Source organism: Phragmites australis, chromosome 1, assembly GCF_958298935.1.
Source record: "Phragmites australis chromosome 1, lpPhrAust1.1, whole genome shotgun sequence".
Taxonomy (NCBI): Eukaryota; Viridiplantae; Streptophyta; class Magnoliopsida; order Poales; family Poaceae; genus Phragmites; species Phragmites australis.
This window is the reverse complement of record NC_084921.1, coordinates 20,958,690-21,030,778: the sequence shown is the minus strand read 5'-3', so window position 1 is coordinate 21,030,778 and position 72,089 is coordinate 20,958,690. Positions and strand designations below refer to the sequence as shown.

Below are 72,089 nucleotides of genomic sequence, written 5' to 3'. Positions count from 1 at the left end.
TTTGCAGCAAGATCTTCAGTATGAAGAGAGACCCATCCGGATCTTGGACATAGTGACTCGTCAAACCAGAAGAACCGCAATCAGATTCTGCCGAGTACAATGGAGTAATCACACAGAAGCCGAAGCTACATGGGAACGTGAGGATGATCTAATGAAGGAATTCCCAAGTCTATTTAACGAGCTTTCCGAATCTCGGGGTCGAGATTCCGTTTAAGTGGGGTAGGTTTGTAACATCCTGAGTTTAAGCCTGCCAATTAGTACAAATCTCACTCTCAATTATACTTTTAGATTCTATTCAGCGCAAATCCAAAATTTAGTTGGATCCTTTGGTTCAAATCGTCTTGAAAATCTTGAGATCCAAGTTCAAATATTCAAAATAGAGTTGTTGAATCCAAAGTCAAAACCAAATTCAAATTCTCCAAATTTGAATTATTCCAAAACTTTTTCTTTCTCTCCTTCTTTTTCCTCCTTCCATTTTTCTTTTTCTCCCTGGGCCGGCTTTCCCCTTCCCTCTCCCTTCTTGGCCCAGCTGGCTAGCTCGGCCTCCTCTCTCCCACGCGCTGCGCCCGGCCCAGCTCGCCGCGTCGTATCGGCCCACTCACGCGCGCGCACTCATACGCCCTCGACGGTCCGCTGAGCCACACGTCGCTGATCCGCCCGCACGCGTCCGCGCGCCTCTCCTTCCTTCTCCCCTCCAGCGCGACGACGACATCGCCGGTCGCCGTCTCTCCGGGAAATATCTCGCGCACGCCCGACCACTCTCCGCAGTCCCCGCTCACCCTCCACTCTCTCTCTCTCTCCCTGCTACCCATGCCTCTGCGCCGTGATTTCCGCGGCCCACGCGTTGGCCAGCGCAGAGTGCCCATGCTCCGGGGAAAATGGTGGGCGCCGGCCGCCACCTCGCCACCGACGTCCCTGTGACGCCAACACGTGAACCGCCTCCCCGTGCCTTCCCTCCCGTCTATAAGTAGAGCAGCCTGCGTTTCTCTCTCCCTCCTTTTCTCCACTTCGCCGCGCCACCATACCACCACCACCGCCATTTCCGCCGCTGCAACCTCGCCGTCACCCCTTCACCGTCCACGTGCCGTCAAGGAGTTTCAGGACACAACCGCCGTCTCTGGGCCGCTGCTTGTTCACCGGAAGCTAGACTGGAGCTCGTCCGTGCCGATAGCCGAGCTGCGCTGCTGCCATTTCTCTGACGAATCGCCGGCCGCCACCCCGCCCGTCGTCATTCCTGCGCTCGGTGAGCACCCCAAGCCCTAGCACCCCCCTCCTAGATAGCGTGTAGGTGTCCTCGCGCTCTCCCTTAGCTTTTCACCGTGCGCCGCCGTGTTTTGGTTTCCGCCGCCGCAGTTGCGCTCGCCGCAGGCATGATTCTGCCCGGTGCTGTGATCCGGCCATCGTGCCATATGCTCTAGAGGCATTAGGCCTCTTTTCCTTGCAGGATTGGCCCCTCTCCGTGCGGGGGAGGTGCTGTCCAGTTGCGTCGCGCCGCCATCTCCTCTCCGGCGGTGATCTGGCGTCGTTCTCTCCGCCGGTCGCCGTCAAGATGATCCTTGCCGAGTCCGCCATGTCGCGTAGAAGCCCGGCGTTAACTCATAGTCGTGAAACTCCGGCGAAAACTCGATCCCGGCGAGCTTTCCGGCACTGCGCCGCCGTGATTCCTCGCCGCCGGCTTGTTTCCCCTCCGCTCCGCCGCTCGCGCGCGTTCGCGCAAGCCAACTGGGCCGTGCCTCGGCCTGGCCAGCCGGCCTGGCTCGGCCCAGTGGCCGGCTGACCGGCCTGGCCAGCAGGCCGTGCACCGTGGGCCGGCCCAGCTCCTCTAGCCCGTTAGCTAGCCAGCCCAGACCCGAATGGGCCAGTACTGTGTAGTTATTACTGTGCAGTCCAAGCCCGGCCCAGGCCCATCTAGGCCCAAATTCGGCCCAATCTGAGCCCATTAGGCCCACTGGGTACTATTCATGTGGGTCCCACCTATGAATAGTGTCATTTCATAATTTTCCGATTTAATTTTATATTAAATCTTCCGGGAGCCGTAACTACTCCATTCTGGCTCCGATTTCGGCAATTCTTTCGCCAAAATTCATCTAAAATCGAGATCTAGTTATCTGTTGCATTATGATGTTTGTTAAGGCTCATTGGTTTTCCATTTGGTTTGATTGGTTCTTCCCTAGTATAGCTCGTTAATGGTCGTAGTCGCAATTGCAGATCTGCCAGAATTCTGTGAGTGCTGCGCGGGAAGCATCAGAAGCGAAGAAGATCCTGATTACAACCAAGATTTTGAAGAAAACGCCGGAGAAGGCAAGTCCTATTTCCTTGATCATATTGAACCTATGTTTTCGAATAATATACATGATTAACTAAAATCGGACTTATTATCGCATGTGCTATATATTGCATTTCTTTCAAACTACTTGTAGTAGTTAACCCTATCAACACTGCCATGCCATACATGTCATCATCCAAAATACATATCACCCTAGGAATACCTGTTGTTAAATATATTAACGATGGAAGACGTCTTGATATCTAGCATGCTTAGGATTGAATACATCTCCTCGGAGATGTCGCTTTTAAAACACTTCTCTTCGGAGACAAGATTTACTGTTATCAACAATAACTCATATACCATGATTCCTTGATGGTTGTGAATTCCGTGATTGTGGTGAAATCCTTGATGTCGGGTGGGACATGGAAGGTGATGTGTAAAAATGGGTGAAAACTGTTTTGGCGCGGGCAGGTAGAGTGGTCCTACGGGGAGGATGCTCATGGGGGCTTGAGTTACATGATGGTATTCATTGCCCATGAAGATGCCTAGCCCGGCCGCTTAAGGACCGAGTCTTGCGCCGTCATGCTTAGTCACCCCGTGCAACCATGCGTCCTGTATGGGCAGGACTTGATTTTCCTTCACTGGACTAAGTTGGGCATCATACCAGGAGGCTGAGAGCAACGAGCAGCCAGGGGTCTATCTGTCCCGCTGTTTGGAGGTTCAGGGACCAGCTTAGGCTTAAAAATGGAGGCTGGCCTTCGGAACATGCAGCTCTGGAACTTGGCGTGTCTCGTGGAAAAGCCCGGCAGGAAAGGTGTTTGGAGAGTCTCGGTATGATTCGCTCCTCCGCTTGCAACGGTTGGAGGCTGAGCATATCGTATGGGTAAAGCTGTACAACCTCTGCAGAGTGTAAACCTATTCGAATAGCCGTGTCCACGGTCATGGACATGCAAAGCATTGACCTCACTTGAATAGACTCCGGGGGCGTGCGTCTTGATGTGTGAGTGTGTGGACTAGATGTCCGTGTGATGTGGTTACTGGCTCGATCCACCAGAAGCTGTGTGGTACTAGAGGTACACCAGATGTGATAAAAGGGACTGCGAAGTGAGGTATAGCCCCTCCCAGGACTGAAAACCCCCAGATACAACTTGTTACCAGGTCACCTTCTAATACGTTGGGGACTTGAGGTGATACTCAGTACCAACAGAAGATGCCTGCCTTTGTTTCAAAAGCTTTGTTGCGTTTATTTCAAAAGGGTAACAGTGGAGAATATAACTTGATACCTGCATAAAACCTGCTTTACGCTTAAAACTATGCCGTAAAGCCTTATCCTTGAAATATCCATTATGCATCTATCAACCCCTTTGAAGTAATATAGGACTTGTTGAGTACCTTCCGTACTCACTCTTGCTGTCATTCAGATGAAGAAGCCGATGCTGACTTCGCCGGAGGAGAAGCCAGAAATGAAGAATAGTATCTAAAGTCGCGTTCGCACCCTCGTTGCTTGTGGCTTGAGCTTTTGTTCCGTTGTGTGCTTTGATGGCCGCTAGGCCAGATATGTAATATACAGTATGGGTTGTAACCTTTTGTACTCTAAACCATATTAATTATGCACGAAGTTTGACTGTGATATCATTCTGTTGAATTCTGTGCGTATCAGCTACTTGATCCAGGGACTGATACAGGAGGCACAGGGGAACCCGGGATCGGGGTCCTGACAGCGAGGTTCGCTCCCGTAGTCCAGAAGGTTACAGCCGGCCACGACGGGAGATGTGATTGTCAATGACCACCGCTTGATTGCTTGCTCCCGGCCACCAACAAGACTCAAGGACATGGTGCCTTGTGCAGAGGTCGACAGTTCAGCCATGGCGCAATCGAAGGAAGAAGACGATTTTCAAAATTCAAAACTAAACGCAGTTTCAGATCCTACTTCTGCGCTGATTAACAGAGATGGGTCCGTGCCATCAGTGCTTATTCGTAGTGGGCCCAAATCGAATTTTTTTGGGCTGCTCTTCTGCCCTGGGTCGTTTGTATTCAGGAAGAACGGGAACGGTCAGGAAAAATCCCTAACTATTTTCATTTTCACATTTTCTCTCGAGAACGGAATCAAAAACAGGAAAGCAGGAAACAGGTACGAACTCGAGAATGTCGGGATATCAAAAACAAACCAATGCGAACATAAATATACAGGTATCAGTCAGGAACCGATAATTTAAAATGAGAACACCGATCCGTAGAACAATGATTTCAAGCATCGGTATGACACATAATTAATTCAGACCAACAAAAGTAATTTATATCATACAGAGATGAACCGCGTAATGACATAAGTATCAACTGAAAAACAACTACTATATCGTAACTCGAGTACTCGACATAACATACAATCACACAAAGACTAGGATAGGAGGTGACCCAAGAGCTTGAGTAACATCGGTAGGTCAGCAGCCGACTGAGACTGGACCACTGGGACCTGGTTGAACTTTGGGATAGGGGTTATATTTGGACTGGCCGGTCGGGCTTGGCATGTGGGCTACATTGTGATTTGTGAAGTTTGATCTTAATTAAAAAAAAAGGGAAATTCTAGATTAAAAACGAAAAATTCAAAAACGGTCGGGAAAACCCCATAACCGTTTTCATTTTCACATTTTCTCTCGAAAACGGATGAGAAAATATAGAAAACGGATCGAAACGGAACGGAATTTATCCCGTCCGTTTTCATCCCTATATACAAGGACAAGGCGGCGGCTGCTCGGATAGCACATCTGAGTCGACCGGGAGCGTGTTCCTCATCTTGGCCGTCATACGCGGAGGTTGTTCTCTACGGCATGGCTATGGGAGGCAAATGGAATGGCTACAAGAGACAATGAGGGCGGCGTGGGCAGAGGCTTTGCGGGTGACAGAAGAGGTTTTGGTAGGCGCCATGGTGGTGGCCGTGGTGATCATGGAGGGTACGGCTTCAACTACAATCAAGGTAGTTTTGAAGGCGTTGGCTATGGATACGGTGGTGGTTTCGGAGGAGGTGATTCCTAAGGTTATGGAGGCAGTAGAGGATGGGGGCAGTTCGACGGACTAGGCTTCAACCCGTTTTCAGAGGCTATGGCCTGGGATATGGCGGCGGTCAGCGTGGCGCTTTCCAAGATCACGACCGACGGGGTTTCGCACCGCGCCACGGCACCGGCGCCAGCGGTCGTCATTACCAGGGCCGCAGCTAGGGACGTGGCCGAGGCGCACGCGCCCTTTCATGAATAGAATGCCCCACGCCGGGGCTCCGGCTCCTATGGCGAACCCGGCTACGCCGGAGACCTCAACACAACAACATCAAGTGCATCCGATGGCACCTCAGGCTAGGGTTCGATGATGGCTGCGACGACTGTGGCGGCAGCACTTGCTCAAGCTGGAACCAGTGGGACGGTTCATGCGACGTCGGCTACGTCAACTAAACAGCAAGTGAACTCAGTAGCCACTCAAAGGCATACTGCAAGTGGGGCCAAAAGGCATAAGCTAGCAGGGAAAAATCCTGTGATTCTGCGCTTGGGGAACAATAATATGGATAGTGCTACAGCTGCAAGTGTGGAAGCGGGTACCTCGATGCCTCCAGGAAAAATGAAGAAGCACTATTGTTTCAAGGGTTGTACCAAAGGTCACCAGTCCATCGATTGCTCCGCAGTCCTATTATGTGACATCTATGAAGGTGATGATCATATTGCTCAAAGATACCCGGTGCTTAAAGAACCACATATGATCGCTCAATATGTGGGTTATGCGGCTGGGGGCCTTGTTTTTTATTACATTCATCATGCTTCTATTCTAGATATCAAGAGCCATCATAAGACTGCTTTAATAAAGGTGCTTGGGAAAGGATCAGTTCAAAATAGCTCATCGCTCACCTTCAATTATTGGTGCTAGGAAAACGGAATTGGGAAGTTCAAGAACAAGATGAAAGCTCTTTGTGGTTTGGTTCCCATCGAAGGCAAAGCTTCATAGGACCATGGCATATGGAGGTGTGGAGATAAAGGACTCGGGAGTTCAGCTCAAATTTGAGGAGTATGTTGTGGTTCAAGAGGGTACTATTTTGCCCAAGGTTTTATGAGGGTAAAAGGGTTATCAAAGGAGTTGCACACTTTCCAAATTATTTGGGCCATCAGCACTATGTTTGGTGCCACCCAGAAGGTAGACATGGTAACCACCAATAAAAGCAACTTTGGGAGATTTTTTTGTTTGTCATAAATCTAGCACTCATCCCAAATCAAATGGATTTCATAATTGGGGATCATTTTTTTAACTGAAATTTGAGGTGGAGTTGGAGAAGGAGCAAACGGGCATTTCCTTTATGAAAACTGATCAGGAGCACTATGATAAGGAGGATGAGGCTAATGGAGACAATTTACACCATAATAATCAAGATAGAAACATGAAGAGGGCAAAAGTTGGGAGGTGAGACACAAATGGAGACTTGTAATGATGGTATGGTCATGGATGGTCAGATGATGGAGCGTATATTCTTGAGCTCGCCATCCTTATTTCTTGATTTGGAAATGATGGTTCAGCACAAGGTCAATGAAATATTAGATTTTTGGCCGTGGATGGGTGTTGGGCGAGTGTGCTGATAAAGTGCTTACGGAGGAAAATGACCAGGTTATAATGGAGGAGGTTGAATTAGAGGAGGAACATGGAGTTGAGGAGGTGCAGCGGCGGTGTTTTCAGCTGATCCTAATCTTATGTTGCAGGTTCTACCATAGTTTGCCCATATGATGCAACCATCGGGGCTTGACAGGGCAACTAACCTATTACTGGTGACTTCATGTGAGGAGAATGCTGTTGATGGTGAGCTGGGCCTTGGTGCAGTCCCCTCCCCCCCCCCCCCCCAATGAACCTTGACAGACACTGGTTCACATGGGGGTGACACCGCACTCTGGCTTGACCTAGAGGTGGTCACTGCTAGGTGGGCTTTAGCACACCTAGCAACATGTCACCAGCACGGGCGGAGGTGGATCCGGCTGCTGGGCTAGGCCTGGGTGCGGTTGTAGGAGGCTCGGGTTGGGCTGGCCACAACATATTGCTTGCGGCCCGTCAGCCTGGCCAGGAGGTAGAGCAATGTGAGCTTGATGGCTCTGGCCTACTCGCTAGGTGACAGGGCGTCTTAGCTAGCGGGCCAGGGAAGATGGAGCAAAAATCTGCGGGACGTACCAAGCCCAGCAGCGGCATAAAAGCATCTTCGTCTACAGTGAGCATGATGTCTATGTCGCTAAAACGAAGCAAGTGAAGGGCAGAAACTTCGCACGAGGATTCAGTGCAACGTGCTACATATTTGGTGGCGGAAAGGAACTTGGAAAATGATGAGGGTACAAAATCTAACTCTATCCTTTCTTTCTCTGATAAGAATATAACTGATAATATTCGAAGTATTGGAGTGTTAATGGGGGCATAATATGGATGAATCAGTTGCACATATTAAGGGAGTTAAGGCTACTAGATTAGTTTTTATGCCACAAAAGGTTGATAAGAGAAACAAATTTGTTGAGGTGGACATTTTAGATGAGGAAGATCGTGACATCGATAACCTGGTGCTTGGTCATATTTGTGGTGGATTAATGGAAGAGGTTATGGATGTGCACGGGGATGCACATAGTAGTGATTCTGGTGACTTCCCTAGAAAAAAGACAAGTAAGTCTTTGAAGGGGAAAAAGTCTCTCAGAAGAAAGGCCGCTAGAAACTAACTTACATTCTAAATAAAAGGCAATTTTTGGAATAGTAGAGGCCTTAGAGGTTTGGCTAAATATATATTTCTATCAGACACATCGAAAGGGGAGCATCTAGATTTCATTGCAATTCTTGAAACCAATAGAAAGCATTTTTCGGACAACTGTCTTGATGCTTTTTGTGGGGGAGAGATTTTTTTTTGGCATTGGACAGAACCTCATGGTAGTTCAAGAGGCATTTTGCTAGGTGCTAATTTGGATGTTTTTTTATATTGGAGGTTTGTCTTTTGGTGACTTTTACATCAAGTTTATACTAAGAAATAAAGTTGATGAGTTTCAGTGGGTTTTGGTGGCTATTTATGGGGAAACTAGACTAAAATACAAGGAGAGCTTTTTGACTGAGCTAGTGCACTCTTGTAGTATAGAAAAGTTACCAATGTTAGTGGGTGGTGATTTTAATATCATTAGAAATCCTTCTGAAAAGAGCAACGACAAATTTGATAGTAGATATCCTTTCTTATTTAATGCTATAATAAACACTTTGGATTTAAGGGAATTTGAACTATTTGGTCGAAAATTCACTTGGGTGAATGATAGACAAGTCCCCACATATGAGAAGCTAGATGTATTTTAACTAGAACAAACTGGGAGCAAAAATATACATTAACAACGGTGCAAGCTCTAACTAGAGAAATCTCAGATCACACACTGCTTTTACTAAACACAGGGGAACCTGCCTTAGTAGCAATCAGCCATTGTTCAAATTTGAATTGAGTTGGTTAGTTATAGAGGGTTTTTGTGATATGGTTGCGGAGGTATGGAGAAATGAGAATAAAGGGTCAACACCTTTAGAGCGGTGGTAATCTAAGATTAGAAAATTAAGACAATACTTGTGAGGTTGGGCTAGAAATTATTTGGGTGCATATAGAAAGGAGAAGGAGTTATTACACAAGATTGATGTGTTAGACAAGAAAGCAGAAATCTCACTGTTGTTACCACAAGAGTTGGAACTTAAAAAATTGTCTCAAAGCTAGACTAGCGCATTTGTTGAGAGAAGAGGAGATTAAATGGCTTCAATGATCTAAATCAACTAAGTTGCTGCAAGGGGATGATAATACTAAGTATTTCCATTTGGTAGCTAATGGACAACATAGAAAAACTAAAATTTTCAAATTAGAACAAGAGGAGGGAGTTATAGAAGGAACAGAGAACTTGAAGAGTTATATTACCCAATATTATCAAGGTTTGTTTGGTCCATCTGGAGGAATCAAATCTCCATGGATGTAACACGCCTAGATGATATCCCTCAAGTGTCTGATTTTGAAAATGATATGTTAATTATCTGCACCGTTCTCCAAACAAGAAGTTAAAGAAACAATTTTCTAGATGGAGCTTAATAAAGCACCGGGTCCTGATGGATTCCCTGCAAAGTTTTATCAAACTTTCTGGGAAATCCTTAAGGGACATTTGATGGCATTGTTTAGTGAGCTCCATTCTGGTGACTTGCCTCTTTTTAGCTTAAACTTCAAAATTATTACTTTGCTGCCAAAATGTAAGGAGTCTATTCAAATTCAGCATTATAGACCCATATGTCTTTTGAATGTTAGTTTTAAGATTTTCACTAAAGTTTTGACAAATAGAATTACTCTTGTGGCCCAAAAAGTAACTAGACGAACACAGACGACCTTTTTACCTGGACAATATATTATGGAAGGTGTTGTTGTTTTACGTGAAACCATACACGAGATGCATAGGAAGAAACTAGATGGGGTTGTTCTTAAACTAGACTTTGAGAAAGCTTATGACATGGTAAAATGGATTTTTTTACAACAAATTTTATGTATGAAAGGTTTCTCTCCAAAATAGTGTGAATGCATAAACAAGGTTGTACACGGAGGTAGTGTAGGGATCAAAGTTAACAATGATATAGGACACTGCTTCCAAATACACAAGGATCTACGGCAAGGTGATCCCCTGTCTCCAATCTTGTTCAATATGGTTGTGGACATGTTGTCCATTCTCATTGAACGAGCTAAAGAGGAGAGGCAAGTCACAGGTGTGCTTTTGAGTAGTTATCAGGCTTGAAAATTAAATTCCATAAAAGTGAGTTGTTTTGCTATGGTAAATCTAAAGATTGTGAAGCCTCTTATTCACAAATTGTTAGGTATGTGTCTGGATCTTTTCCGTTTAGATACTTGGGTATCCCTATGCACCATATGAAAATCTTGAATACAGATTGGAGGGAAAATGAAGAGAGATTCTAGAGAAAGTTTAGCTGCTGAAAAGGAAAGCATCTATCCTATGGGGGTCGATTAGTTCTTATAAATTCAATTTTAAGAAACCATGCCATGCTTATGCTTTCCTTCTTTCAAGTGTCTAAAGGAGTCTTAAAGAAATTATATTATTATCAGTCTCATTTCTTTTGGCAAAGTGATGCGCACCAAAAGAAGTATAGACTTGCAAAATGAAGCATTCTTTGCACACCTAAGGATCAAGGAGGTACGGGAATCCTCAACTTAGAGTTGCAGGATAAGTGTTTGCTTAGCAAGTGGCTATTTAATTGATAAATGAAGATGGAGTATGGCAAAATCTCTTAAGAAAGAAATATCTGAGAAACAAAATAATTGCTGAGGTAGAGAATAAGCCAGGGGATTCATAGTTTTGGACTGTTCTAATGGTGGTCAAGCAAGACTTCTTAAGGCTTGACTCTTTTAGATTGCAAAATAGGTCCTAGAAAAGATTTTGGGAGTATGTGTGGCTAGGACAAACTAGCTTAAAGCAGCAGTACCCTTCTTTATATCACATTGTTCATATGAGGAATGCTACAGTAGAATATGTTTTTAGAACACGACCCTTAAATATTTCTTTTTGAATAGCACTGGTAGGAGATAATCTAATAGCATGGAATGATTTGATCTTTAAGCTAGTTTTCATTCAACTCAATGATAATCAAGATTTGTTTCAATGGTCTTTACATCAACATGAATGATTCTCAGTCTAGTCAATGTACAGAGCGTCGATTAGCAAACAGGTTATCCCTGCTAACACCTACATTTGGAAGTTGAAGCTACCCCTAAAGATCAAAGTATTTTTGTGGTTTGTTTTTAATGAAAAGACTCTAACCAAAGATAATTTAGCAAACATGTTGTGGGAAAGTAGTACTAAGTATTATTATTGTAGCAAGGAAGAAACAATACAACATCTATTTTTGACTGTTAGTTTGCTAAATTTATATGGTGGGTGGTACAAGTTACTTTTGGTATTAACCAACCAACAAGTGTCTCTAATTTGTTTGGAAGTTGGCTTAATGGATTAGGTCAAAAACTTAAATACTATATTTTGGTTAGAGCTAGTGCTCTTTGCTAGGCTATATGGTTAAGTCGTAATGGCATGATCTTTAAAAGTAACTCTAACTGGCTCATTATCCGGCTCGCCATTGCCAAAAATAACGAGTCAGCACAAAAACCGGTCTCCAATTGCTTTGTCATTTTTACTCGCTCGCTATCCACTCCACCTCGATCGCTGGATATGGTGAGCGGGAGAGGCTCATTATCTATGGACGATGACTGTGGACCCGCTGTGAACACTACTTGGCAGCTCCAATTTCCCCTTTCCATCTTGTCTATTCAAAATAGCGGTCTTCTATTGCTCCAAAAATCCTAGAATTTTTTGTATATGTTCTATAACCTATGTGCAACCCATTTAATTAGATTCATCCAAAAATCCTGTGTATAATTTAAAAATAAAATTATCCAAAAAGGCTACTTTTATAACTCCTAGCAATTGTTAGGGCCTCAAATAAATTCCAAAAAAAAGGGAAATTCACTAATATTCTTCTTATATGATGGAATAATTTCTAAAATTATTTCTATCCCCAGGTTATATGAAGAAAAAATGAGTTACTTTGTAATGCTCCAGTTATATGTATTTTATCATTTCATGTGATATTCTTCTTTTAATTCAATTTGAATTCAAACGTATACAAAATTTAGTTGTTGATAACATAGCCGTTGTAAATATTTTTATTTATATGATACTAATAAAATATAGGTGAATAAAATTTAGGGAGCGAGATTTAGAGAGTCGGTTGGAGCGCGTAGAGAAATAGAGAGGGAATCTTTTGGAGATGTTCTCTATTGAAGATATAGGGAGCGAGATTTAAGAGTAGGTTGTAGATGCTCTAACAAGATAACACCTCGAACTTCTATACAAGTTCTTTTCAGGGACGTACCGGGTACGCTTCTAGTTCATGCTACAGAAAGTGGAGGAGCGACCTTGTATAAAGGATGCATGTCAATGTTTGGAGACCACAGTGATGGAGGTCTACACCTGACATGGTTGGCAATTTAGTAATAGACTTTATGTTTAATTTCTGTTTATCGATGTTGCGGCATCAAAGGCTCCTTGATTTCCAACCCGGAATGCTGGGATGTGAGTTGAAGTTTGTAATGATGAACGGCTATGTGCAAAACTCGTTGCAGAGGCCGGAATAAGTCTTATTCCTTTATCTAAAAAAATGTGGGTTACATATTATTTCAGAACATCCAGTGATCTTAATTTCTTTGAAGGCATGCCAAGTTTGTAGTGGTGGCATTGGTATTATATGCTTACTCTTACTTGTGTTCATATTAAAACCCCTTAACCATCTATGAAACCAGGGCAAGCCATTTTAGGTGAAGCAGGACGAAATTTTAGTGTTGACGTGTTACGGGACTATTCAATTTTGGTATCTTTTTATGTTGCCTATGTGCTTAAGTTTCATTATCTCATCGTTGTGTTTAGAACTGTTTTCTGATATATATGATTTTTGAGTTAGATGGTGTAATGCTGGTTTTTGAGAAAGAAGGAAAAAAAAAAGAAGAAAGAAAAGAGAGAGAGAGTTGACCAAAACTTTGACTTTTTAATCCGTCGCTCGGATGACAGATCGGAGACCGTGGTTGCGTTCATCTCGTCGAGACGAACCCATTTTGCTATTCATATTTCCGTTCCGGGCACTCTGGAACCGTAGCGAGCCCAATAAATTTAGACCGTCCGTTGTTTTGGAAAAAAAAAAAGATATAGCCGGATGGGTCGGTCGTCACCCCGACCCATCCAGAGTATTCGAGCCGTGACTCTCTCTCTCGTTTGTCTCTCTCTCTCTCACGAACACTCTCTCTCTCTCCTGCCGAGCCGCGCCCAGCTGCCGCGCCGGCTGCCTGCTCCGGCCGCCGCAGCCGCCGCCGTGCTCCGCGCCCCTGCCGCCGCAGCCCGTCGCCGCAGCCGCCGGCCGCCGCGCCCCTGCGTGCACCGCTGCGCCGTGCTGCCCGCTGCCGCCGCTGCTGCACGCGCCCGCCGGCCGCCGCCGCTGCCGTCGGCCACCGCCGGCGCCTCTCTCTCTCTCTCTCGGTTCTGCCGTGTGGCCGAAGCCCCAGCCGAGCCGAAGCCGCAGCCAGCGCCGAGAGAGGCCAGGAAGAAAGGAAGAAAGAGAAAGGAAAGAAGAAGGAAGAAAAGAAAAAAAGAAAGAAAAAGAAAAAGAAAAAAAAAAGAAAGAGAGAAAAGAAAAGAAAAAAAAAGAGAGGAAAAAATTGAAAAATTTTGGATTTTCGTCGGACTCGTCGTCAAATTTTCGAAGGCGAATTTTCGGTAATATTCTGGACGTTTGTGGTTGGATTAAATCAACTCAGTTATTCGTGTCGTATCATTTCATGTGATCGATAGTTCGATTCTTTTTGATAATCGAGGTTGACTCGAAGATACGACATTTGAGTTGCAGTATTCAGTTCATCGAAGTGCAATCCAAGTAATGAGGATTTTAGTTCAACCCTAAATTGGAAATAGTGTATCATTTCATGTGATACAACTCTCTGTTCAGTTGTTCGAAATGTCGGCGTAGACGCGACGTTTTTCGACGTAGGGTTGACGCTTCATTATTTTATGTGCTTCAAATGTGTTTTAGTGCTAATCACATACCTGTACAGGTGGTACCTCTTCTGGGCGGCCGTGATTTTGCTTTGGATTCGTCGCTTTTGGTAAAAGGCAAGTAACTTGGGGTGTGGTTCTATGCTATGTTTATATTCATGTCTTACTTCTTTTGCAAACAGAAATTTGAAATATATGGTTTTATTTTCAAATCCATTTAATTTATGGATGTCGTTGCTTTTGAATTATTTAAATCAAGGTTTTTCTTATTAATCGGGATTGTACCATTATCTTCATGAAATCAGTTGGTTTTCATGAATCAGTTGTGGTTTTCATCTTGAGCTATTCAAAAAGAAATAAAGAATTGACGTCAATTCACATGCATACATATGCATTTATGCACTTCATATGGTGATAAAGGCCGATCACTGCTATCGCGCGTGATTCGTACCGGTACATGGAGTTGCATGAGCTGTTGGCATCGTTCAACTCTCAAAATGGAGTTGCATCATGGCATTCATACATTTCTTTTTATGATATTTGGAGAATTCAGAATGCTGGGAGTTGAATGCCATGTTTTGTGGGAGACTGAGATTGAAGGTTGTCGTTTCTGTTTCAACGAAAATTCTGAAACAATAGTCTCTTAAAAAACCATGTGGTTTGTTCTGATTGCTGAAAGAAGAACGTTTTACTTCTAAATGCTTTTGTTTTAAGTGAGATGTGTTTATATACATAGCTGTTACTTGCTGAGCTCGTCTCACCCCCTGTTAAATCTTTTACAGGTATGTTTAGTTGCTGACATGTTGTCGGGATGGTTTCTGGTAGTTGCACGCACGCCCTCATCACAAAGCCGATAGTCTCCCGATGGTTGAGTTGAGCTTTGTTGATGGGTTGACGATTGTTTTAGTATATGTTATGGTACGACGCTGGTAGCGTCGTGAAGGTTATTTATATGGTGGTTATATCTGTTTTGACTGCCTGAGCTTTGTTTCTTATGGTCAGTTATACCTCCATACAGATGGAATGCTGCCAAAATTTCCTATTTTCAGATGATTAGGCTCAGTTGGAAGTAGGGTGTTACAGATGGAGAGGAGCTTCAAGTCAAGAAGGAATTAATTGTATGCCACCGCATGGAATGACACTTTGGGATTTGCCATTCCGCACGACATATGTGGTTTTCTTAAGAAATTGCCCACTTTTCAGGCTTGGTTGACCCTTTCGCTCATCCCCCTTCTTCCGCCGACATCCAATTCTTTTTCTCGCTCACTGCCAGTACCACGGCCTCCGCCCTCCAACACCTTGGAACTTGCTGATTTGTAACAATACGGCGGGAGAGGTAGATTGAATTCCGAAAGGCTTGATTGATGTAAACAAATGTTTTCCTGTTTCGCAGGCTGATAAGGTCGAATGATAAGTGTTGTATCAATGAAAAGTGGAACTGAGGCTTTGCCCTCTGTGGCTCTGTTTCTAAAATTTTCCAAGGTTTAAATGACATATTGTTATAAAGTTTATTGCGTAATACAAAATAATTCCACACTGCGTAGCAAAGCTTTGAACACCGTTTTCTGATGTAGATTGACATGCCTTATATTCCCGCCAAGCTTGCTTGCCAGCAAGCAATATGAGCCATTACAGAATACAAACTGCTAGTATAGCATGTTAATAGCTATTTCTCGCTACAATGAGAAAGAGTTTCATTTCTTACGGAGCTTAAATGCAAGTTAAAAAATTTCAATCCAAAAAGGCAAGGGTACAAGAATCAAAAGCAGCATCTTCCAGAAGCCTTGGTCCTTAATTTTGCTCAGAGGAAATCAAAACCTCCAATGCAGGAAGCAAGCAGTTCAAACTTCAAACATCACACAGCTTCAAATTATTTCATTGGAAGGCCTTTTCTGGACAGCTGCCATCTATTTGAGAGTGATGAGGGAAGTCGTACGGCATATCTTCTGCTTTCAAACCAGCATGTCTCAATGTTTTGACCACTTCCTTGTGAACAACCTCGTTTCCTTCCGGTGTCAGATGTAGCCCGTCACTGGGAGATTTAAACAGAAACATTTCCAATCATTATCAAGGTATCAGGTTTTGGAACAAAAAAGCAATAACTAGTTCTGGATAAGCTTCTGCTGCTAAAGCAAAGCCAGCAAAAGGTACCTGCGAGGTTTACAGCTACGTTGGATATTTCACAACAGTTTTTTTCTGAAGAACCTTTTTATAACGACAATAAATAAAAGTATCTATAAGCAAAAACAAGACCCAATGAAGCCTAATTGCAGCAATCTTTTTTGTAAATAACAATCTTTTTGTAAAGTATAGGTTCAGAAGAACAATGTTCTTTTATGCTTACAAGACCAAACAATCAAAGCTTGTCTGCACTGCCCCAAAAAAACCCAGTTCGGCATATCCAAACGTACAAAGTCATAGGCCTCTTAAATTTATTGGTCAATATTCATAGTTGGAATCCCCACAAATATATGCATGACGATAAATGTACCAAAATCATCTAAACCCCATAACAACTTTTATATGCCACACTGTGAAGGCAATATTCTATAAACCACGGTGTGAAATCAAAGTACCAAAACAAATAAAACAAAGATCAATAAACCACGCATGACAAAAAACCATGTCACCAAGCTAGATTTCATTCAAAAAAAGTTCGCTTACTTTCACGCTTGGTGGAAAACAACACAACATTGACAAAGCTCATTTTTTTTCTATTCCAAAACTGAAATATAATATGAATAATATTTTTAATCTTTGGAATTTTCTCATGTGTCCAATTACGGAAAATGACTCATACAACAGAAACTATTGTAAACGACATCTATTACACTACACATGTACACTTGAGATATAAACACAGTAGTTACCACTACTATGGACAACAAAAGCAAATAGAGTCTGAACATGAAGTATTACCTTAAGTAAAGTTTCTGCCATCCTTCAGTCTCCTGCATCTTGGACCAAATATTAATGCAGGGTATATGCATTTCTTTGGCTAGTTCAATGCATTGACCAGCATAAACACCGGCCATTTCATTTGTCCTTTCAGGTAGCTTCCTCGCATTCTCTCCATACAGCGACCTTTGGGAAACAATGATCAGGATTGCTATAGTCCATGTAATACATATAGTAAACCTTGAGGCATAACAAAAGAAAATCTAACATTTTCATAATTCCAGACCAGATAGCCAAGAAATACAAATGAAACTGACAGAAAAATAAATAATGTAAAATAGCTCAATTAGAAACAAGTCTAAAAAAGTGTCACGAGCAAATAAAACTGTACTCCAAACAGTAATCCTTCATTAACAGACAAAAGAGTAAAATCACCACCATGTCTTATTTTTTTTTATTTAATTCTTCTTTTGTCAGGCAGTCACTAGAATTACAAGAAGAGAAACACTAAAGAGAGTTCAACAAGATCCATTATACCAACCGTGCAAATCTTTCCCTTCCTTCTTCATCAATAGGAGGTGGCGTAATAAGCACAATAACCATGGAATCGGAACAATCCTGCTTTGATATTACATTAAATATTAGATTGCACAATAACTTTAAAGAATGACAAATGAATATCGATGCAAAAGCCTAGTTACTAAACTAGTACCCAGATTGAAGATTAAATTTTTGATGATTACATTCAAAACAGACTTAGATTATCTGTTAAAATGGTATGATGTATCACTATGACAGAGTGGTAAGTCTCAAACTCAATAAAGCCTAAAAAGTTTTTTCTCAAGTTTCAAATCTCAATAGAAGGGCCTACAACAGGAAATAAATGATATTAGTCTAGAGGAGCTTCAAGATGTGTGCACTGGGTTGCCCAAGAAGGTCAACGGGGTCCTGGTGAAGGAATTTCAGCCAATCAGACGTATCCATTATTTGCCAACTCATGGCCAAACAGATGGCTAACTGGCTGGCGCTTCGATTGCCTTCTATGGTTTCACCGAATCAAAGTGCATTCGTTCGCGGGAGGAGCATACAAGACAACTTCTTGTTGGTTCAGCAGATGGTAAGAGCGTTGCACAGACAAGAAGAGCCACAGATACTCCTCAAGCTTGACATATCAAAGGCCTTCGACTCCTGACGATGAGTAATATAAAATTACTGTATACGACTGTCCTATACATATACAAATCCCCTATTGTTTCCTAGATTCTCGAAGCATACGACTATATCTGGGAAAGGAGTCCCTAGACGTAAAAAAAACTACCCGCAATTCCAGAATATCCCATAAACGAGGAAGTTTATCTCCAAGTATATGGATGACCGAATCCTACTTAGAAAGAAGTCCGGATGCTACACGACGACCCTCATATATATACGGAGGAAGGGGACCCTGCGGAAGACAAGTCCATCAAACAAGACACAAGCACATTGCACAAGCCTACTGAAGCCTCAAGCGCACCACGAGCCCCCAACCTTTTGTACTCACGATCTACATCAACATCTTGTCGAGACTACATGCAAGGAGCCATCGACTAGGTTTAAATCGCATCTATGCTAGCCAAGACCCCCCCCTTGCGTAATGTCTCGAAGATCAATACAAGATCACAGGATGTAGGGCTATTATCCTTTAGAAGGCTTGAACCTGTATAAATCTTTATGTTCCAGCGTACAATTTGGCTACAGAAAGTATCCCTTACTTCATTCACGTATTCGTAAGATCGACGGTTCACAAATTGTCGACAGTTGGCGCCGTCCGTGGGAATTATGACCAAAGATGTCGAATCCTCGTCACGCAACATGTCGCCGACTCCACCCAAGTATTCACCAAGAACTGGCTTCTCGAAGGATGGGTTCTACGACAACTTTACCCTCTTGCCGGACAAGGATCCGATGGTCGATAAGGTGGATCTAAGATACGACTTCCCAGGTAAGGAATCACAACCGATGCTGAAGAGACCCTTTTTTCATCAAGGAAAGGGAGCGAGACGTATGATGCCCTCAACTCGGACTCGATGGTGACCCTTCGAATAACCAGTCCTAGAATGCCAACGACTAAGTACCCGAGGTACTTTGATGTATTGCTAATGCTCAAAAGCTCGAGGGCTAGGGCAACCCTCCTCTCCCCGAGCGGAGAATACCTGCAATATGTTTTGTAGATTGACTTCCCGGTTACAAACAATGCGGCTGAGTACGAAGGCTTGCTCGCCAATCTTCGAGTAGCTCCTGTACTCGGCATCCACCGCCTCTTCATGAATTGAGATTCATAGCTGGTGGTGAAGCAAGTTGGCAAGAAGTATTAAACCTCATATAAGACCATGGCAGCATACTTGCGGAGGTGAAAAGCTAGAAAAGAGATTCATCGGTCTTGAGAAAGACAATTGCCTCACCGATAATCTCCAGGACATCCTGGGATCTTTTAAAAAAGATTCTCAAAGCCGTCTGTGACATCATAAAAAGGATTCTCAAAGCCGTCTGTGACATCATAAGATGACACGACCGAAGGAGTTGTGGTCTAAGAGACCTATAGCCAGCTCTGGACGTCACTAGGAATTGAAGCTCCATAAGGAGTCACAGGGGTTATGATGACACGACCGAAGGAGTTGTGGTCTAAGAGACCTATAGCCAGCTCTGGACGTCACTAGGAATTGAAGCTCCATAAGGAGTCACAGGGGAACTCATAACTCCACTCGAGTACGAAGATACGTGGATAAATCCAATCCACAAGTTTCTTCAGGTTCGAGTTGTACCTAAGTACAAGGCACTATCCAAGCAGGTTTCCCATGGGTCGGGACATATACCCTGGTCGAAGATACCCTCTATAGAAGAGGTACCCACAAAGTGCTCATGACGTGCATCTCTCGGAAGCAGAGCAGCAAACTACTCGAAGAAATCCATGGAGAGGTGTGGGAAGCTCACGCTTCCTTTCGAACCTTGGTCGGAAAAGCTTTCAGACAAAACCGGCCTATAGTTCTCCACGATGTGAGGACGATGGTAAAAAGATTCGTCAAGCCAGTTTCACAGTAGACGCATCCATCAGCCCGCTCAAGCTCTATAGACGATCCTCTTGTCGTGGCCTTTTGCGATTTGGGGTCTTAATATTCTGGGGTCCCTTCCTGGCAACGCTCGAGGGTTTCACATTCCTTTTCGTCTCCTTCGGTATCTCTATCAAGAAAGGACTCAAGTGCTAATATGATTAGCCGAAAATCAAATCCTTCCAGAGCTACTATGACCAAGACGTCTGACAACAAACCCTCAAAGCTAGGAACCTGGTTCTATGACTTGTTCAAAGCTAACATAACATCAGCAAACTATCCCTGAAGTAGGAGGGTCTCTACACAGTGATCGAGTCTACTCGCCCTGGGTCTCTTATCAATGGAGGATGGATGAGTCTTCAATAATTTTTGGAACGTCGAACAACTCCAAAAGTTTTATGTGTAAGTACCAATACTAAGTCTACACTAGTAAAGGTTCATATTTTCCTTAAGGTTGCTTGAATCTCTTTGTCATTTTTTTTCTTCCTTAAACTAAACGTCTGGCACCCGTAAGACGGGTACATCGGTGGTAACCCGCAATTCAAGTACCTTTACCTATCGTGCGCACCTGGATAAGCTCGAACAAGGTCACATAGGAATCGACTTCAGGAAACAAGAGTTTCTATCTCAAGAAGGGAAGTATGAGTGTTCAATTCTTTTCCCTTACCCCGTTTGGCTGATTCATAATGGTCGGTCAACAGTTTTTATCTTATTAGCTTTGATTGTCTATCTGAGTTTTCTTCCTAGATAACCAGCCAGGGCTGGATGAATACAATATACTAAGAGCTAACGATAACATATTGTGCATGTGCCGAAACGACTTCCTTTCCATGAAGACGATGTTTTAAGTTATGAACTCACGAAATGTGACAAATGCTCCTTATCATGCCCTCAAGCGCCCAAGGGCTACGATGCCTCTCACTCACGTCGAACCTAGGGCTGACCCGATTAGTAACGAAGTCATCCTACCCTAGCATGAGGAGGAAGCGAGTAGCACAAGGCATGAGTTCCCAAGAAGTCCCATAATTTTCATTTACATTCTTTTTTTTTGCTTTTTACTAACAAAATAAGGCCCCGTTTGGTTGCAAGAAACGTTTCAGATTCTCTAGTGATTCTCTAGAATCCCTGCCAAATGCACCAAAACGTGAAATGTTTCACCTTGAATCACCTGAAACATTTCTCATTTTTAACACTGCGAGGAGAATCACCCAAAATGGTGTTTCACCTGTTTCGATTCACTTCCAGGTAATTTTTCTTCAAGAATCTGAATCCAGAATCCCTGCCAAACGTTTCAGAAAATGGAGGGGGATTCACGAAAGAAACGTTTCCTGGGAGAATCTGGAACCAAAACGTTTCTACGAGAATTTGGAGCCCTGCCAAACGAGCCCTAAGTTTCTATTCCTAAGCACTGGATACAGAAGAAAACCTAAGCGAACTTAGCGATTCTAGCGATTCCAAATACTACTCGGAGCTATGATCTCCTGTGCCAGGGTCCCATCACATTTTATGTTTAGGATCTCTTCCGACGCAAGCAGAGGTTGTTGGTACGAAATCCCAGGAGAGCTTAATTTCCAAATGTGCTTAATTTCCAAATGTCATCATGATCTTTTGTCAGGAAAGATTCTCTTCACCACTACGCGGAATTTCCGTCGTGGCGGTTGAAGTTTCAAGAAACCGTCAAGCGAGTAATCCTGAAAAATTGGGATGATATTTCTCAGTTAACCCGGAATCCCTACTCGAATGAGGTACCTACTCGGAGGCTCACATAGCTACTCAAAGGTGTCTAAAATCACTCCGGGTAGGATATACATCTATCCAAGCATCCGGAAGTCAGTTATTACTCGAAGAAACAGCTTGTCTAGATGTTTCCCCTGACTGAGCAAGTTTTTGATTCGTCACAACCTCACTTCACGTATTGATGGGGAGCTTGACGATGAGTAATATAAAATTACTCTATACGACTGTCCTATACATATACGAATCCTCTAGGGTTTTCTAGATTCTCGGAGCATATGACTGTATCCGGAAAATGAATCCTTAGACGTATGGAAACTGCCCATAGGTTCCAGAATACCCCTTAAACATGAAAGTTTATCCGAAAGTTTAAGGATGAACGAGTTCTACTCGGAAAGGAGTTCGGATGCTACACAACGACCCCCATATATATATGGAGGCAGGGGACACTGCGGAGGACAAGTCCATCAAACAAGACAAAAGCTCATTGCACAAGTCTACAAAAGCCTCAAGTGCACCACGAGCTCCAAAGCCTTCTGTACTTACGATCTACATCAACATCTCGCTAAGATTACACGCAAAAAGCCCTCGACTAGGTTTAGATCCCATCTTGGCTAGCCAAGACTCCTCCCTTGTAATGTCTCGAAGATTAATACAAGATCACATGACATAAGGCTATTATCCTTCGGGGAGCCTAAACATGTATAAATCTTTATGTTTTGACGTACGATTCGGCTACAGGAAGTATCCCTACTTCATTCACGTATTCGTAAGATCAGCAATTCACAAATTGTCAAAAACTCCATTCCATGGCCTTCTTGATTGAGGTCCTGCACCACTTAGGATTAGGTTCAAACCGGTGCAATCTACTATGTGTTGGTGATATGCCCTAGAGACGATCAGAGATGATTATATCATGTCTATGTTTATATAGTTTTGAATAATTTGTTATTTTGTTCCATGTATAATTGTTATATATATTGATTAGCAAGTATGTGATTTGTTTGTAAAGCTCTTTGTTTTATTATGATGTTATTTTAAATGATCCCTGGTCATATATCATTATGTGCGACAATAATGATTCATAGACTAGCACATGTATTGATTGATGATCATGTCTCACGGATCATAAATATGAAGATATCAAATCACTAATGTGGACATATATTAGAGAACATAATGTTAGATAGACCCACATTGAGATACTACTATGATTGTTATATGATGTGCTATCAGTTGTAATCACAAATAGTGTACATGTAGGATCCTTAGACCTAAGATCGTCGTTGATTCCCAAAATGTGAAATAGCCCACTTTGGAGCTGTCAAACGTTACTTCGTAACTGGGTAGTCATAAAGATAGTTTTCGAGTTTGCCATGAAACATGTTGCGGGGTATAAGTGATCAAGATGAAATTTGTCTCTCCTACATAATGGTAGAGATATCTTTGGACCCCTCAATATGGTTAGATTAAAAAGTGCATGGCTATGTCAATATGATTAAAAAGTTAACCACGAGTTTAGTAATCCACTATAAGATTGAGTGAATGATCAAACTATCATAAGGATCGCACTTATCTCGCCTTGAGCTTAACTGGTATCGTGAGGCAAAAGGATCGTTGCATGTGTATATCAAGGTTCAACCGATATGATCTTTATGTATACTCGGAAGTCAATGTGTCATGCTAGAGACCGTTGTTGATTTTACTTCCAAAAAGGGTTTCCAAGTTGTACCATTTATACATGAACTTAACGGGTCACACACTTAATGGGTTGGAACAATATATACGGATTGGATTCGTTAGTGAGTTTGATTGGATTGTGATCCATGAGGAATTAGAGTCCTAATGGACCATCAACATGAAAGCCCATTAGTGCTCTATATAAGGGGAGGCGGTGGAGAGGGTGCATACGGTGTTCCACCCCAAGATGTGTGGATACCGTAGAGACACTGCTATAACTGCGGCACTGATCGATTTGGTGACTAGAACTCGACACCTGATTCGACTCCTAATCATGTTCAACTTCGAAGTTGAATCGCTCCTGATTCGGAAGTCGGAACGCACACGACGTTAGACCAGTCTGCTCTAACTCTTCTTCCGTTGTGCCGCATGTCTAGTGGTAACGATCCATAATCCCTTACTCGTATGGTTTCCTGGTTGAACGCAGTAAAAAATTTTGTTTTGTGCTATCGTAGCCTACCCGCTCCCTAACACTGTGCCCTCTGCTCTCAGCCACATTGACCAGGGCGACCCCTATCCCCATGCTATTCATACTTGTCATAGATGTGCTCAACGGCCTTATCAACCATGCAAGCACCGAGGGCCTTCAACCGCATGTCGTTATACGCCGACAACGTGGTATTCTTCCTCTAGCCAGTTGCTGCAGATTTTGACATGACCAAGGACATCCTGAGCGCCTTCGATGCCGCTTCAGGGTTGCACATGAACATCAGCAAATGTTCTTTCATGCTGATCCAGAGTTAGCGATGAACCAGGAGCTCCTCCCTTGCGAGGTGAAGCAATTCCCGTGCACTTATCTCAGAGCGCCCTTGTCAATCCGAAAACTCACCAAGGCCGAGTTGCTACCCCTCATTGACAAGGTAGTTGCTGGTAAACTGCCAGGTTGGAAGACGAGCCTCATGAACAAAGCAGGAAGGTAGATCCTGGTCAAAGCGATACTCACATCCATCCAAATATACCAATTGATGGCGATGGACCTCTCACAGTGGGCTATCAAGGCCATCGACAAGTTGCGGCATGGCTTCCTCTGGAAGGGCAGGAAGGACGCCAATGGTGGCCACTGCCTGGTCGCCTAGTCGAAGATGTGCTAACCGCTAGAGCTCATCGGGTTATGCATCCACGACCTCAAGACGTTAGGCTGGGCGCTTCAGATGCGATGGTTGTGGCTCTAGAAAACCTAGTTGAACAAGCCATGGGCTTCATTTCGGCTACTGATGCATACCACTATGCAGGCCCTCTTCTCCGTCGCTTTGTGGTCAACAGTGAGGAATGACTACTCTACATTATTCTGGACCGACCACTGGATTCATGGTTAGGTGATACGGGTCCTTGCTCCGCACCTGTATGCGTGCGTCTCCAATGAGGCATGCAATCAACGAACAGTACAAGAGTCCATACAAAATCGGCGATGGGTGTAAGACATCAAGGGTGGCCTGTTAGTCGTGGCAATTGTAGAGTACTTAGAGCTCTAGGACTTGGTGGAAGACTACCAACTCCAACTGAAGGTCGACGATGTGCATTCATGGGCGTCGTCGGCCTCAGGCGCATACTCTGCCTAATCCTCTTACAAGCAGTTCTTCATAGGAAGCATCCAATTCGAGCCTTGGCAGAGGATCTAGAAATCGTGGGCACCTCGGTGTAGCAAATTCTTCTTTTGGCTAGCCGTGCATGACTGCTGCTTGATGACAGACAGGTTGGTGCACCATGGCCTGCCACACTCGTCAAGTTGTCCCTTGTGTGATCAAGCAAACGAGACAATGCAGCATTTGCTCATTTTGTGTGCGAAAAAGCACGGATACTACAAAAAATCCATATATCAGTATTCGATGCCATATCAGATACAAATACGTATCCGAGGCGTATCGGCCTTTTTTATTATTTTCAAATAATTAAAATAATCCAAATACTTGTGCGATACATCTTAGGGTAAATATACTCCTCACATATCTGCTGCACAATGCACGCACAGGCACACATATCTCGCATCGCTTCCCCCAGTGCCACTTGTGCGATACCTCTTAGGGTAAATATACTCACGCATTTGATATATGAGATGTGGGATACGATGATAGAGAAGGTCAAGAATGTGATCTATCGCCATGAAGGGAAGGAACCACATGATGAATCCATTTTTTACTCTACTGTGCATGAGATCTTAGTGAGTCGATGGACAAAAAGTAACATCCCCTTGCATTGCATGGCACACTCACTAAACCCCAAGTAATGTTCACACAAACTAATCCACTACAGAATTTTATTTTTTCTTGTCTCATTCACTAATCAATGCACACCTTTTTGGTGTAGGTATTACAGTAATGAATGGAATAGTGAGGTTCCAAACCGCCAAGCTCATCATAATGATGATGAGATTTCGGAAATGAGAAATGCTCGTTTCAGGAGGTTTTTTTCTGGTGAGGAATTAAAAAAGATCAAACAACAATGTGTTAATTTCTCTATGCTTGGAAATGGATTTAATTCCTTTGACTCACTTGAGGATAGAGCTTATATGCAACCAAAACAGTGGAGGGGAATTCATGGTAACTCTGCTCCAGACTTGAGAAAGTTGGCACTTAAATTACTTGGGCAACCAACAACATCTTGTGCTGAAAGAAATTGGAGTACCTATGGGTTGATCCATAGTGCCTTAAGAAACAAGTTGTAGTTCTATCCCTTCTTTTGTTAATTTCTTAATTGTTGCCACGTGCATGGAGTTGAATGTTCGATTGCAATTGAATTGTTGCAGGCTCAATCCCGGGCATGCTAAGGATTTAGTTTTCGCACACCACAACTTCCGTCTTCTTTCAAGGAAAAGTGAAGAGCATTACCGTGGTCCATCAACAATGTGGGATGTTGGAGGAGATAGCTTTGAAGTTGATATTGAAGGTGGTGCTGATTTTCTTCAGCTTGCTGAGCTCACTTGATGAACCAAACATTGAGAGAGTTCTAGAAGATCTTGGGGCACTTGATCTAGATGATGTTGGATCAGAGACCGTGCATGAAAGCAACAATTAGACTTACCAAGTGTCGTTCATGCTTTATCATTGTCATGTCCTTAACCTAGCTACCTAATATTTATGGTCTGTAATGTATTGGAACCTTGTTATGCAATATTTATGGTCTGTTGAATTCTACAACGTATTTTGGTATGTGTGCTGCCCTTGTGAATACATGAATCTGTATTTTTCATTTTTATTATATATATAGATGTATCCCCGTATCGTTTTTTTGGAAAAATGGCGTATCGAAGTATCATTGTATCGCGTATCCATATCACTGCATCCGTGCAACATAGGTCTTCGCCAAGAAGGCCTAGTTCGGCTTGATGAGCGACGTCGGGTTGGGCCAACTTGCGCCGTAGGGCCACAATGTCACCTTCGCAAATTGGTGGTGAAGCAAATCCCTGCGGATCGATACGATGGCTCGCAAGGGCTTCAATTCACTAGCCATCCTTGTGGCTTTGGACCATTTGGAAGCACCGCAACGATTGCGTCTTCAAAGGTGCGTCGTCAAACGTGAAAAAGTTGTTGCAGGTCATCAGGGAGGAAGCAGAGCTCTAGTGCGCTACGGGTGCGAGTGCGATGCGCAGCTGCTATTGTAGGCTGGGCTTCAGTCACCATTCAGTTGCTCTGTTTTCTCGATGGTGCGTTGTTCAGTTAGAAAAGCTCATGTTGTGTGCGTTGTTTTTTGCCTTTCGGTGTGTGCGTTTTGTGTTCTATTCAAAACTTTATTCCTACTTAATGCTATGGCACGCAGTTCTCCTATGAGTTCGATAAAAAAAGATGTGTGAAGTTTTACTTCTCTTTGACACAACCACACAAGCATAGTTTATCCAACATAAGTTATGCCCATTTAACAAAAAATATTTTGGTCAACACTACAAACTTGTAGTCCTTCCTAATATACTCGAGAAGAATACAAGTTTACCACACTTTTGCTTATAGACGCACTTGATGTATTATATGTTATAGAAAATCAGATATTTCACATGACCCATTAAATGTGCCCAAGTCCTGTAAATAGAAAATAAAGATACCAGCATATCCAGACATCCAGTATAATGGCAATGATAAAAAAAATTACAGTAATTAACAACATAAAGAAATTACCTTCAAATGCTTAACAATCTTTTTGAGATTCTCTTTATACTCTGAAACTGGAACATGTTGTCGCTCGCCAGTTCTTCCTAAAAGAGCCGCATCATTTGCTCCAAAGAATATAGTTGTTGCAAGAGGAGATGCTAAGCCATCCTGCAGCACATATGATGATTTAGCACACATCAATCTGTATTCCTGAATATTGGCGTGACCAGATAAGGCGCAGGGACACCACGTTGCAATAAGCTGGAGCCTGGACGCAACTCTCTTACCAGGGGAAATATGTGATGGATCAAGAAAAGCGCCCATCTTGTATTGTATCCACCATAGCCTCTGACAACTACATCAGCCTGGTATAAAAAGAAAAGCACTGGATATCACGGTACAATAGAAAAGAAACTAAGCAAGAAACACAATGTTCCACGAGATTGAAAGGCTTATGAAAGGCACAAATGTTGACAAGCACAGGAGGCACCGTCCGAGTAATTGTATGATCAATAGATTACTGAACCAGTTCTTTAAGCAATTATTTGAGCAACCAAACATCGAGATCTAAGAGTTCCTAATTCCCTGAAAAAGCAATGCGTCTACGCCCCACAAGGGGAGCAAAACAAATCAACTAGATGCAGAAAGACAGGAATGGGGGAGCTGAATATACCTTGCGGGAGTAGGAGTCGGCGAGTGCGGCGCCCCAGCCGCCGGGGCGGAAGGACTGCTCGGTGATGGAATCGCCGAATAGCACCAGCCGCGGCCGCAACATTCCTTGGGATTCCCCTGCTCGAAACCCAACATGAGGGAGAGACCTCGCTAGAATGGGAAGGGAACGCCGCAGAACCCACCTGCAGAATCGGCGAGGCAGACGGGAGGGTGTCCGGCTGATGAGGCGGCGGCAGCGGACGCGGGGCAGGAACCGGGCGTCGTCATGGATGGGGCTACAACGCAGGTGACACTTGGAAGGAGTGTGATTATTCGTGGCCTCGAGTAAAGCGAAGCCCTTGGACAACGGAACCGCCGCCCAGCTCTTCCGAGGAGGATAGGAGCTTACCGGGTGATTCCCGCCGCCGCCCGGATCGCCGGTGATTCCTGCCGCCGCTGCGTCCCCTGTGTTGGTTCGCGCGGCGTCGGGAGGAGCCACCAGCCGGGTCGACGAGAGCTGGTCGCTTGAGGTTATCCGTGTAAACCACCGCTACATGTGTAGTACCCCTCGAGAAAATAATTATAAAATAAGATATATCTATTTTTTATTTATATGTGTATTATAATGAGGAGTTCTATCTTATATATAGTGCTAAAAACATTAAGAGATATAATTGAATCTTTAAAGATATCAAGATAGACCTATATTCGATTGTCAAACCACCGCTACATGTGTAGTATCCCTCGAGAAAATAATTATAAAATAAGATATATCTATTTTTATTTATATGTGTATTATAATAAGAGTTCTATCTTATATATATATATATAGTGCTAAAACCTCTAAGAGATATAATTGAATCTTTAAAGATATCAAGATAGACCTATATTTGATTGTCAAACTTCAGATTTTCTAACACTCTTTGACACTTCTCGTAAAATACATATATTTCATCAAAACTTCTCAAAATTCAGTGAGGAAAATTAAGAAAGAGTACGTAATTCGTGATATAGTCACACGAATTATCTCGTTTAAAACCTTAATATGGGAAACTTCAAAAAAAAACTCATTTAAGGAAAAAAAAGTATCATCCGTCAAAATATTTCATATAATCTTTATGATTAACTTTGGGTACTTAATCTTCTTGACTAAAATTTAATTTTTTATCAGTATTATGTGAAAATTCTCCCCTAAAATGTGCAACTCTCTAAACCTCATCATCTCAATACTACAAGTATATCTTTCAAAACTAGATGTAAGGAGAGACTTAGTAAATAATATGTAAGATTTTCATATTATTTGGTATGTATTACTGGATATGATTGATCACTCTTCTAATTCATACGTATTCACGTACGACTTCATATAAAACTATTATTTCTAAATAGTTCGACAAAGTAGATACAAGACTTTGCTTTAATGATTTTTAGGAAATTACAACTCTGCCACCTAGAAAAACATAACCAGTCTATTATTTCGCTATATGTGAGTCTGATAAATACCCAGCATATGTATATCCAATCAGACTTAGATCTTAATTCTTTGTAGAACAAACTTAGATCTTTACTACTCCCTCCGATTGCAAATGTAAGTCGTTTTAGACTTGTGCACAAGAATTAAGAAAGTAGATCAAATGACTTTGTTGCCCTTCATTTATTCTGTATTGGAAAAGATGACTCATTCATTTGTGAGAGTAGTAGCATTTATTAAACAAGGGTAAGACGGGAACAAAAGAGGAAAAAATGCATAGAAGTTTGAGAACGACTTATATTTAGAGAATAGTTGAAGAGGCTAAAACGACTTATATTTGCAACCAGAGGGAGTATCTTGCAAGTAACATAGAATATTCTTCATGTCCTTCCAATGTCTTTAGTAGGCTCTACACCGTATTAGGAATTTTGGTCCCAATACTTCCTCCCCCTTTTCTCTAGGTCTATAGAGATCTTGATCTACTTGCAATGACCTTCTGACCATGGACGTTTTAGCAGGAATTTTTTTCAAACCGCTCTAATACCTTCTCAGTGTAGTTTGATTGAAGTACTAAAATTCTATCTGTCACATGCTCTAGCTACATGCCTAAGTAAAATCTTTCATTTCAAATTCATACTTCAAGTACATGCTTTCTTTTTCTATTTCTTTTTCTGTACTGATGATAGTCAGATCATCTTCATATGCACAAATCCATCCTGAGATTTCAATTGTACGCTATAAAAGTGCCTATTTCTTCTATCCTGATTTAGCAATGGTATTCCTTCAGGTACCTTTATATAAATATCTAAATCAAGGCTCTCATAAAAATATATGATCACAAGGTCCATCAATTTCATTTTCAACTCCAAATTAACTGCTATCGAGATTAAATATCTAAAGTTAATGTCACCCATCACCAGGGAATAAGTTTCTTCGTAATCAACGTCTGTTCGTTGAGTGAAACCTCACATCACTAGTCGTGCTTTGTACCTCACAATTTCATTCCTTTTATTCCTCTTACAAATAAAAACTCGCTTGTATCCTACTGGTTTGATGTGGGGAGTTGTACGGCATACTAGCCCAAAACCTCTCTTTTGTTCAGGGACAACAGTTTCGCTGTTATTGTCTTCTGACAGTCTTGCTAATATGATCTTATTCTACATTCAGTGAATGATGCAGGTTCAGGGTCATGATCTATAACTATGGTAATTTTGTTTGCAAAGTATACGTTAACTATTGCGGTTGCTTTTGTTCTAGGATTCCTCTAAATTTACATAGTTCATTGCCATTTCATCTTTGATTGCACTTTTAGGTGCTTTTACATTTTGCTCTTCATTTTTTGGGGGTACACTTTCATGCCCTTCTTCATTATTTCTTACTGTTGGAGCAATGCCCTTTAGTTTACCAGCGTCAATTTCTATTTCAACACACATATTTTCGTTGGTTTTCTTCCTACGTGGGAATATTAAAATCCAGTATGCCTACTTCATGAGGTTCTATATCGCCAAGTCTCATCTTGTCGTAGGAGGTCCGAAAAATAAAAAAAGGTACATCCACCCTCTCTGGTGCATTGCATGCAGGCACATGTGAATTAGTCACGCTCTTCAAATAAAAAATGATCAGTCAGATCGTTTGCTAATTTCTACAAAACAATAATTTTCTATATTTCATCCTTTGCTTCACTAGTGCGTGGATCACGTGCCGTAATTCCTTCGACCTGCCAAATAATTTCCCGACATTCTTCATCTAAGGGTGTATTTTCTCCCCATAATGATGGAAAATTATTTTCATAAAAAATACAGTCAGCGAAGGCCGTATGCAGATTTCCAGTTGTTGGTTCTAAATATTATATTATGGATGCAGTCTCATAACTGACATATATACTAACTTTCCACAAATGTCCCATAGCGGTTTTTTGTGGCGGCGGCATTGAAAAATAAACCATATATCCAAATTTGTATAAATGGAAAAATTTTGGAATTGCCTTTTGCACTAGTTGCATAGTGAAAGTGCATCCAGCCCCTATGTGTGGTTTTGGTAATTAATGACAATACCTATGAACTAACAATGGTGTGGAGTTTGTTAGTAGGTTGTTCCATAGGTGATGCATGAATGAGAGATATACATGAGCTCTAGGTAAATAGGGAGATTGAAAATGCATCAAGATGAATGAGCTCTAGGCGATGCTCGGGTAAGTGATGAAAATACCTATGGACTAACGATCATATTGAGAATTGCTATTAGGTTATTTCATAGAAGATGCATAAATGATGAAGCATGGATTTTTTGAGAAATACCATGAGTTCAAAGAATTGTATCAAAAGTCATTGAGATTTTAATGATGCTCATAAGAAGAAAAAGAAGCTCAATGAGATTAGCAATAAGCTTGAAGGCTAAATTACTTGTGGAGATCAAGTAACTAAAAGTATGCTTGTCAATAGAGTTTTATGGACTAACTCGTGTGCTATGTGTTTAAGAATGAGTGGGGCTAGGTTCTATATGAAGATTGACAATATGCATGAAGGCTAATAAGTTACTTGTGGAGATCAAGTAACTTAAGGTATAAATGTTGTCATTTAGGTTTTATGGACTAACCCATGTGCTTTATGCTTGAGAGTGAATTGGGGTTAGGATCTATAAGAAGGCATAAGTTGAATTGAAATCACATATGTCAAGAGTGAAGAACAAAAGTGGACTCCATATATGAAAAAATGAATTCCTTGAAGATATCGAATACAAAGTGGTTTTCTATGGCAAGACGGTGAAGGGCAAGTAAGACTCGGCTGCGATGGACCATCCGTGGTGAAGGGCAAGCAAATGGCTTGGCGCCGAAGGACCAAGGCGGTGGTGAAGAGCGAGTAAAGGCTTTGCGCCAATGGACCGTGCGAGGCCATGGGAAGCTATGGATGATTCACATCAATCATATGAAGAATCAAGAAGAGATGGAGTGAAGAATATATGAAAGTTGGAAACCATCAAGGTTTGGAAGAAAGAAGCGGTACTTGAAAGTTTTTCAAAAGCTCAAAGTGGTTCAAACGAGTTTTATCTTTGAATTTGAGTATAGGTATGCTGCACTATTAAGAGGGATACAACGTGAGCTAATTGTCGCGTCTCAGTGCTCAAGAGTTCCCAACCAAACCCAAAGTAAGAATTTCTTGTTAAGAGTCCGAAGCGGAAAGTGTGGAAGTGTCTAAAATAGGTTTTGAAATGTTTATAATTTGATCCTATGTGTTTTAGGTCATGAATTCAATTAGGATGTGTAGCCCTCTGAATAAGCTTTCCATAGAGTCCAAAATCGTCGAAATCGGACTCCGGGATCAAAAGTTATCGCCGTTTTTCGGAGGTCGGCTGTGCTGTACTCGGAGTCTCCGGTGTAAGTCGGATACTCCGGTACCTGGAAAGGTCGCAGACTCCGGTGAAGTCCAGATACTCCGTTACCTGAAGTGGCCGGAGACTCCGAGAAGTCTCCGAGGCTATTTTCTGTGTTAAGTGCCGACCGGATACTCCAGTGTAGGCCGGATACTCCGGTAAAAGTCCAGAAAAGAGCCTAACGGCTAGTTCTGACACGTTCTGTGACCGTTCTGACGCCGTTTTTGGAATTCAGATCGGATACTCTGGTGTTCACCGGATACTCCGGGGCAAGTGTGTCAGAACAGTAACGGCTAGTTCTTTAGAGTGGGCTATTTATATCCCACTCACCCCATCCTTTGGGGCTGCTGCAAGGGCACGAAAAGAACATCCTCTAAAGCCAAAAGAACCTCTCCCACTCCATTCTAATGTGTGATTTGAGAAGAAAAGAGAGTTGGGTTGAGAGATTGGAAGATTGAGTGCATGTGAGCTAAAATCCAATCTTGAGCACTTGAGTTCTCAGCAAGAAATTCGATTGCGTTTGTTACTCTTGGAGGTGAAGCCTCCTATCTGGCTAGGTGTTGCCCGGTGAGCTCCCGCACGTGTGGTGAGCCGCGGGAAAGTTTGTGAAGGTCGATCTCGCCTCCGAAAGGGAAGAGATAAAGCTAGTGGATCGAGGAAAACGGTTGAAAGAGACCCGGCTCATTGGAGCTTCCTCAACGGAGACCTAGGATTCACAGTGGTGAATCCGAACTTCAAGAAACAAATCTTGTGTCTCCTCTCTTGTTTCCTTACTTTTAAGTTCTTGCTCAAATCTTTGTGCATATTGCTCGATCTACTTGTTTGTGTGTATTTGAGTGTAGGTTCTTCGTGGATCTACTTGGAATCATCTCCGGGAACACACAACATCACTTGGTTTGAGCTAGAACTCTCTACCCATCATTTGTATTCAGTTTCGGGCACAGTTCTGTACAGAATCCGGAAAATCCGGACTTCACCGGAGTATCCGGACCTGTACAACCCGGAGACTCCTGTCTTCATCCAGTGAACAGTAATTTCAGGCATATGAACAGTGTTTCCAACCTTTTTCAATTTAAGTTTTATTGCATATCTCTTGCTAGATTAGAGTGATTTTTGTCACCTTAGGACTGTAATTTCCACACTTATTTAGGGTGACTGTGCACTAGTTGAGCCTAGCATATTTAGGTTTTTCACTTGTGTAAAACCCGTTAGTTTATATTCCACTGCAAGTTTAGGCCAACGGTAAAAGGGGACGAATTTTTGTAAAAACGCCTATTCACTCCACTCTAGGCGACATCATTATCCTTTCACATAGTTGAATGAATGTTATAGGAGGATGATCTATAATAAATGAGAGCTGCTATATGAAAGATTGTATATCCCCAACATATAGCAGGCAAATTACAGTGCTGCAACAAAGGTCTAGCAATGAATTTTATTCCTTTTATCAGTGCTTCAGCTAGTCGATTCTAAGTGTGGACGTGCGATACAAAATATTCAACTTTAATTCACACACCAGTGCAATAATCATTGAACGCTTTTAGAAGTAAATTCTCTAGCGTTGTCAATTCTAATGGATTTCACTTGATGGTCAGGAAAAATATTCCTAATATGTATGATCTACGAGATTATCTTTACAAAAGTGTGGTTACAGGTAGATAATAGACATACATGCGATTAATTCGAGGATGCATCTATTAATACCATAAAGTACCAAAATAGGCTAAAAAGCAGCTAAATAGGACCATAAATATCCCCCTAGATTTGGTCTAGGAATGCATGGATTTCTTCTTATACCTTCAAGGTAGATGGTCTTCTTATTGATTTCCCGGTAGCACATACAGGGCATACAAAATCTTGCTGATTCGGAAAATTCTTTACATTTTTGTAATGACCTATTTCTCATCATTCTAAGACTAGAGAGACCTATTTTATCATGCTATAGGGAGAAAAATCCTGCACTACCAGTGAACAATTGAGATGCTTTAATGCGAGTGTAGTACAAACCACTTCTCATATAGGCAAGTTTTTCAAGTATTCTTACTTCACTATCATGCTTAGTGATAAATAGGTGCTCCTTACCATCTTCTTCACCCGTTTCTACATTGAAATCGTTAGTGCGAATATCTTTAAAACTTAAGACATTTCTTGTAGATTTAGGGTACAACAATGCTTCTTCAATGTGCAATATAGTTCCCATAGGTAGTATGCATTTATCACTATCAGTGACAGTCATCACCTTTTCAGAGCTATTTCTAATAGACTAAAAATACATCTTTTGGTGTTTGTGATTCTACTACCCACAATACACTTCCTCCTTACGGGTGCCACACATATTTTGTTCAATACCAAAAATATTGTTTGTAGCTAGGCTTGCTCTTCTAGAGATTTTATTCCTTCATTCAATCCTTCTAAATTCAGCAACTAAATAATTGACTAATTACTCTAATTCTAGATAGAGTCTGTGAAATATTCGACCACTTTTTCTATAATAGCTTTCTTTTCCATTTTATCCTTTATGACATCTTCTATGGCAGTGGAGGAGAGCAAAGTAGAGGCCTCTTCATCTATCATTGGGAGGTCTTTTACTGCCAGTGTGGGAGCATAATCAATTTCCATGTGAGATGCTACCCTTTCAATTGTGACTACTTTTCCAACCTCCATCCCCACAGCAATGGTGGGATGTGCTTCTAGCTGCTCCTGCTTCTTCTTTTGGTATACTTTCATAACATGTTTTGGTGCATTGCAGATTCTAGTTTTGCTCACCATATGGCTTCACTTCATTTTTTTTCTTGCCATTATCATCATCAGGCTTGACCTTGTCTGCCACCACTTTCCTTCCTCCCTTTTCCTGCTTTTTATTGCGGTTTTTACATGCTTTGAAAGAGTTGTGATTGACTTCAAGGCCACTTTTGTTTCCTTGTGGTTGGGATAAGAAGTTCTTGTTTTTAACTTCGTCATGAATTTTATGAAGCTACAACATGTCAATTAATTCAGAATACTTTTTGTATTTCGATTGACGGTCATTACATGTGGATTCTGCCGCATTCGGGTGGAAAGTGAAGAGAGTCTTTTCAATTTTCTCCTTTTTCTGTGATCTCTTTTCCATAGAGACATAGGAGTGTGCAAATGTGATGCAACAAGGAGTTGTACTCTCTGACATGCTTGAAGTCACAGAAACAAGCCGGACCCATTCTTGCTCTGTGAGAGGCTTGATGGTATACTTAAGGCACTCAAAACGCTCATGCACTGCATCCTATAGTGCCTTAGAGATGGTCATTGCCATATAGTCTTCCTTCAAAGTGGGAAAGAGATGGTGTGAGGAACCGTCCAAATAGTATTCTAATTAATCATCAGAGGATCATTATTCATAATCCAACCTCGACGATTAACCAGAATCCTGTTCCAGTAGTCCCAGCACGTGTTTTGTGCCCAATGATCGGAACACATGCCTCCAACATAGTACATCACAACATAGCTTAACAAAGAGCAAGTAATAAACTTTTATATTACAAACCATGTGCGGCATGCATTGCTCGGTGCGGCGGTACTAGAACTACTCCCAAAGTAAACTAGTGCCACTTACAAGCCCGTTCGCTCACACCGTCAATGTTCAGGCCCCACAAAGCTACAACTACGAAGGTATTTGGCTCACCTTACCATTAGATCATCATGTGGTGAGTAAGGTAAGTACTAAAGCCAACTGTACTGACCGACGGCCTTAAATGATACAAGGGGCCTACGGTGTCCGGGTTCCCTTCCTGAACTGCCCCCGAACTTTCCTTGAGGCCAAATGACACCCCTAACAACGCCCACATCTCGTCTCGTACTCACCACTCAACAAAACCATAACAATCTCAACCATGTATTTGTGTGACAAAAGTAAATCATATGCTCGCGAACTTGTACCTAGACATAACATCATCTCAAAGCTACAAGGAACATGGATGAACAAGTCATCAAGGTAGAAGAATGCAATCGGCATAGGTTCTACCCATTTGTTCCCGACATCGACTCCCTCTACATGCAAACCTATACATAAGCATAATTTATCAATATTTAGACTTCATTCAATTCAACTGACATGATGCAATATGTTAGATGCTTGCCTTACTGTTCAGGTAGCTGTCCAAAGTTTCCCTCGCTCTCCTGGATCACTGGCTCGACGTTCTCTAAAAAGAATAATGCGTGCAATACCATGAGTATGAATAAAGTGCAACAATGCATGCCACAATATGCACAAGATGAAATACCATAAAAATATGCTTTACAATGCATGAAAATATTTTTTCTAGCTAGAACAAGTCATAAGAAAACTAGCAAAATTGGATTCACCCACTTTGGACTTGTGAAGAATTATCGGTGAATTAATGAAGATTTACCCTAATTAATTAATCTCAGAAATTTAATTCAACATTTAATAGCTAGGAATATTTTTAATAGATAGAGTAGTTTATTATGAAACCAAAAAAATTAGTTTCATAATTTTTGAGTTACAGAGAATTTATTATGAATTTTACAAGTTTTAGCCAACAGAAAATTATGCTGAAACAGCTGACAATAGTCAGACCGCAGGCATATGGGTGGTTAGACCGCCAAGAGTCACAATCAAACTGCTAGAAACGTGGTCAGACCACCTGCGTACAAAGGGTTTTGGCCCCTGGCGGTTTGACCAGCCTGAGCTGGCGGTTAGACCACTGTATACAGCTGGGGAAACTTGACGAGCTCATCGGTGATGATTCCAGTGACCTTTGGGGTGCGGATTTGGACCTAGAGCATCACCTTGACCTCCTCTACCGCATAGGATCACGTGCATACGCTGAAATCGACCAAAACTCGACTAATGCTACCAAAACATCAAGAACTCATGAACTTCAACCTAACTCCAAATTCTTGGATTTCGACCAACCAATTCGCGCATCGATGCCATGGGAGCCTAGGAGACTCACCCAAGATGTTTTGCCAAGCTTGAGGACCGTTGGTTGAAGGAGGAAAGGCTCGGAAGATGAAAAACCCGGTGTTCTTCACATTTCCACCCTAAACACCAAGAGACACCAAATCTGGCTCAAATACTCTGGGGAAATGAAAGTGAATTGGAGGGATGGATAGCTTACGAGCTCATGATCGCAATGGTACCACATGCTCACCTTGATTTAGCTCCTAGAGCGTGGATTTGAGGGAGAAAGGGAGAGAGTGCTTGAGAGGGGAGTGAGAGGGAGAGGGAGCTCGGGTGGGGATGTGAGGGAGAGTGAGGAGGAGAGAGAGAGGGCAGGCGGGCTACCCCTTTGGACTGGAGGAGGTGTGGGGTCGGGTGGGTCCCACATGTTAAAGAGAAAGATGTCCGTTTTAACTGTGAATTTAATTCTTTTCTCTCCTGAATTTCTTTCTCTCATCCAATTGATTTCAATCAAAGTGATTTAGTGCACCAAAATAATTTACCTCGAAATTAATTATGATGCTAATGATGCATGATTAAGCTTAATCACGCGATTATGGAATTTAGGACGTGACAAATAGTGGCGAAGAAAATGAAGTGCATGATCATTCTCATCCTCCATGGGAAGCATTGCACCACTTGTTCCTAAGCCAATGATAGTACGAAGACTATCTGCTCCGAGTACAATCCGGACATTTAATGTCCAAGTGAGATAGTTGCAGCCTTCAGCACTCAGCTCAGCGAACTCCTTGTTCGTGATGCCAGCCATCTACATATTCAATAATGCAAGTATTACTACTAGTAAAGTTGCATCATGATGTTAAATTGGATTACTACAAATTTTTGATATTTTCTATGCTATTATATTAATATTACTGAATTTAAAATGCATAACAAGCAATTTAATAGTAACAAAAACATAGAAATAAATACTGCATAATTGCTAAAAATATATGCAAAATTCAAATTCTAGGGGTACCTTCCTACAAGAAAAGTATTTTGAGATTTTTTGCGAAGTCCTTAGGTTTATACGCAAAATTCCAAGGCCTATGTAATTTTCAAAAACCATAATTTACAAAATTTCTACATACCCTTTTTCTTTTCTATTTTGGCCTTTTCATATTCTTTCTAGCCGGCTATCTTTCTTCTATTTTCTTATTTTGACTGATTTTCTTTTTTTTATTGGACCGATTTGCTAGCATTAGGCTGGTCTAGTCCATCCTGACCCATGAATCTTAATTCTTTTTCTCAGCTACGAGTGGGCTACCAACCCATTTGGTCCAATCCACCCAGGGTTAGGATTTCCACTGGTGGTGGCATCTGGGCCCATCCCAGGCGGGTGCCGGCTGCTAGCGCACGTCCAATCTCGGGCCGCACGCGCGGATGCAGCTGGCCGAAGTGGTCGCGTTCTGCTCCTGCATGCACCATCACGTCCTGCAGGCTGGTTTTTTTTCACGCGATGGCAGGCTGCAGGCCTGGCGGACGGCAGCAGCAAATCATACCTCAGGACTTACGGCCGTGCGGTACACTCAAATCGTTGCTGGATAGACCAGCACGGGAGACGGACGAGCTCTGGTGAACGGCGCAGAACCAGATCATATGCACACGGCCACGAGCGGCAGCCAGCAGATCAGCGACGTGCACAACAAGGCTAGGTGGGATAGCAGGGGGGCCTCGGTACTTGGCGGTCTGCAGGACAGCGCTGGCCTGCAGGGCGATCGGGAGATGGGCCAAATGAATACTGCTTGTTTCTTGCATGATGTGAAGGAACAGAAGCAAAACGTCAAGTGCCTGTGCTGTTGTGCGTCCATTGCTGCTACACATCTCCACGAAAGCTAGAACAAATCGTGTCCTGAACTTCTGGTGCGGCAGGAGATGGCGGGTGGTGACGTGCTGCAAATTCCCGGCCAGCAGCAGGGATGCGCACGCCGGCTTTGAGCGGTGGCGCATGAGCGCGGTTGTCATGGCCGTCAGTAATACGGCTAGGCCGTTGTGTCGCGGGCACGATTTGCTTGTTGCAGAAAAACTAATTTACAGCGGTTCTACTAATCCATCTGAATGCATCTATCACGAGTGGGAACCGAAACGTCATACCGTAGCCTGTTAAGATTATGATAAATTCATGCCGTGTAGGACATATAAATTAGGCCATAACCTATCCACTCGATGAAGATGTCAATACAGTGCAGATCGGTCGTAGTAGATTTATTCTGCTAGCTTAGTTTTCAGCAGAGTCTCATAAGAAACTGTTACTACCAACTGTAGTTCAGCGATCCTTTAAGAGAATGATTGCAAAAGAAGACACACGAATAGGAAAAAATTATCTATTTTTTATTCATCTGTGTGTTACAATGTGAAATTTGTCTCGTATATGTAGTGTCAAAAACTCCTAAAAGATAAAATTGCCCAACGCTCGGTTATGAAACTTTAGGTTTTCTAACACAGGATGGTCCGGTTCGACCACAAAGCCAACAGTTAAATTAACTTTTATAGAACAGGGGTGGGTATTTTCAGTTATTATAGTTAAACGGTTGAAAATTAGAAACCGAATAAACCAGAGAATTTGTAGAAACCGAACCCAATTAAACGAGATAAATTAGTTCGGTCAGATCGGTTTTCGGTTTGAACCGAAGTTAAGAAAGGAAAACAACATTATTATAACAAAGAGATCGATTACTTACATCCAAGGAGATGGATCCTTGAAAGGAGATCGCTCCTGACGAAAAAGAAAGGAGATCGATCCTGTACAGATTGATTAATCGCCTCGCCTGTACTATGCTAGCTGCTAGTCCGCAATCTGCTCCATCGATCCATCAAACATCGAAAGAGTTAAAAAAAAGTCAAGAACAAATCAATTACTTAAAACTAACAATTGTATATGCGTTTCACATCCTTAGAATCAACCTAGGATATAGTAATAATCAGAAAAAGTAAAATAATATAATATAACAGAAGAGAGATTTGCATACATGAAGTTCACACCATGAAAAGGTAATTTTAGGAGAGAGGAGAATATCGAGTACATAGACCGGAGGGTGGAGGGACCGTATCGTCTAGAATTGGTCATCCGTAGCACCACTAGGAGTTGTGAGACAAGGACTCCCGTGAAAAAAGTTTAATTTTCATCCCTCAACTATCGCTATGATTTAATTTTCGTCCATTATCTTTAATACTAGAAATCTTTCATCCCTAACATTTAAAACCATTTGGAATTCATCTCTTGACCAGTTTCATAGTGGTTTTGCACATGTGGTCCTGTTGATTTGCATCTCGCGTGGCCTAACCATGCTGACTTAACCTCTACCACATTAGAGCCCACCTGTCAGCCTTTTCTTCTTCTCCCCCTCCGCTGCTCGAGTTTGCATCCCGGCCAAGATCAGCCGCCCGCCTCCATCACCAAAGAAGAGGGCATGAGCCCCTACTGAGGCCAAGGCTTTGGCTGCTGAGCTGGGTGTGGTGCTCTGCTGGTCGGAGCCCACCAGAGAGGCGGTGATGGCTACCTCAATGACAACCATGGCCAAAACATGGAATCACGGCGCAATGGCCGGTACAGCTACAACCTCCACGATGCAACGGCACGATCGGGCCCAACACAGAGCAAGAAAAGACAGCACCACGGCAAGACCGGAGCACCAATTACGATGGTGATTTGCCCTAGAGACAATCGCATATGCAGATTGGATCTACAAGTAGGATTTAATACGATTGAAGGTCCATTAGGGTTTAGAGTCATGATAAGGTTTAATATGATTAAAGGCCCATTAGTGTACTCCATATAAGAGGAGGCAGGAGCCATGGACGCAGTTGTTGATTCCTCCAACAAAACTCTGGCTGTCATCTTCTCGAACTCCCTGCGAAACCCTAGTTGGGCGCATGGTGCTAGCACACCAGTGCACGATGTTCCACCCCTTTTTGTGTGGATACCGTGAAGGCACCGCTGCGATTGCTGCGGTGCTGATCAGCGACAAGGATACTAAGACAGGTTCGACTACTTCCCCATCGCGATCGAGGATATGGTCGAGGCTTCCGGTTCATGGTTAATGAGGTGGTCGACGTGATCGACTACTTCCTCTACGTGGTGGCGAAGTTGGTCGAGGACACAGTGCCCGTGGTTGGAGTTGGTCGAGGACGTGGTGCCCGTGGTTGGAGCTGGTCGATGACGTGGTGCCCGTGGTTGGAGCTGGTTAAGGACACAGTGCACGTGGTTTGGGTTAGTTAAGAACACGTATGAAGTTGGATCGGTCTACTCCAACTCTTCTTTCACTGCGCCACGCGTCTAGTGGTAATTATCTATGATCCCCTACTTGCATAGTCTCCTGGTTGAAAGTGATAGAGAAATTTTGATTTGTGTTAGCGTAGCCTACCCATTCTCCAACAGTAGTATCAGAGCCTAAATGCATAGTTTTTGATCTAAGGTCACATATAGATGATATGTGGTAGTAATAGATAGGATCTATTATTGTTCTTATGATCAGTTCATGTGATGGATCGGTTGATGCACGGTTTGGTAAAATTGGGATCGGAATGAGGTGTGAGTCGATGGAATCACATGACCAAAAATATTAGCTCGATCTGTCACCTGGCCACGCATGTGACTTGCCCCTACCAGTTGGAATCACCATCGGAGCTAACAGCGCACGTTGCTACATGGTTGGAAGAACAACAGATCAATGTTGTGGGTGTTGTCGTCGTTTCTGAAAAACATGACGTGATGATCAATATGATTGATCAAGTGGAAATTGAGGTATTGTGAATGACTCATAATCGACTTGATATGATCAATTCGATGAGATTTTCGTAGCGATTTCATAGATACGATCTATGTATAGTAACATAGAGCCATTGCGTAGCATACATGCATAGATAGTTATAATAACATGTTCACGTCGCGACATTAGAATTTGTTTCTACGCTCAACTCGTTTTTGTAGAGAATGTTGTGATTGGTATAGCCTTATTATGTATGTGATGCATGTGTGTAATTTTCATAGCTTACGTGTCATGGTTAATTGCAGCCAAAGGCTGTCATGTTATTGTATAACAGCTTGCGTGCCAACTCCGTTTTCTTATATAATTCGTCTAGTGCTATTAGGTGTAATAGACTAGCACATTATCATGAAGACTCAGAGCATGATGACCCAAAGGATAGGACCATGGTGATGGAGATCACAATGTCAAGGGACCATATTATGTCACACTCAATATGATTATCTATAATACTTTTTGTTCTTGTCATACTACTCTTTCATGTTTTATATGTAGTGGATATGATTATCATGATAGAGTAGTTTCCCTCAGAAAAATTAAGAGTATTTGATATCCTTCCAACAGCTGCACCTACATATGTTTTGATCATTGTTTGGTAGGTCTGCCAAACCAGAGATGGTCCTCAAGATTCATTTGATTTTGAATCATTTGACATGTGTGAATCTTATTCACTTGATAAGATGACTAAGTTGCTTTTCACCGGTCTAGGAGAAATGGCGAGTGAGTTATTAGATCTTGTACATACAGATGTATGCGGGCTGAGGAGCTCTAAAGCTAAAAGTGATTCTTGGTACAAATCTGAATCCTTTGAAAAGTTTAAGGAGTTTCATAATGAGGTACAAAATCATACGGGTAAGATAATTACATTCCAGTGATTGGATTATGGAGATAAATACTTGAGCCATGATTTGATGGTCATCTAAAGCATTGTGGAATTGTTTCACTGTTGACTCCGCATGACATGCCTCCATGAAATGGTGTCTAAACGGACGAACTGTACTTTGTTGGACATTGTTCGGTGTATGATGAACCAATTTGATCTTCCATTGTCTTTATGGGATACGTTCTAGAAATTATTGTTTTCACATTAAATAGGGTTCCATCCTATGGAGGAGATGCCATACGAGATATAGGTTGGGAAGTGTCCCGTATTATCTTTCCTTAAGATCTGGGGTTGTGAAGCCTATGTAAAATGTTTGACGTTCGATAAGCTCACTCCCAAATTAGATAAATGCTTCTCTGTAGGGGTGTCCTAGGGAAACTAACGGATATTATTTTTATAATCGGGAATAAAGCAAAGTATTTGTCACATTAAATGGTGTCTTTATGGAGAAAGAGTTTCTCTCAAGGAAAGTTAGTGAGAGCACGGTGTAACTCGAAGAGATTCGGGAATCATCAGAAAATAGTTCAGCTCCTACTGAACCACAACTGGATATGAAAAATGTTGCAAAACCTATTGTGGAGATGCCAGCCCCATGTCAATCAGAAAGGGTTAGTCGTACACCTGAGAGGTTTATATTCCTTACCACGGAGCAGCGTGATATATTATTGTTGGACAATAATGAGCCCAAGGACTATACGAAAGCAATGGTGGAATCATACTCTTAGAGATGGCTTGGAGCCTTGATATCCAAATTATAATCCATGAGAGAAACCAAGTTTGGAACTTGGTCGATCCACCCAATGGTATAAAAACTATTAAGTGTTATTGGGTTTTAAGAAAACTGTGTAGACACTGATAGAAATGTTCATGTCTGTATAGCACAATTGGTGGTGATAAGTTTCATGGTAATTCAAAGTGTTGATTATGATAAAATATATTACCCGTCACAATGCTAAAGTCTATCGGGATCATCCTAGCGATGGTGTATATTATGATGTCAAAATGACTTTCCTTAATGGAAACCTAAGTTGGGCATGTATATGATATAGCCTGAAGGTTTTGATGATCCTAAACATGCTGAGAAGCTATATTGAAAGCTTCAAAAGTCCATCTGTGGATTGAGGTGAGCATCTCGGAGTTGGATTTTTCACTTTGATGATATAGCCGGAAGAGTTTGACTCCATCAATATTGAGCAAAAACTTTGTGTTTACAACAAGACTAGTGGGAGCACATTTATGTTTCTGATCTCATAAATATGTATGACATATTATTGATCAGGATGACCATTCAATGAATTAAGTTTCTCAAATCTTCACTGAGAAATGGTTTTAAGATGAAGTTATGGGAAAGACAATATAAATAGGGCATAAAGATGTATATAGATAGATAAAAGGAGGCCAAAGTGTTGGCACTTACGAGAAGAAGTGTGTGGTGACACCTGATGAGCACGATATCTAGAATAAAATGCCAAAAAAAGGCTAATGAGATTAAGCCAAAGAATGCACATTGACAAGTTATTGAAATAATTCAATATGCAGGATTCCAAGTAAGGTTTCTTGCTAATGCCATGTAGCATTAGTCTTTGCGAGACTCGGCATGTTGTGACACCTGATGAGCAGGGAAATCTTGAAATCAATCACACGTCCAATTCATAGTCATCAGGAAAAATCATCCTCTAGTACTGGATAAGAACGAGGATGTGACCATGGTTTTGGAGGAAAGAAAAAGGTCATTGTAAATGGTTACATCGATGCTAGATTTCAAACTAACAAAATAATCATGGTGTTGAATCTGGTTTTATGTACATGATGGAACAATGAGCTAGAAATGTTCCATGCAAGAACTTTTGCCTACTCTACAACTACTGCTAAGTACACCACCGCTTTTGAAGTCGTATTGGAGATTACTTGGATCAGAAAATTAGTTTCTGAGTTATGTGTGGTTTGCAATGTGTTCAGTCCGATGGATCTCTATTGTCGATAGTAGACCTATTGCTTGAGCACTGGGAGTATTGGTACCACCATAATTTCAAGCATATACTTTAGCCATTGTTCGACGATACCTATGAGTAGTGGCATCTCAATCAGCGGGAGAGGTGTTCTGCCACCACCTGCCATGGGAGCTTCGGGCATCATGAGAGAGAAAGGAAGTAGTCCTGCCTGTGCGAGTGTCTCAAGTTATAGAGGGTCTAACTCCTTAATCGTGTGGACACTTCAGGCTCGCAACATAAGTCAATTGCAAAAGGTATCCAACACATGTACTGAGTTAGAAGCAAATTATCGTTGCAATTAAAAAGCACATATAATCGTAGTACCTGCTGCCTTGTGAAAATCATCCTTCCCCTATGGTTCTTGTCGTACCGCTGTTGAAGAAGCTCAGGAAGACCACCATGAGCCATAACAATGATTTCAAGCTTCATGGTTTAATAAGTAGGTGAATAACAAATTAGAATATACTATAAGCTTCATGGTTCAATAAGTAGGTGAATAACAAATTAGAATATATTATAAGCTTCATGGTTCAATAAATATGTGAATAACAAGCTTCATGGTTCAATAAATAGGTAAATAACAAGGTTCATGGTTCAATAAGAAAACACCGTTTGTGATGTTAGTACAATATGATATATTACAAAATAAGTAGTACAATTAGTAGGTGAATAACAATTTAGAATTCAAACCACGACTGCAAATAACTTTAAAGAACAAACTAAAATGCAACAACTCTAATAAAATATAGTTCGATAGTGGCATGATAGTTTACTCTCAAGTTAGGCATGTCTCCTGTCATGACCGGGTTGTTTCCAAAGTTTGCACTTACGTAGGCCCTCAACAGCATCTGCTTCATCCATTTTACCTTGTAGCCTCATGGCTCTAGGCCTTCTAGGATTCATGCGTCGTGCTCGGGGATAAGGTACCCACTTAAGCCAGTCAATCGCTTTATAGTTGCTTCTGATGTTGAAGGATTGCAATATTTTCGGAATCCATGTACTCCTCAATGCGTTGATTGTGAAGTACGGTGATATATACTGTGACCCGTCATTGGCACCTATGGCCCTACAAGTGGCTAAGAGATGTGAGCATGCGATATGATTCAGTTTTGGCTTCTTGCATGTGTAATTGACCTCATGAGGCCCAAGTTGACATTGCTGCATGGTGTCCCCTACGCTATACCCTGAAGCATACCTACAACGACACATGATCTCGAATTCATTATTGGATAGGTCGTAGATCCCCGTTCAATGAAAATGTGCCTTGTTCCTCCTTCTGTATATGATTTCCTCCACGTTAGGTACGAACTGGGTGCTGCAATTCATTGCAGCATTACCACGATCTCAAAAGTAGTTCGCCGTTCTATAGAATGTGAGATCAATGATGTCACACAAGGGAGGCCCCGTACTCCCTTTAGAACATTGTTGAATGCCTCCACTATGTTCGTTGTTATGATGGTGTATTTAACATTGGATACAATAATTTTAGAAGGCCTATTTGCATAAGAAAAGGTAAAATATGATTATTAAAATTCTATGTGCTAACCTAGTACCGTAAGTGTCATGGATTAGGGCCCAACCTCCGCCAGCTTCCTCGCTATCTGCTGGATACACGTAGCACGTGAATGACTAACGATAGTTTGTTCCCCAACCATTTGCATTCGAAGATGGTCCTCCTGTGCTTATTGCTTTGCCATCATCTTGTGAGTGGTATTATTTAACTCTCTTCATATCTCGTTGAACTTCGTCTGCTGATTTTACAGACACAACCTTTTGAATCTGTTTACAAGAGACTTGCTGCAGTATTTTATGTACAAGTTTATTCCCAAGTGTTGCATGCACCATCTTCTCTCCACACCAGATCTTGCAATGGAGTAGTTTGTGCTATCATGCAGCACGTCCAATGCATTGCCCTTGTTGCGTTCTGAGATGATGCAAGCTCATTCACTATTTCCCAGGACACATGTCCTTACCAAGGTGAGGAACCACAACCAGCTATCATTGTTCTCACTCAACCATTGCAAAGGCGAGTGGAATGATCTGATTATTTGTATCCGACACCATCACTGTTATAAGGGTACCATGGTACTTGTCGCTCAGAAATGTGGTATCCACGCATACAACCGGCCAGCAATGTCTGAAAGCTTTGATGCATTGTCTAAAGGACCAGAATAATCTAATGAAGTATCGATCAATGGTGTTGTATGACACATCCTCTAATTTGATCGGCTCATCCACCATGGCCCACTGAGTCCCTAGATTTGTCATTGCAATCTTCCGCAGTAGCCTCGGAGCATGGTTGTAAGAGTCTTTGAACTTTCCAAACAACATCTTCAACGCCTTATACTTCGCTCGCCACATGGTGTGGTAATTGATCACCATACCCGTCTTAGTATGCACCTCCTCTATAATCGATTTTGGCGACAAACAAATGTCTATGCCAACAAGGGTGATTAGGCGTTGGGCTATGAACCTCGCATCAACGGCGTGGCTCACATTCGTAATAGCCCATTCGCTACATGTATGTGGGGTGTATCTACTGATTACAAAATAGTTATCATATTTCGGCTTATGTGCTCGTACAAAGTAAGGACATTTGGGTGCTTGATACACCTGACCTCATACTTTGTAGGGTTAGATCGGACGCACTCGTGGTCCCTTCTTATCATTACAGTATAGTTGCTGATAAAGTGAATGACCTTCCCCCTATTACGAAACTGTTGCCCGATCTGGATATTGTTATTCTGGTATCCCCAGTTAGATAAGATGTTATACTCAACGACGGCACAATCCAGCAGCCCAGTACCACGAAAGTACTAGATCACAGGCACCGGGACATCGTTACCAGCAGCTTCTTCATCCTCGCTACCACCGGCTTCATCATCCATGCATTCAGAATCTTCCTCAGAAGGGTCCACTCTAGCTCCCTCTCTACCGGAACTGCCCTCCCCGATATGCCATACATCCTCTTTATGCATCACATGGTGACCTGATCCTTCCACGATAGTCACTGCATCATCTTTCACCAGTCGTGACACTATGTTTGCGTATACCCTCATATCAAAGTTCTCCTCCAATGGAACTTGCGTGAGTACAAAGCTCATGTGTTGTTCCTTCTCATCTCGAATAACGTATAGACAATGACTGAGTTATTTGGAACAAGTCGTGACCGCACACCCTCTAGGATAACAGTATGAGACTGCTAGTTCACACTCAATAGGCTCATAACATGTGATTTCAAGCCATCTAGGTTATTAGATACCTCAACTGAACTCTCTATGTGTTGACAGTTTTGAATTGTTACGAGTCTCCCATGCAAAATTGCGAGACGTTCTCCATAATAAATATGAAAAATCATACCATATCTGCTAAACAAATGTACATGTAACAAAATAACTATTTAGATGTATATATGATACACAACTAATTAAGCCTCTCAATAAATAATAAATAAATTAACAATGCAAATTAAATAGTATATTACTTAACAATGCTAAATATTTAAGTAATTTAAAATACTAATTAAATATCAATATTTAATTCAAATGAAATAATTAATAATTAATATTGAATTAAAATATTAATTAAACAGATTTACACCACTATTCGTCCATCATTCACATCACATCCCATCCCTGACCACCTTTCTAGTCATGCAGCTGTTCGATACACACCACTATTTTAATAGATTGAATTAAAATATTAATTAAATATGTGCTGACTACTATTAATTAAAAAAATCAATTTAACAATTTTTTGGTGTATTGTGATTTTAATCAAATCTTTGTATCCCACCCAAGTTTTTTTTAATCTTTTTATATTTATTTTTTCTTTTTTCTTTTTTCTCTCTATTTTCTCTTATTACACTGACATCCTACTTACACCTATGAAAAGTATTCATGCAAAACTAGACCATCACCCTACACCACCACTAGCACAAAGTGCCATCAGGAGGGGAGGCACCCATGTGCATGTGGGGTCATCATCATGCATCTTTGCTGCTACTGCACATTATCCTCCGCGGTTCTACTAAAACTAAGTGATTAAATTTCGTAAATACTCTAATTATATTGGTTAATGATATTCATATAATTATAGTAAGAAAATGATCTAGCTACTGTAGCACACTACTGTAGAGGCACTGTAGCATACGATCTGATGCATCCACCATAAAATCAACGGTTCAGAGCAGACCTAAATGCACTTTACTGTAGCTACAGTAGCCTCTCTGCAGTTGCCAGTGGCAACTGCAGAGGATCCCGATCCGCGGAAAACCAACTGCATTCCCCACCTGCGCCGCGTGTCGCCATTCGGTCCTCAGCATCCGCTTCTTCCGAGTCCCGCCGACTCGAGTCAGCCTCCAACCGCCCAGCCTCCGCAGCCAATCCTTTTCCCCCACCTTCCAGCCAAACCTCACGGATGACGACGGCGAGGGCGAGCTCCCCTCCTGCCACCCCCACCCCCGCCTCCCCCGTCTCGCTCCTCCCGCCACACCGCCCTTCCCTTCCCCGCTTCCGCTTGCGGCCACCACTAGCGGCTTCAGCAGCCGCCGCGGCTTTTCCCATTTCTTTGGGCTTTGGCTGCCGTCCCTTGCCCAGCGTCCGCTGTCAAGCCGCCGCCGGGCCGTCCCCGCCCTCCTCCGAGCCGCCGCCTCCGTCTCCGCACGGTAAGATCAATGCTTCTCCGGCCTTTAGCTGTCCGTTTCTGGCTTTCTGCAACCTTTTGTTGTGCTCCAGTTTGTTGCGTTTAGGGTTGCTGCGGTACACCCATGAAGTTGTACAGAACTAATTAAGTAAAGTTTTGGGGCTTTGCTGTTGATATGCATATTTTAGGCGCGCAGGACAGCAGTGAGGTGCGCTATGTATGTTCGATGTAGAGGATTGAGTTCAAAATGAATTCGGTGGTTGATGAAGGTGGAAAATTTGTGGGGGAGAAATGTGCTCTTAGGGCCTGAATGGATATGGTGGCCATAGTTTAATTTCCTTTCCTTACGAATCAAATCCTGGAAAAATTTCCCGAGCAATCCCCCACAACTGAACACTCCCATGGTGTGTGGAGGCTATTTAGTTGCTGGAATAATTGTAGGTTGTGACGGTTTTCTTTTTTTTCCTTATAACTTACAGAAATGCTAGTTTGAGTTCAAAAGTTCGGACATAATGCTCTTCTGTGTTTTTTCATTCAGTATATTGATTTAAAGGAACTAAACATGGGATTTGTTTTTATCCCTTGAAAGTTGAAGCCATTACACTATACATAAAAAGTTGGTTTGTACGTATAATGTTGTCAAAATGCCAGTGTTCCCCTAGTTGGGCGCCTAGCTCACCTAGGCACTAGGCGACTCCATCCTGCCTAGTCTGTCTGTTGATTAATTCTGCTTAGGCACTAGGTGACACCATCCCATCTAAGTAGTCACTAAGCCTGGCCCAGTTGGCGGTTAGGTGCTAGGCACTGTTTGGCTACTCGTCTAGCGCCTAATGCCCAGGGAAACTATATACCATTTGTTGTATGCGGGTTTTCTGTTTGTTTAGCATTTATAGCTTACAAACATCATACATTCCTATAATACAAGATCTAAGTAGTGAGATGACTGATAACTAGTTTATTCTATTTGGATGATACTTATTTCCATATAAGACTTGTGTTGAAAACTCTTAGTTGCTTTGGATTTCAGAAAAAACATTGAGCAATATTGTTTTGTATGGCAAATGGTAGTTTCCAAATATATCAGGTATCCTTGTATTAAGTTATTAGCCCTTTGGCCCCAAATTTGGTTTTCTGTTTTAAAATAATAAGATTAGGAACTGCAGCTACAGTACCACTCCCACCGATTCAAAATATAATCCCTGCGTGCATATCCATGACTTGCATTGTGAAATGGAGGGAGTATGATGTAACCAAAGAAAGTTAGTTACATCTTGTTTGGTTAAGTTGGGAAAGTTTTCACCATGCAATAATCCATTACTAATAGTATAATTTTTGCAAAATGACAGAGAAGTGGATTGGAAAGTATCTATCTACTCTCTAAGAAAGTACCTTCGAGTAACGCTAACTGAGGGCTCCAAATCCATTCTACCCAAGCTCCTTAGGGTTTCAAATTTATTGCACAAATTTGAAATCCAACTCCTTCTCCTTAGGCTTTATTTTCCCTGGGGATTGGGCCAATACATCTGAGTTTGCACCCATTGGAATTATCTCTGTGCAGACTAAAGTATCATGTTTTTTTTGTTAGAGATTGTGTATTCAGATGATATGCAATCTATACACTTTGCAAGTTCACATTAGAATAGCATCAACAAATGCATAATTTTCCATGTAATCAGTGTCAACTAATTAAGACTTGAATAAATCAGAAGCAATGGTACCTCACTTCAATTAAGTTAATGCAAAATTCATGCGTATCCGCTATATGGAAGACAATTGTATTCAACTGCTCCCAAAGTTGACTATGCTGTGATTTTTCGTGGCTGTCCTCAGGACCATTGTACAGGTTATTTGCAGTAATGGTCACTGTAACGTTTCTGTTCTTTTTGAGTTAATTTTCTGCATTTCCATGTCACTGTTGCCATGTTACTGCCTGCAGGAATCAAGTGTTCTTAGTAATAAGCCAGTAACCCTATGATCCTCCTTATCTATTCCTTTCTTAATGGTGAGAACAACACAATCTTATAGAATTACAACTGATTTGTATGGTCTTGCTGAACATAATTATGTTTCTTGAGACATCCTTGATCCCTAATCTTGGTGTATCCTGTCGGTTGGTTTGCTTCATGGTCTGATACACCCCATCCATAGATATTGTCCTCTTTGAGGTATATTCAGTTCCATGAATACAATGTACCATAATAATGTCGCTGTGAACTCCTGTTGGTTTGACAATATCATAGCAGAATTATGAAAGATGAGACACAGCTTTTCTGATGGAGTACATTAATTATTAAAAGTAGTGTTGGAAATTAGGAATGAATTAGTAATTGTGGCGTCTTAAACATAGAATTGGTAAGTTGATAAAGTTAGTTTGGAAAATAGTTAGAGCAGATCTGGCAATAGGGACGTTGGCTGTCCAACTAGATTTGGTAATAGGAATGGCCAGGTTTATGTTTTCCGTATAAAATGGGTGGTTATGTAAAACTTTGGGAATTAAACAAGAAATGAATCTCCAAATGCTCAATTGTACTCTTTACCCCTCTCATCCTCTCATCTATCCCCACTACCCTTTTTCTAAGATCCAGCCATTGCACCCACTTTTCAATGTTGATCGTGCCCCATGTTGGATCATCCCACAATCTGCAGAAAATGTGCCCACATCAGTTGTCATCTGATGTGTTATATAAACAGTTGAAACTGATGAATAGAATAGATCAGACGAATTATTGTCACATAAAACTGCTGCTATACATTTTATAAGAACCTGTGGCCATATTTTAGATGTAAGACTTACCTTGTATTGTTATGTAAAATCAAGCTATTAAAAAAAGAAATAAGTTTCTTGGTCTTAAGTATATCATAGCATGTTTCCAACATTCCAGCTTTACAAGTTTTGTTGCAGACTTGCAGCAAGCAACCACGTATCATTCATGTAAGGGCCTGTGATTTCTCTCTTACCAATGTAACTATTCATACCAATTCGTTATGTATGGATGATGGGTGAGATTCCATAGATAGAGAGCCAGTTCCAATACTTGTGAGAAACTAGCTCCTTGGCCCTCCTTTGTTGCCTGACTCACAGTGGATTTTGAATCTTTTCTCTGTACAAGAAAAGGAAATTTTTTCCGTCAAAAAATAGAAAAAGGAAATTTTAGCTAATTTTCTTTTGGTTGTGGCCGTAATTTGCAGGTTAGTCAGGGAGTTGATGAAAAAAAGGTGCTTTATTTAATTAGAGTTTGGTAGGCACAGCAAGTGGTGCCAGCATTGGTGATTTTACTGTATGTGGCATCCTTTAACAGATTATTGTATTCCCTGATAGAAAAACAAGGTCTTGCTGGATTATATTTTTCTTGTTGGCCACTTTTGGTGTTTATGGGATGAAAGGTTCAATATCAAGAAAAATTGTACTTCCAAAAATATTTACTCATAAGCTATAGAATGTTGGCTTGCTTGATGTTATTTAAACCTAGGTCATGAGCTGTGACTTCAGTCATGTCTTATTAGTTTGATGACATAATGTTTGCGCAACTTCAGTTGAAATAGAAATGGTTAAAATTGGTTGCTTTAATATGTTAGTGATGTTCATCAGTAGATATTTGACCTTAAGTATGTACTGGGTGTGTATCAATAGCTTGCAATAGGCAAAACCGTTACTTGTATATTGTTATTGAGAAACTGTCTGGGAACAGTTAATCTGGACTGTGACTTTGTTGAGTATCATGTCCAGTACATAATACTGTCTGAACCTTTCATTAGGCAACTAGCAGAAAACGAAATGTTTCTGTATTTTCTAACTACCAATTTTGTACGTTTTACCATATGGTTTCCTATCACTGACCCTTTGTCACCCTCAAGATTACAGTTCGTGATTAATGGATACATGCACACAACTGCGTGTAACTAATTTTATTTTCCTTTTCACAGGTTGGCAAGAGAGGCTGTCAAGGTTGCAGGATAGGGCACGGATATTCTTTGCAGTCTTGTTCTGGATGTCATTATTTTTCTGGGGGAGTGCTTGGGATGGAAGTAATAATTCAGGGGGTAAGAAGCGCCAACGATTTCGAAAGAAATCAAAGTGAAGATGCTCTAGGAATGAGTATCATATCATTTTTCTTGGCATATAGCTTTCTATGTACAAGGACTCATGAGCATACAATGGCGCTAGTGAATGTGTAGGCATAGAAAGCTGTCGTGTTACATAGACGCTATATAGTCCTGACCATGCCATGATTATGACTCTGAATCAGTGGCGGACACTGTGTGAATAATTTTATGTTTGGATTGTGTTGGAATCACGCCGTAATTAAGGAACGTCATAACCACAAAGCTAAGACTATAACCACAAAGCTAAGACTATCTCTAGTAGTTATTTTAAAATTCAATCTTTAAAATACTATTATAGTATCCTTATCATTATTATAATATCTCTTATTTTACCTATTTTTAGTAGAAATTTTATATCTTATTAACTAACTTCAGTCTCCTATATTAAATTGTTTTTTTTCAATCGTCATAGTAGTATTGTTTTTTTTATATTTTTTTGTTGCAACGGCTATTGAATGACACGGTTAAAATTAGTGAGACGTCTATTAATTTTATTTATTCAGAAATAAATTTTTTTAAGGGACTGTTGTACTACAAATTTGGCCAGTTGATTAATTTGGAGGGACAATTTTTTGGCATTAATTTTTTGAGAGCATTTTTTTTACGACTGTAACTGCGTAGTCATAAATGATCGCTTGCAACATATGAAACGGACGTGACTTTCACTGCAATTTAGCTTGTAGAGGAAGATCACTCGTCTTGTAATGGAAGCCTCACGACTAGTGGCTTCAAGGGGAAGGAACTGCGGTGGCTTCTGTCATAAGGCTCAACATCTCACTATATATATATATATATATGAGGCTAATGTAATCTCACTTATGTAAGCTAGCCAAATGGATCCTCGTTTAGTCTGGAAGTAGTACGTGAGAGAGCTATGTTTCTCCTCCAATGACTCTTCCGATGAGGAAGATGATTTGTTCTTAGAGACTCTAAGCGCCTAGCATGTGGAGTCGGAGGCATCACATCTGAGACCTTGGGGCGGTTCAGTGCCCGGTCACCAGCGTATCCATCGGAATCGGCTGGAGGACCATAATAGGTTGTACAACGACTACTTCGTCGATCGCCATAATAGGTTGTACAACGACTATTTCGCCGATCCCCCGGTGTACTTCGACTACATTTTTCGTCGTAGGTAATATTGTAAAGAGAAACTCTCTTGTGTAAGTGTTATATACTGATGTATGTGTGAGGTGTCTAATGCTCGTTGATTGTGCAGGTTCAGGATGAAACGTGATATTTGCCTCAAGATTGTGCAGGCGGTTGAGGAGCATGACCCCGTGGTTCTAATAGTGGAGGAACGCTGAAGGTGCGCTAGGGCCGTCCTCGTTGCAAAAAGTGATTGCGGTGTTCTGTATGCTAGCATACGATGCTCCTACCGATGAGTGCCTTCGGCTAGGGGAGAGCACCATCATTTAGAGCATGAGGCGGTTTGTTCGTGATGTTGTTGAGGTGTTCGGCGATGAGTACCTCTGTTCTCCGAACGAGGAGGACATTGCTCGCTTGCTTGCTATCAACGAGCGAAGAGGATTCCTCGGGATGTTAGGAAGCATTGATTGTATGCATCGGAGGTAGAAGAACTGTCTGATAACGTGGTCGGGTTCTTTCACCGGCCATGTTAACACACTGACGACCATTTTAGAGGCGGTGGCGTTAGAGTACCTGTGGATTTGGTATGCCTTCTTCGACATGTCAGGTTCTCTGAACGATATTAACATTCTGTACCGCTCACATCTCCTTGACAATCTTGTCGCTGGCGAGGCCCCCAAGGTGCAATACTCTATTAATGGACATCATTATACCATGATTTGCAGACGACATCTATCCAGAATGAGCCACGTTTGTGAAACCCATACTATCTCCAGTTGGGAGGAAACGGCAACACTTCGTAGTTCAGCAATTACCAATTTCGTCATGACAATATAAACGGGTCCGTTCATTGGGAAGTAGGACAAGAGTTGAAAACTGCATGCTGTATCAAATAACTAGTTGCATAGCAAGTATGTAGTAATACTGCCTGTAGTTAGAAATGTATGAAATCGTGCAATTGATTGATAAAACATGTAATTCAAATAGGATTTGTACATAAGTTTTTTCATGTACAGATTCAAAACTTACAGCTGCGTATATCATGATTGCATATATTGTACGTACTAACTAAATGATCAGAAATCTTACTGGAATACATTTGGCATCAAAAAATTTCAGCACTTGCAACCATTAAATAATATTTATAACTAGCTAACGTGGATAAGACTGGGGATGGGGAAAAAAACTCTACCAGAGATACAAGCACTCATTATCTATGAGTAATCACCAACTCATTATCTCTGGATGAAGAACATTCATGCTAAAAAACAGATAACATACCGTCTCGGTTTCGATCGTCCCACTCCTCCTAGTAAGCAGGGTACTAGCATAGTGCCCGCAGAACTTCTATACCATACCATTGACAAACATCCACCTCCCTTGCAGCGACTTCTTATTGTGGGTGGATAGGAAGTCTTTGTTGTCGTGGAAGTATGTCTCGATCCTCTGCCAGAAAGCCCCTAAACTCTGGTTGCTCCCCACCATGGGATCCATGCTCATGTTCAACCATGCCGACACAAGTAGAAGGTCCTCCTTCATGGTGTAACTGCATCCACGGCCACCCAAAGCTGCCATCTCTGGTGCATCTAGGTGCTGCACCTCTATTAAATGAGACTGTGTCCCGATGATGCCTTCTTGAGTGCGCAACACAACATTGTCCCAAGGGATGCCATCGTCATCACGAAGGAACCCGACGTACTCCATAGAATCCTTAAACATGAGTGCTAAGCGCTGAAATACAACACCATTTAAAAAACCTTCTGTATATTTCTTGTAGCTATAATAATAGAAGTATGAGAGTAGAATACATATTCATGATACAATCTAATCTGAATTTGTGACCAAGTAAGGCAAGCTACACAATTGCCAAGGGCTGACAACCTCTCACCAATACGATAAACAACCACTTGATCAAGCAAGCAATTCCTCGGATACTAAAATAACATTACGTCAAATGTCATAACATTAGGAACATGATGAGGGATATCTCTTAAGAAATAACATATACATCACACGGGAGTATCGGAGTACAAGACCAATGACTAGAGGTTGACCCTAAACCTATAGGGACTGGCTACCTTGACTCGACAAATTCCAAACAACTAAGGACACACCTTACCCAACTACATCCTCCAAGAATGACCGGATTCAATGGATATGCCATCATCCGTATTAGCACACTGTAGGTGATCCGAACTCTAGTCAGCGGGAAGGACATCGTTGTCGTCAATGTCCTTTGATCCCGACGCTTACTCTTCCACTGCCACGCTTCTATTGTCGGCATGACCAACATGGTTGGGAACGCCACCACCGCTTAGAGTATCTTCAACTTAGAACATGAGCTGCTCCAACTCCGCCGCAATAGTGTCGACCTTCAAAAATGCTCTGTTGAGCTCCACGGTAGCAGGGGTTCTGCTGGACTCAAGTTGTCGTTGATCACCTTCTTCAACGTGGCAGCCGCCTCCTGCACATGGTCTTGCATCTTCGACATAAGAGTAGCAAGTGCTACGACGTCTATCTACAAGCACAGGTGAGGGATGACTAAAAGGAGGAGCTAAATTTTAGCTAAATTTGTACACTGGTTAACCATTTCACCCAATCAGGAAATACTCAAATCACTCGGAGCCAGTTGTTTCTATGTCAAATTTACAGCAGGAAACCTGTGAAGCTTTCTGTCCGGTTCAAAGACTAAAGGTTATGTAGAACTGCATATGACCAATTTGGAGATCAAAATGCCATTGCCACAGTGCCAAAAATGCCATCTTGCATGTGAGCACAATTAGCACAGGATACGCTGCGAGTAACTGATAATCACAATAATGATGCACCAATCTTAACACTAAGCTCTTCCTACATTTCACGGTGTGAATGACAACATTTGTTGATTGTAATTCTCCGATCAGCTGATGTCCAGGAAGTTTATCTTCTCAATCAAAAAGGAAAGAAAAAATAACAGGGAAAATCATTCCATTTATTGAGAGGTAGACCAACAACAAAAATCAGCTCGAGATTTGTCAGAAAGAGCCAATCTTTCTTGAACTACGGGTTTACAATTACAGGTTTCCAAGCCTAGTCACTGGATAATCTAAACTAGAACATGCCCAGTTTAACCTGTCCAGCTTTTGCAGCTAACCAATAATCTAAAAGTGAATGAATTATAAATTTTCCCCAGTTATACAATTACAAATATATAACCAGTATCCTTTACCGAGGTCTTACAGACAAATAGACTGACTAATCAATCACACAAGCAATAAGTAACAACAACAAATGTGGGTGTCCAAAGTTGATGAAAGATTAGCTCTTTGACACTGAAATTTCACTCACATGAAGCACAACACTAAAATTTGACAACATACTCAATTTCGACCAAGCAATGTAGCATGAGCATGTTGGGTGTATACTGCTTCTACTCGGTTTGTATATTCACAAGATCCTTGACAAATACATGGGATTTGATTCTGGTGACAAATACACGAGATTTGCTTCTAACCAAACACACCAAGCAAGCAAGATCTCAACAAATACACGGGATCTTCTTCACTACAGGCGGCGACCAACCCCAGCACTGTCCGTCCGCCCCGCAAAGAGATGGATCTGGGACTCGAGGACTTACCAGAGGCTTGGGGAGGACCACAGTCCTGCTACTGCGGCTGAGCACATCGATGGTGGGGAACCTGGGAGCGCGGTCGCCGGATCTGTGGCGGCCTAGTCATCAGTCACGGGGGATAATGCATCGTCTGACCGATCGCCGGATGCTGCTCGCTTTCGCTTGCCACCGACGCCGCCTGCCTCGCTTCCGCAAGGGCTCGCCAGCTCCCATTACGCCGCTCCGCGGGAGCCACGAACCGTTCGCCAGTCCCGTTACGAACAGGGAAGCGGACGCCACATCCCTCCACAAATTTGCCGTTGCCGGTCCCCTCCCCGCATCCCTATTCACCTTGACTCCGCTGGAGATGATTTTCGGGTTCATGCCGACTGACATCCGATATAGATATAGGTCAGGGGTTGGATACGACCTCTGTTGGAGATGACCTCAGAACACAAATGTATGAAGATTTGTTAAGTGGTTCAGCATGTTGACTACGCCCGCGACGGATTTCCATGTACAATGTTTTCTTTCTTTCTCCCAATCATGGGCAGTTTACTTTTTTATACTATGGTTACGTACCTGACCGAGAATCTTCTTTGAAATAATATTAAATTAAAGGAAAATTATAGAATAGGTATAGTTTTCAAAAAATTACAAAAATAGTCGCATGTCGGCAATGCCAGTAGCGACTATGATATGCCAACATGCGCTGGACTGAATCAGGACTTCAGAGACATGTAGACGTATCGGCATTTTAAATGGATATGTAGTCACATGTGCATGCCTGAGACGGAGAGAGCTATGCAAATTAATACCTGCATGCATGTGTGTGAGAGAAAGAGTCACATGTGCATGAGTGAGAGAGAGCTATGCTTGCATGCATGCGTGAGAGAGCAAGAGAGTTGCATCTGCATGTCAGAGGGCTGCACGAGTCCATGGATTTGTTGGCTGCATGTATGAAAGAGAAAATAGTCGACAACAGGTATAACGAGGCCACTCCCAATGCTCAATGTTTATTTATTTCTTAGATATTAGATGATCATGTCACATAGGATTTTTGATGTGGTGGCAATGAATTAAATAAGAGAAAGATGGATCTAATTTTTTTCAAGAAAACAAGCTAGGCATGATATCCAACATAAGAAACAAGATAAGAAATACATTATAGTACTCAATATTCATCTTCACATGTTGCATTAAATAAGAAAATAAATAAGTATCAATAGAAAATTAAATGTTGATATATATTTTAAAATGTGAAAGAAACTTTGTATTGGAGAGATAATTTCTACACTAAAGTCTATGTGAGGTGGCAGGAGATAGATATTGCTCCAAGAAATTTGTATTGGAAGTGGCCTGATAGCCTTGTCAGCTCTAATAAGTATGGAGCCTGCCTCTACTCAGGCCTACTGGTATTTGTATTGCTGATACTTCTAGTCGGCACTGGAAATACCGATAAGCTACTATTTTTAAATTTTTTCAAAAAAGCTACCTAGTTTATAGTTTTTTATTAAAATAATATTATTTAAAAAAGAATTGGTCTCAAGGAATGCCTTGGAACTTGTCAATGCAAGGAAACTGGACTCGGGGTTACTTTAGCAAGTCGAGGTTTCTGCTCATTCGTCTTGACTCTCTCCGACCGTTGATTTCCTGGTTCAGAGTTTAGACAAAGGTAACACTAGAGTTAATAAAACTTTCTTTGAAAAAAAGAGTTTAGACATAAACTTATTGACTTAGGACCTGTTTGGTTAGACTGATATTTTTTTAAAAGCTGTTGAAAAACTGCTTATAGAAAAATTATTTTTAAATTGACTTTAATACGGATGAAATATATAATATATGTAATATCTCTTAGCACATCATCTTTTAGAAGCTATAAAAGCTACTCTACATCAACTTCTGATTTCTAGTAATAATGACAGTTTTTGTTTCTCACAAGATATTTTTAAAAATGAACTGTTTAGTTCATCTTTCTGTTTTTAGTAGCAAAAGACAGCAGAAACTAAAATAAATAGGATCTTAGACTGTGTCTGCTAGCCTGTTCATATGTGCAAACCTTTACACTAGAATTAGGATGTTTTGCCTTCTCTTTCATTTCCTATAGTTTATCTTTGGGTAACATTTAAAGAAATGTTGAAATGTCGTGCCGATAGCTAGAGTGCTTATTGAATTTGTCTTGCTAATCTTAAACCGATCTATAACTTTCTAAACATACTCATGTTCAGATGACCATAATTTACTTGAGCTCTTGTCCCTGTTATGTTTGTGCCCTTTTTTTGCCCGTCCCTAAATTTCTCATATCAAATTCTAGCTTAGCAAACACTTATTAGTACCGGTAGCATCACGCTTGTGCTTTTCATCTATTAGTATATGAACAACGTACAATAGGAAAATAAATGAACTATCATGAAGGTGTCTAACATAAACACAACAATCATACTCACATCAGTGTTCCGCAACATGTGAGCGTCAAGTCATATATACCATTGCCTTAGAGGTTGTTTCAACCCATACATTGATTTACTGAACTTGAATATTGTTAGGCAATCAATCACAATACAGTGAATTAACGGCCACAACACTGTGGACAATCACACTAAAGTGGATTGGTATTTTATGGTATATTAGATGTTCATACTATCATATCAATATAGTGGGGTATTTATAGTTGATGATAGGTAGTATAAAACTACCATATCTGGATATCAAAGGATTTCCTATATTCCCGAGGCATATCTCTATTCCTAGGAAAGGAATCCCTGTATGTATGAAAACTACATGTAGGCATCCAAGATATCTCGTAAATAGGAAAATTTATCTCTAAAAATAACATGGAAGGACTCCAGAGGCCGTACATCGACCCTTATATATATATATATACGGAGCTAGGGGACCTTGCAGAGAACACGCCAATACACATCCATACAATCCATTCAAGTCTACAAGAGCTCTAAACCCTTAAGCCTTTTGTACTTTCGATCTACATTAGCAAATCTCCACGACTATGCACAAAGAGCCCCTCGACTAGGTTTAGATCCATCTAGGCTAGCTAGGAACCCCCTTGTAAATAGTCTCATAGATCAATACAAGACAAACATGACATAAGACTATTATCATAAGAAAGGTCTGAACCGGTATAAAATCTTTGTGTGTGCTATGTGATTCGTGTACATGAAGTATTCCCTACTCCTTCTACAAGTTTGTAAGATCGGAGGTTCACAAATCGTTGATAGCTAGCACCGACCGTGGGGAGCATGACAAAAGACATCAAATCTCCAACACACGACATGCTGTCGGCTTCACTCGAGCCTGCACTGAGGACCGATTTCTTGGACATGGTTCTATGACAATTTTACCTTCTTGACCAATAATGAACCGGCGATGGATTTGGACTCCTCCAATGGAGATTACCCCCAACGACGAGATAAGTCACTTTATAGATCATTGCGCCAAGGACTACAACATCGAGCTCAAACCACTCGGTTGCCAAGATGATCACGTGAGTGACATTTAACGCAAGTCGGGATCTTCTCCTGTGGTTTCCAACAACATGGACTATTGAAGTACCTATCCGGAAATTTCCTTCGATGACAAATCCATGATGGATCTAGACTCGTCCTCCAGTGGAGATTACCCCCGAGAAATTTTTGCTATCAGAGACGGGAACACCGGTCTGGCCAATCATCAAGACAATGACCCTGCAAACATGTGGGCCCCACTGCTCTGACTGCGGGAGACACTAGATAGCCTCTGTTGATGACAACTCATCATATCCCAAATCCTAACGGAGTCTGGGATGTAGTCACCTGACCATAAATTGGGAACTCAACGCTTTAGATCTGCAACGGTGTAAAGGCTCCTCCTTCTATAGGAGGCCCTCTTATGACCCCAGTCATAGATTTGACTACCCCTAACGGGAAGATCTGTATCAACTCAGTACTTGGCAAGGCCAAGGAAACCATCCTCTAGGCTGAAAACTCTCATCTATCCACAACCGTGAACATCTCTAATCGGGGGAAGTCTCACACTGACCCTTTCCATGGTGACTTAGATTCAGAAAGACACAATCCCTAGAACAAGATAGCCCAGGAAAATAACCGAGTGCCTAGCCACTGTAAGACCTCACTGATAAGAGACCATCCCATCAATGATCTGCACGAAATCATTGATCAGCGGAGATGCTCAAAGACCCCAAAGGAAGAATTGACTGCTCCTCAGCGGTCTAACTGGAGGGCGTCCTAGCGCCTCTCAAGTAGGAGCCACAACCAATATCTAACCCCCATAGGTAGAATGCACGCGGCTACCTGAACTGAGAAAGGCACCATCAATAGATGCTAGGCCTTCTCTCAAGATCTACGAAAAGTGAACTCGCCAGCTTAATTTTGGTCTAGGTCAATTGAGAAGTATAATAGGAACAGTAAGCCCATTGAGTTCCTCCAGATCTATACTACGGCTATCCAAGCGGCTGGTGGGGGACAATAATGTGATGGCAAATTACCTCCCCACAATCCTTGAAGGGTCAGCTAGGACCTGGCTAACTAATTTACCACCACAGACTATCTACTCCTCGGAGCAGCTCTACGACTTGTTATGAGCCAATTTCCAGGGTACTTACATTCTCCCCAGCACGAAAAATGACCTCTCCTGTTGCATATAGACAAAGAAGGAAACTTTACGTGAGTTCATTCGCTGCTTCAGCAACACCCGAAACATGATCCCCAAGATAAACGACTATGACATCATCCAGATGTTCACTCGAGGGGCCAGGAGCCAGTGATGCGTCAAAGACATCACCAGGAAGGAGACCAAAATGGTTAAGGAACTAATGATGATCGTCGACAAAGCGGCTAACACCGAGGAGACACTCTTATTCATCAAGGAAATGGACCAAGGCATCAAACACCCTCAGCCCAGACTAAATAACGAATTAGAAAATAGCAAGCGCAAAAAGAACCCCAAGGGAGGTAAGGGCAAGAAAACTAAGACTAATGAAGTTTTTCCAGATCTTCCCGATACACGTCATAAGTGCTTCCGCTCATCTCGGCGTTTACGAACACAACGGCAAGCCCTGGTGTGACTTCCACCAGATTGACGACCACGTCCTCTATCAATGCTGCATCTGGTTGAAGCTGGTCAACACCGAAATTGGCAAGGCCAAAAGGAAGAAAACCCAGGTCATGGCCAAAAGCAAGGACTCTAGCTCTAGCAGTAGCGAGGATGACTCAAATCAAATGTCCTACTAGTCGGAGGAGAGGACCGTCGACCACATATTCTGTGGCTCCGCGTCTTATGAGTCCAAATGGCAGTACAAGAGGGTGGCCTGAGAAGTCTTAGCTGCTGCCTCTAAGGGCCATTAGGCCGTCAAGTGGTCAAATTTCGAGATCTCCTTTGGCCAAGATGATTGCCTAGAAAACTTCGTACAACTAGACCACTTCCCGATAATGGTCGAGCCTACGATCCACTCAAAATAGAATACACAAGCTCTAGTAAAAGTAATGTAGAGAAAGATCGGCTGGTCGTATTTCTCTCAAATTTGGTCAGCAGAAACTAGATTCAAATACGAAACTAACCCAATAAGTATCGAGTAAATCGGATATGTAGATCAAAAGTTATTCCTAGTAGAAATAGAGTGTGTTAACTAATATCGAGTAGATCAAAACTTAGTCGAGTTGACAAAAAACTACTTGAGAACAAACCAAATCCATTCAAAATTTTCTCAGATCAAACACTAGATATTCTAGCAAGGTTTTAGATAGATTAAACAAAGATGAAATTTCATAGACACATGAAATTAATTGAAAATCAAAACCGAGCATGCAGAATATAAAATATAGAGAAAATTTAGAATTAGCAACTCATCATCTTACAAAACTTGATTTTCATTGCATAGATGAGTTTACAAGATGCCTAGCCAAAGCATCCAACAAGGATTTCCACAAAATCCCAAAACAGCTCTCTCTCGAGTTTCTGTGCTGTCCTGTTCTGCGCCCCTACTACCCAATACAACAGACCTCTCTATTTATAGGGTAGCCACACGCTCAAACGTGATCGAATCGAACTGCAACTCTCTGTCGTATTCAATCTGGTCTCTATCCTCCTCTAATCACAAGAGGACAAACAACTTTCGCTAATTAAGCTCATTAGCCAAAAACTCTTACGTAGTCATGCATGCACATCTCTCATGCATACATGCATATACCTAACCAGCTCAGAGTCCGTCTCCAACACTAACTCTTGTCTCAAGTCCAGCCAACACACGACAACCTTGTGTTTGCTCTGACTTGAACATGAATTAGTCTTCATGTCCTCTCACGATCAGATCGCCTCCTGCGTCCATCGTGAAGCCTTGTCTCCATATGCATTGTTTTCCCAGCTCGAACGTCCCGTATGACATCCTCGATCACCACGACCTCATTTCCTCCTGAACCTAGTCACCGAATCTCCGTTCCTCCCTAAACTTACTCCATCGATCCATCATCGACCACGTTCGTCTTCGAGCAACACCTGCACATGAATCAAACAACAATCGAGTATGAGCACAAGTCTTTCCCGACTTGACTCAAGATCAGTTCACACAACACCACGCAAACTCCAAGCACGATAACATAAGCATACCGAACTAATAATAACGCATCAAACCAACTATGCTATCCAAACATATCTTAGCAACTCATGAACATCAACCAAATGTCATTATGATAAATCAATTTGCTCTGCCAATTTCATCAATCAAACCAATTTTTCATCACATAATCTCACAATCTCCCCCTTGATGAAAACATTGGCAACCCTCATGTGAACATTGGTAACCTTTTAACAGACATGATTTGATTTTTAAAATCAATCACAAAGTGAAATCAAAAGATCAAAAAAAAAAAAAATCCTTTGAAGAAATTTTTTTCTCCCCCTTTGAACCAAAAAATCAAAATGAGCAACTTTCTCTCTCCCTTTGGCTATGATTTCATCAAAAATTCAAAAGAGAGAATCAAATCTTGTTATTTCAATTACTTCAATGAGCATCATAATTCATCCACATATATAACAGATACTAGACCAAGCCACACTATCAAGAATACTTGCACCAACCCGTCTACACATGTAAAAATATAGTGTGAGCACAACTTATCAAGCATAGTTAACGATTTATTTGTAAGTCATGGTCTCCCCATCTCAATCACTCGAATCCTCAATTTATATGCTATCAAAAACATGAATATCAAAAGTGTGTCATTGTTTTGATTTAAAAAGTCATATAACAAGATGCCAATTTTGATGTCAAGAACTTCTCATATTCTTTTGCAAGGAATTATATGCACATCAGCCTTATTCTATCCAACCATGCCAAGCCTGTGTCAAAAAGACAATCAGAAGCATAAGACAATGATTTTGGTCATACACGACTTCTTCCAAGTTTATATCAAAGTGCAATGATAAGTAGTCTCCAAAAAAAGAAGTGCGACAGTGCATACTTCCTTGATTTTTTGTCTATAAACTATTATTCAACACTTTTTCACTTCTTTGATTCTTTCACTTATAGTATTTTTTTTTATCAAAGATCAAAGTAATCAAGAGAGTTTAACCATGATAAAATTTAATTCAAGTTGTCATTCGATTTAAAAAGTGATGACAAAAACTACACAGATACACATGTAGATATGAATGTGTAAAAACTCCTATATAGCATAAGCACTGGCTTCAAAATTCACATATGTATTAGATATGATTCTCATCATATACCATTGTTTCTTATTTTTATAAATTTTGTCAAGTTCCAAAGATATAAAAACTCCCCTCAAAACAATCCCATAGGATGAATAACACCAAGTTCTCCTCGAAGAAAGGTAAACCGAGAAGAATTCAAAGGTTTTATGAAAATGTCTGCCAATTAGTGTTCAATATTCACAAGGAGAAGTTTAATGTTTCCTTTTTCAACATCGTCTTTAAGAAAATGAAATCTGATGTCAATGTGTTTAGTCCGAGAATGTTGCACAGGATTTTTAGCAATACTTATAGCACTAGTGTTATCACAGAAAAGTGAAACACTCTATAAATGAACCCCATAATCTTTAAGTGTAGCAACTATCCAAAGAGTTTGTGAACAACAACTAGCAGCAGCTACATATTCAGATTCAGTAGTAGATTGTGCAACAGAGGACTGTTTCCTGGATGACCATGCAACAAGAGAATTACCTAAGAAATGACATGTACCAGATGTATTTTTTCTATCAATTCTACAACCTCCAAAATCAGCATCAGAGAAAGCTCTTAAGCTAATTGATGAAGAAGCAGAAAGTCAAATGCCAAAATCTTGAGTTCCATGAAGATACCTTAGAATCCGTTTGACAGCTTATCGATGTGAAGCACGTGAAGAAACTTGAAATCGTGCACACAAGTATAGAACAAATTATATGTCTGGCCTTGAAGGAGTGAGATACAAAAGTGATCCAATCATAATTCTATATTCTTTTTGATCAACTGGCTCACCATCTTCATCAGGATCAAGTGTCATTGTTGCTCTAATTGGTGTCATAATCGGCTTGCTATTTTCCATCTCAAAATGTCGTAGCAGATCTTGTGTATACTTACTTTGATGAACAAAAGCACCTTCTTTGGTTTGTTTTTCTTGAAGTCCCAAAAAGTATGTTAGTTCACCCATCATACTCATCTCAAATTCCCTGCTCATCGTTTCTAAAAACTGGGACACCAAAGCATGAGAAGAACAACTAAAGATGATATTATCTACATAAATCTGAACAAATAGTTGATCACTACCATGCTTGAGAACAAACAACACCTTGTCCACTTTCCCCATTTCAAAACCCTTTTCAAGAAAAAAGGTTTTAAGCCTATCATACCACGCTCTAGGGACCTGTTTTAAACCATACAAAGCTTTAGACAACTTGTATATATAATCTGGATATTTAGGATTTTCAAAACCAGGTGGTTGCTTAACATAAATCACTTCATTTATGTAGCCACTTAGAAAAGCACTTTTGACATCTATTTTATATAATCTAAAGCTTTTAGATGTAGGAAAAGTTAAAAGAATTCTAATGGCTTCTAGTCTAGCAACCGGAGTAAAAGTTTCCTCAAAATTTAGCCCTTCTACCTGTGTAAAACCTTAAGCTACAAGTCTAGCTTTGTTTCTAACAACATCACCATCCTCACTTTGTTTATTTTTGAAAACCCATTTAGTACCGATAAGTGTATGGCCCGGAGGAGGTGCGACAAGCTTACATACTTTGTTGCATTCAAAATTTTCATGTTCCTCATGCATGGCATTGATCGAAGATTCGTCAGTTAATGCATGTGAAACATCTTTGGGTTCCAAAGAAGCAACAAAAGCTGAATAAGCATGAGAATTAGAATCAATAAACCTGAACTGTGTGACTCGCTCATGCAAATCTCCAATCATCTGATCAGGTGGATGACTCCGCTGAATGTACAAAGGAGTTGTCACTTGAGAAGCAATCTCTTCTTCTCCTTCAATACGTACAGATGATGTAGTAGCTTGAGGATGTCCAACTGTAGCTGAAGTGATTGAAGGTGTCAAGGGATCTACAACTGATTGTATCATAGAAATTAAAATCTCATCCTCATCGACCTCATCATCATCCACAAAAATGCTTGCGAACTCCCCCTGAATATGCATACTTGTACCTGCATCACTTGATCTTGTTCTAGGACTAGTCTCATCAAAAGTAACCTCCCATGTTTCAACAATTTTGTTAGTCTCCAAAAGAAGCACTCAATAGCCATGAGTATGAGCAGGATATCCAAGAAAAATACCATCTGTTGATCTAGACTCAAATTTATCCAAATTTCCATATTTCAGCATAAAGCACTTGCAGCCAAAAACTCGAAAGTGAGATACACTAGGCCTATGTCCAAACCGCAGCTCATATGAAGTTTTACCTAATTTAGATCTCAAGAAAACACGGTTTGAAACATAACAAGCAATAGATATAGCTTCAGGCCAAAATTTTCTAGGAGTAGAAAATTCATCTAACATGGTCCTAGCCATCTCGACCAGAGTTCTATTCTTTTTTTCAACTACACCATTTTGTTGAGGAACTCTAGATGATGAGAATTGATGTTCATTATGTTTCTCAGCACAAAAGTGATCAAAAGAAGAATTCTTAAATTCTGTTCCATTATCACTTCTAATCGCTCTCAAAGTCCTTTTGCAACAATTAAGGTAGAAGAAGCATCTCCAAAAGTAACACTTTCATCACGAGATGCACGTACAGGAGAACCAATTTTTATCACTAGGCATGTGGCGTGAGCATCTGAAATCGACTAGCCAAATGTTCTTCTTCCTCGCTCGAGAAACCTACAAGTAAACAGAAGATGTCGAGATCTGAGTACTAGGGTTAGTAAGAAAGCTTTTAGGAATCCAGTACTGAGTTACTCGACCAATAACACGAGTAGCTCGAGTAGACTTAACTCGAGAAGCTCAAGTGAGTTCAACTTGAGAAGCACTAGCAGCTCGAGTACTCCGAACATGAGAAACTCGAGTAGGTTCAACTTGAGTTACACGAGTAGTAAAAGGTGATGAATGTTTGACCTGAAACACAAAATGAGGTGTCACAACCTCACGAGTGATAAAACGTACCTTTAGCAAATTAGATCTAGCCTTAGACTTTTCTTTCTTTTGTTGTTTAGTTAGTCTAAAACAAAAATCTACTAAATATCCATCTCTACCACAATGAGTGCAAGTGTACTTAACTCGATGTAAGGACTTTGAAGAAGAGGCAACATTTGCATTCATTGTAGAGGATAAAAATCGAGCAGACTTAAAAACAATCTTCTTAGGTTCAGATTCAGCAAGAGTTTCAAATTTGCCATAGCCAAGAGCTCTAACAATTGTGGATGCATTTATCTTAGAATGAGCATAGGGATCAAAACCTAAACCTTGTTTAGATTTACTTGACTTAGATAAATCTAAAATCAGGTTCAGATTTTTCTTTCCCTTAGAAAAACATTATAAAGTTTCTTCCAAGTAATCAACTTGTTTAGAAAGAGCTAGACACTTATCACAAGCAACACTCATGGGTTTCTTTTGTTTACGATAGTTAGAGCATGAAAGAACCTCATGATTAATCATGTCATTAGCTATTTAAGAAACTCTAGTATTAGCACATGCAATTTCAATTCAAGAATTGAGTAATTAGAACAGAAAATTGAATCATGCAAATCAGACATTGAATAACTTGCATTTTTAACATGTTTGCAATTTAACACAACAAGTTTCTCATTTTTCTTAGTTTCTTCTCTAAGTTTCTCAAGAGTATAAGCATGAACATCTCTAAGAGAAGTGAGCTCAAAATAAATTAAGTTACATGACTTGCAAGTATCATCATCAGAAATTAAAGTCTTAAGTCTTGCAATTTTAGAATTAAGCGATTCAATTAAAACATTATGTTTCTTAATTTTCTTGTTACGTTTCTCTAATAGTGTACCAAGACGAACAACATCATTAGATAGATCATCATAAGTAGGTAATACCTTGTTACCGTCATTGTCAAGTTCATCCTTGGTTGAGATTTCTTTGTTGCTTGCCATGAGACACAATCCAGTCAAATCATGCAATATCTTGATCTTAGATATTGTGTCATCCTCGCTGCTCTCTTTTGATGCTTTATCTGCAAGCTTAGGACAATTGGAACCAATGTGGTTGAGATCACCACATTCATAACATCTTTCAGGACATCCACTTCCTTTCTTCCTCATACGCACATTCTGCAATGCTTTTGAGAACCAAGTAGAAAGTAGTGCTAAATCTTCTTCAGGAATCAAGTCAAGCTGATCATTGATTAGTGAAGATATAGAAGATAATGAAAAGCTTGATGAAGAAGATCCAATATAAGACATGCTGGGTTGAGAGACCAAAGTAATTGATTTATTAGTGTTCTTCCTAGCAAAAACATCTAGCTCATGAGTTTTTAATTTAGAATAAAGTGCATCTAATGTAAGTGAACTCACTACTAGAAAACATAGCTTTGGCAACACATTCCTGTAACACATTAAAAAATGTGTTACAACAGAATATTGCAGCAACACATCAAACATGTTACAAATGTAGGCTGTAACATATGCATCAGGAGATTCAAAAAGGTGTTGCAATGAAAGGGGTACAGGAATACATAGAAAAAGTGTTACAAAAAGAAGTGCTATAGAAACACATAATATGCAGGAAAGCTATAGAAAAGGTGTTACAAAAAGAAACGCTATAGGAACACATAATATGCAGGAAAGCTATATAAAAAGGTGTTACAAAAGAAGCGTTATAGGAACACATAATATGCAGGAAAGCTATAGAAAAAGTGTTATAAAAAGAAGCGCTATAGGAACACATAATATACAGGAAAGTTATAGAAAATGTGTTACAAAAAGAAGCGCTATAGGAACACATAATATGTAGGAAAGCTGTATAAAAGGTGTTACAAAAAGAATCGCTATAGGAACATACAATATGCAGAAAAGCTATGTGAAAAAATAGAAAAAACTATTAATGATAAGACATAATAGTGCGATGGTAGTACACTTTGCTTTCCAGGGAGGCATCCTAGATCGATTCTCACAAGTTGCTTTTTTTCCCTCAAAAATGCATGCTACATGAAAAATGTGTTACTACTGTCTATAGTAACATATATCATACGTGTTACTATAGTTTAGTTGTAACACCTTTTATTACATATAGAAACAACTATTATGTGTAACAATAAACTCTACCGTAGTAACATAGGCAACAAGGACACATATCAAATATGTTACTACAAACCTCTGTAACACATTTATTGATATATAGTAACACATATGTGTGTTACTACATCCCTGTCCTGACGTGGTGACTCATGATAGTAGATTATCTAATAGATGTAACTTTCATCTTCCATATTGACATATCTAAAGCTACTAGTAATTGACGTGCATTCTCAGCATCAGTATATGTAATATTAACAGCACGTAAATTACTAAGAATTTTATTAACCCGAGCAAAGAAATCATCTAGTGACTCACCAGGATTTTCTTAAATAAATCTTGACGTACCTCTTTAATAGTATTTGAACCTTCATGATAATAACAGAGTGCTTTCCATACTCGTACGCCTATTTGAGATGTATTACTCGATTGAAATCGCTCCTTCCCAAGCCTTGGATGATCAGGTTCCTTGCCTTGCTGTTCGC

At 41.2% G+C, this 72,089-nt stretch overlaps 2 protein-coding genes across 3 annotated transcripts; one reads left to right on the top strand and one right to left on the bottom strand.

Moving 5' to 3' along the window:
• Window positions 1-15,430: 15,430 nt before the first annotated feature.
• Window positions 15,431-28,612, bottom strand: LOC133912613 (GDSL esterase/lipase At5g62930). 2 transcript variants are annotated; one of them, XM_062355448.1, is made up of 8 exons: window positions 28,467-28,612; window positions 28,261-28,353; window positions 28,080-28,195; window positions 27,694-27,771; window positions 27,434-27,574; window positions 17,309-17,388; window positions 16,789-16,953; window positions 15,431-15,901 (listed from the first exon to the last, which is right to left on the bottom strand). In XM_062355448.1, exons 2-8 carry the CDS (start codon window positions 28,343-28,345, stop codon window positions 15,745-15,747), a joined length of 822 nt encoding a protein of 273 aa, XP_062211432.1. In that variant the 5' UTR covers window positions 28,346-28,353; window positions 28,467-28,612; the 3' UTR covers window positions 15,431-15,744. The 2 variants fall into 2 exon arrangements, with proteins under 2 accessions (XP_062211432.1, XP_062211441.1); XM_062355457.1 differs by having other exon boundaries at window positions 17,309-17,385; window positions 28,261-28,600.
• Window positions 28,613-49,758: 21,146 nt separating this feature from the next.
• Window positions 49,759-54,409, top strand: LOC133912602 (proline-rich receptor-like protein kinase PERK14). The gene is made up of 2 exons (XM_062355438.1): window positions 49,759-50,139; window positions 54,042-54,409. The coding sequence occupies exons 1-2, from the start codon at window positions 49,893-49,895 to the stop codon at window positions 54,194-54,196; spliced, it is 402 nt and encodes a 133-aa protein (XP_062211422.1). The 5' UTR covers window positions 49,759-49,892; the 3' UTR covers window positions 54,197-54,409.
• Window positions 54,410-72,089: the final 17,680 nt, after the last annotated feature.

Bases quoted from the DNA above. Each gene is read 5' to 3' on its own strand.
- LOC133912602 (XM_062355438.1), top strand. From the start codon at position 49,893: ATGACGACGGCGAGGGCGAGCTCCCCTCCTGCCACCCCCACCCCCGCC. The intron at 50,140-54,041 runs GTAAGATCAATG...TCCTTTTCACAG, and splicing joins GCCGCCTCCGTCTCCGCACG to GTTGGCAAGAGAGGCTGTCA.
- LOC133912613 (XM_062355448.1), bottom strand. From the start codon at position 28,345: ATGACGACGCCCGGTTCCTGCCCCGCGTCCGCTGCCGCCGCCTCATCA. The intron at 17,389-27,433 runs GTAATTTCTTTA...GTAATATCAAAG, and splicing joins AGATTGTTAAGCATTTGAAG to CAGGATTGTTCCGATTCCAT. The intron at 16,954-17,308 runs GTTGGTATAATG...TGTTTCCCAAAG, and splicing joins GGAAGGGAAAGATTTGCACG to GTCGCTGTATGGAGAGAATG.